General features: G+C 40.4%; 1 long non-coding RNA gene across 1 annotated transcript; it reads left to right on the forward strand.

The window, feature by feature from the left end:
- Positions 1 to 10004: 10004 nt before the first annotated feature.
- Positions 10005 to 38599, forward strand: LOC120374823. The gene is made up of 3 exons (XR_005586261.1): positions 10005 to 10119; positions 15110 to 15197; positions 38499 to 38599. It is a non-coding gene; the product is annotated as an uncharacterized LOC120374823 (long non-coding RNA).
- Positions 38600 to 72089: the final 33490 nt, after the last annotated feature.

A 72089-nucleotide genomic window follows, 5' to 3' on the forward strand; every position in this document is an offset into this window, starting at 1 on the left:
TGCAGTTCTTATTTATCTGAAAAGGGGTAATATTATGCATTTTGTCTATATTTCTATAACAAGCCACCATTGCTTAATAACAATCCATAATGTTCTAAAAATAATCAGCTTAGGTGGTACAGAAAAATAGAAAATGGAAATTCTGTCATATTTTACTAGGGGGAATTGATACATTTTGTTTTACTCTATTCCCCATAGGATAGAGCAGATGTACAGGTGCTAGGCTAGAAATTGTTATAATTATAAAACTTGTGTTAAATTCCTCTGAGAGCTTTGAAAGTTTCCACATACAGTAGAAATTCATGCTTTGAAGAGCAAAAATCCATATGCCTAAAGAACAATAGAGTACAAGTTGATTTCCTGAATTATTTACTGCAGCAAGGCGATCATTGAGAAGTGCAACACAATAATCAAAATTCAAAGGAAATCTAAACAATTTCAGAAACAATATTGCTGGAACATGAAGGTTAAAATTTTTTTGGATATATTATTTAACACCTTTTGTGCTTAAAGTATGGTTATAAAAGCATCTGTGTCAGATGGCGCCTTCTTCTCACTCACTCTATCTGCTTTCTCTTGTCTTTGAATCATAGTGGTTTACTTTACTGAAGAAACAAGTCTTCACTAATGCTACTATGGGAGGGCCAATACAGATATGGAAGCCTGAGTTGGATTCTGTATGGTCTCATGCAACATTCACAAAATTTTTGCTTATGTTCATTTATAAAGCTTTCCTGATGAAACAAGCAAGGAGACCACAGATGGATTTTCTGATCCTAGGTTAAAGTTCTGGTAGGGTGTTGAGGATTGTGCAGTTTTCAAAAGTCCAAAAATCCATAGCTGAATTGAACCTCTGGTTATTGGCTTGGATCAAAAGCCTGGTGAAATCAATGGAAAGACTCCCACAATTTTCTGTCAGGCCCACTCTAAAATTCACCCATTATTAATTCTAAACTGGAGTACATAAAATTATTGTATTCATAAATTCTGGTTAGTAGAGCTTTTTATGCAGCCATATCCCAATTATTTGACTCTCTCTGTTATTCAAATTTAAAATTTTCCTGTATCATCTGATATTCATATAGAAACTGAAGTTCGCTGCCCCGCACTCCCTGGACACAGAGCAGCTGGCCTGGAACACAACCAGGAGTAAGGTGAGCCAAGAGAAGGAATGAAGTATTATACTCTCCCCCAAAGCAAAGGGGCAGGAGAGCAGGAACTCTCTGTGGATCACAAGCCATTTTGTAATCTGTTTGTGGGGCAGTGCAGCTATGTTCCTCCCACTCCTCTGTACAGGTAACAATCTAGACCCCTTAGATATTAATATTATTTTACATGGAACATGTTACTTGAGCAAAAAATCCTTATCTGAACATCTGAGGCTATCATATAATGTATGTTTGACAGCAAGTTATACTAGAGTTCACAGAATGTCTAAAGCTGTAAGGAAATCATTGCCAGGATTACAGCTGGCATATGTGGATTTTTAAACACGGGCTTTCTCATTGCTAGAAAGAAGAGATCTTATTGCTCAACTCAACAGAAACTTTGTTTTTGCTCAGACTTCCACCACAGGAAGGAGATATATCATTTGGCTGTTGCTGTCACTTCCAAGGAAATTTGTAGATTCTGAACAGCTTCACAACTTTCCATTCAATCTGTGCAACTGAAGGAAGGGAAATTTTTGTTTTCTGTTCACCTGTTAAGATAGATGGTGTTTGAATGGGCCTCATAAGCTCAGTTTCATCAATAGTAACAGTAGTAAGATCAAATGCAGTGTCACATAAAAAGTGCGTGATTGGAGTTTGCATAATTTGCCTCTGTTATGGAAATTCAGCTTTCAAGTCTTTATTGTTTATGAGTTCCAATACAGAATAGTGGGAATGTAATAATATTTTCAGATTTCTGAGATGCTTGATGCAGAAAACAAAGAAAGGACCTATCTTGCATACTTTCACATGGAAAACATATCTGAAATGACAAACAGGAAATCTGTTTAAGTACCATAATCCTATGTGCTTTAACAGGATTCTTAAGCATGCAGTAAACTGTATTATCATGGTAGATAAACAAAACAGTTCACAATCCTATTCTTTTAAATTCTGTGAGAAACTAGAATACCATGGAGAATATTTTGGCACTGACACTTCTTGCAGTTAAGTTCTTTACGCATAATTTTCATTACTTCTGAAGAAAGCTGCAGTAATCTTTTGAAAATTTCCAGAAAAAATAAGATATATTTGAATTGCCTCAGTGTGGCATATAGCTCTTCAATCTCGTGCAGTTTCTGTAACACACAATGTTTTTGTGTATCATGGCAACAGTTTCAGCAATTGTGTAGATTTGGAATCCACAGAAAGTGTGACCTCCTATTTTTCTGCAATCAAATGAGTTTCTCCCCTCCCCTACATACACACACAGTATATGTGTGATATTTATGAGTGGCTGTTTCACCTCCCACAACAGAATATAACTGTAAAATATATGGTTTCTGTTGTTCACTAGCTGATTTCTGGATATCTTAAAAGGAATCCAAAACTGTTTTAAAAGAGAAACAGGAATTAAAGGGTAAATATCTTATTTGTATTTTTAAACACTGTTTATTATTTTTTTGAATACTTAAACAATAGTAAAATGTTAGTGTTCATAATAAACAACGCATAGTAATGAGAGTTATAAATGCTATGAAGTAACAGCAGTTAGCTGTTACTCTTAGCTTATAGAATTAGTGCATTCTCACCCAGTGCATCAGACTCTGGTGCAGGTATTCAGTTTAGGATGTGATATTATTATGAAGGTATTGACAAACTGGAGAGAGTTCAGAAAACATCAGAAATTACCATTGGGTTGGACAGAGTGAAGCCGTGCACAACGCTATGTTGGTGGGAGAACTTCTGCTGCCGACATAGTTTCTGCCACTAACGGAGGTGGTTTTATTATGCCAATGGGAGAGCTGTCTCCTGTCAACATAGAGTGCCTTCACCAGATGTGCTTCAGCAGCACAGCTGACTCAGCTGCACCTCTGCAGCACTATATGTATAGCCATGGCCTAATGTACTGTTGCACTGAAAGATGTTAATGGCTGCCATCAAATCAGTCTTTGATCTATAGACAATCACAGACCTGGTTAAAGCTGATAGGTGTGCTAAGCACTTTTCTTTAGGCTAAACATCAGGAACAGTTAAGCCCGTTTAGGTAGGGTATGACTTCACAGCAAATGAAGGTGTGATTATAGCTTAGATAGGCACATCTGTACTAGTTTTAATCTAGTTAGTGCAGGAAACACTAGTAATGAAGACGTAGTGTCAGGGACTTTAACACAGGCTACAGGCTGAGTATGTACTCCTGGTTCCCAACAGGTCTATACTGGGGCGGCTAGTCTATGTTGAAGTTCTTTCTTAAAATGCTCATCTCTTTGTTAATTTATCATATTAGAGTGAAATCCTGGCCTATAGAGGTCAAGAGGCATTTTGCTACTGACTTTAGTAGGGTCAGAATTTCACCCTGAGAGTCTAAATGTTCACTTTCCATAATAGCACCTGCTATAATACTTTCTACAGATTGCATTGCACTCTTGGCAGTAGTGAAGACTTAAGAACATTCCTCCAGCCAGTTTTGCAGGGAACAATAATATAGTCAAAGCCTACAAAGATTTTTCTACATTTTTTCACTAGATGTAAAATGTAATCAGAGACAATCTCACAAAAGTACTTTTGAATGTCACTTCTCCAGTTTTCCTGGCAGCTCTCAGAATCCATTTCCTGTCATACCCTGAGGTACAAACAGGCAGAATTGTAAGAATGGTACATTTATGTCCCTCATTTTCTTAAATGGGAGAAAGATAATTACATGAAATGGAAGATGGCATGGATATATCAGGTACAGTGAGAGAAAGTCAGTAGCCCCACGAACCTAGTGTTTTGCCCTAGTTTTCTAGTGTCGTTGTCTACTACATCAATTTTTGTTTTAATAATTTGACTGTCAGCCTAAAATGCCACTGTAGTGCAATGCTCGCTTACTGAGACTTCCAGATCAAAGACATTCCTTGGAAAATTGTTCATGATGGGACTAGTTTATACTTTGTAACTGTTATTGTAAGGATTCAAATATTTGGGTCACTTTCCAAGACCTATAGATGGAACACCCGAAGTTGCTAAGGAAGCAGCGTGTTCTATTGTGCCAAGGGTAGCACCAGTCCAGCTTCATACGGCACTGGTTCAAACGTGGGAGAAAAACATAACAGTCGTATCTTTCCTTACAGATCACAGCACCTCCAACAGTTTACCACCTATTCCAAAGAGTGAATAAAATGTGCAGTGGTGACAAAATATGACCATAAGTTTGTGTATTAATTGTATATTTCACAAAGTAACCAAAAGCCCAGACATCTCACGTTTTCAACCATGTCAATGCAAACACAAGGATCCCGCAACGTGATGACCTGTAGAACAAGATTAAAATCCCACAACCCTTGATGGAACTGCATCAAGATCATTACACTCAACTTCAATGCTGAGGCTTAATGGAGAACCACAGGGTACATTTTGACCACTCAAAACAAACAGTTAATTGTTGATCCTGCCAAGGAACCACGAGGTTTTGATTTACGTGAGAAAGACTGGGGCAGATTGCTGTGGCAATGAGCTGGCTATCAAATCTAGACATAAATTTGTCTAGAAGAAGAAGTATACAAATGTATTTTATGTGCTTGACTTCTAAGGGCATGTCTACACATTAATTCAAATAAGTTTATTCACGCTAAATACACTGAATTAACTATATCAAACTAAAGTGCATCCATACTGCTTTATGCCATCTTAAGGTCCTTCCTTTATCAATCTTTGCATCAACACAGCTCTTTCCTTCTGTAAATTGACTGTCCAGAAATCTGGGCTGATGGTGCAGTGTTCCATAGCTTTTTTTCTTGGGACATTATGGGATGCTTTCCAGAACCTACAGGAATTCTGGCACTTACGGTCAAATTAAAACACTAACACGATTCCTCTCCTGGCATCCCATAATTAATCTGTATTTTTTGTCAGCACCATTTTCAAACTACTGTCAGGCGCCATGGAGGACATATTGCTGAGCACCATGGTCATGATAATTTTTAATATGAGCAGGGTGATGTATTGGCAGTTGAACACCTGGAGGGCCTGGGGTCAGGGGCTTTGGATGCCATGGTGCTTTGGCTTTAGAGAAGGAGCAGGAGGATGAAATCGAGCAGTCGCTTCTTGATGCCATTTTCCTGGAACAGCTTCACTTGGTGGAGTGCTACTTCTGGACTCAGTCAACTAGCTGTGACAGGTGGGATGGGATAGCCCACAGGCAAGGCTCTTTCCCTTGCTCTCACAGATATTGTGCAAAACACAGCAAGCACAACCTCTGTGTGATCAGTGTGCATGCCAAACTAGAGAGCTATCTTTGCCTCAAATTCTCTTGTGTAACAGTAGTCAATCAGCACAAGGTACACCGCAAAATAAAGAATTCATTTGACCATAATGGGTTAATAATGTTAATAATTAAAAATAGGCATGATTGAATCAGAATCAGAGAAATTAATCTGAATTAGGAATGCTTCCATAGGACCCTCAAACCAAACAAACTCATTCTGACGTAGAGTTACTTCTCTTCCAAGGAGGATTAAACGTAGAGTAAGACTCCAAATAACTTCCACTGCAAACAATTGTGTATGGATGCAAGGCACTTTAATGCAAACAAACTCAAATTAATCAGAATTAACTTCCCTGTGTAGATAAGCAATAAGAGAATGTGAATTGGTTCAGTTCTGCTCCCAAAACTTAAAATAGGATTTAAGCAGAAATTATGAACTTCATAGGCCTTATACTGATCCTGTGCCCAGGGGTGAATTTCACCTACTATTTACATAGTTACTATTCACCTGAAGAAAGACTTGATAAAACAGCAACAACAGCAGCAAACTGTATACACAAATGCAGTAGTTCTGCTTCCAGAACCCTGGCAAAAGCCAAATTCCCAGGGCAAGATGCTTCCCTGAGCCTCTGCTTCCAAAACGCTGTACTCACTGCTGTGCATGACATGGTCCATCAAACCGTGTCCCCGCACATTCTAAACCCTTCTGGGTTAGGAGAGCACTCAAATTCATACTTTCATCTAGGCTTCTAGGTGTCTAATCAGAACCAAAGTCCAGGTGGAGCTGTCCAGTCTGGATTTGCCACATCTACACACCTCACCACATATATGGAAAGGAATATTGCTTTAAAGTTGATAGGTCATGTGGTCATGTGTAGTCCAGTTTGGGTGTAGCTGAGCATCATCAGACCTCAGGTCAGATTCAGTTCAGTAAAGCTCTTAGCTTCATTTCTTCACCATCTTTGCCACAACACGTGCATATAACTTGTGAAGCACTGTAGGGCCCCTTGAGATGAGTCATATATTAGGTATTACTAATATTAATCCTCATGCTACATGTATATACTTTAAATGATGACTCATGTCTGTTATATCTGTGTATGCACACAGGCACTGTGTTTCATTTCCCCCTGTCCAACTGCCAACAGTCAAAACAAGGGAATAAAAAAAGCAAAGCAGTTAGCATTTTTCCCCAGAAGTAAGAGAAAGAATAGGTCATGAGAGTGGAATGATTCCTTTTATGTGAAAGATATAGAAGATCACAGCTTCAGAATTTAGAAGAAGAATTTTCATTGCCCTGTTGCTGGTGTGAAGAGAGAAAAGCTTTCTTTTAAAACCATCTTTTAAATGCACACATAAAAAAAGAAGGTTAATAGAAAGGATAAAGAAGTCTAAATGAAACAGTGGTTAGCAGTTGTACCAGTAGAGCTATTATTTCTCCTTGGACTGTGGATGAGTTGTAGTTGCCTCTCATTGCTTGTTGGGGAGTTTCTGGATGGCTGGAAGAGAACAAAAATTCTTGTTAATTAAAACCAGGCATGATGGAAATAGATCAATAGGAAATAGAGAGAGGTAAGTAATCAATGAGGAGGGAGGGTCCTGCTGTTAGGATGCAATTAGACCTCTAGTAAAAAGACACAATGGGCTCCATCATATGTTAGCTCCCTGTCTGTCATGATTTTTTTTTTTTGCTATGCATACTGTGAGGACACAGAAGTAGTAATTGTGTTAATCCTAGTAGACAAAGTTAAAAAACAACAGGAAGTTATAGGTGATGCTGATTATTGTACTTACTGGGGAAAAAGAGGGAAGCAGAGCAATAAACATAGTGCAAGGATGGTGATTTGGACCTCATAATTAAACTCTGAGGTATAGAGATCAAAGATGAATTGTCTAGAAAGATGTAAAAAGAAAGGCAGGTAGAAGTTCCTCTCCTTAATAATCGTACCAAAGAGCTTGGATTACAATCACAGAAGTAAATGCATGGATGAGTATGCAGTAGCAAGAGGAAACTTCTTAAGGATAGGGGAGGAAACACTCTTGATTTGTAGATTATTGGTAGTGGTTGGGAAAATTATAGTGCATTTTAGTCACTGCTCCAGTTCTATTGCTTTATGCATTATAACTCTAAAATATGCTGCCGTATGGGGCTCTCCACCACCAGCATCCCACCATATGATTCTTTATGTGGAAGAGAGCCTTGTTGCTGCCATCCTATCATAACTCTGATGAGGTGAAGTTAGCAGGAGCTCCCCCAAACAAAATCCTCTGGTTAGATGCAGGGTGTTGAGTCCTTCCATTCTTTGGGAAAGATCATAACCCAACTGAAGAGAAGGAGTCACGGCCCAGAGACACGGGGAAGCCCAGTTGCAATGCCCCTTTTCAAATCAGCAGATGGCTAAATGCCACTCCAGGGAAAGGCAGAGCTGTAACTAAATGGATGGGCCATCGTGAGACCGCATATGGGTGTGCTTTGTCTTAATCTAATCCTATTCCTTCATGGTCCTAATATTATTACTTATTTGTATTGTGGTAGTGCCAAGAGGCTAGGGTGCCAGTGTGGTAGGCACAGCACAAACAAATAACAAAGAGATGACCCCTACCATAAAGAGCTTTCAAGCTACACCCAGCTCAGCTCAGTAAAATCAATTAATCTGGCTCTTGTGACCTTTATTGAGATCCCTTTTTTATTATTATTCAAGTAAATGGGATTCTTCACAGCTCAAATATCCAGAAGCCCAGAATGTGTTTTGCATTTCTTTTCAAAGGTGACCTGGAAATGCTTTGATTTTTTTGGTTTTAGGAGTTCTTCAGTTATAACAACGTGTGCCAAATGTCCCAACCAGCCAGATTTTAAGGGGCACTTTGCTGATCAGAGTAGAGTAGGATGTCACAGGACATAAATAGAAAAGAAAAAGATGTAAATTAATAATGTGCTGACTATCCTCATCCTGGCTATTCAGGCATTCAGCACATATTGCTACAGTTGAGGAAGTTTTGTAAAATAATCTAAAGGTCACCTCTAAATTGAAATGGTGAAATCACAAATGCAGTGCTCTCTTTCTCGGCAAGGTGTTCTCCTGATGGTGGGTTTTTGTCTTTCTTACAGTGAACACACAGCAATTCAGTCTGCTTTTCTTTTTTCAGATATTAATGCTGTGAGAAAATGAAAAAAATCACACCTAGAACAATTCCCCATCTGTGAAATGGGGATAATCATACTTATCTCACAGAGGTGTTGTATGTCCTAATTAACAATTTCACACTCTCTGAGTAGTGTTCTATCTTCTTAGCTTGCCTTCTGTAACCACAGCCACCAGCTGTCTGCCTGTCCCTGTACTTGTTAATTGGACCACAATAGCACTCACTCAATAGGCCTACGTTTTCTTTATCGTTATTTGACTTTCCATAAAGTTTATGGTTTATCCTCCTAATTGCTAGTGTGTTGTTTCCCCTTATGTATTACACTGGTACAGATTTCAGCAGAGCCCTAGGACATACAATATAGAGCATGTGGTTTTATAGGGCGTCTGATTCTAGACACACATCATACAGTAATGTACTGGCTTTGTACATGAAAAGGTAAGTAATGGTTCCCTCCATTAGCTTGCCCACAGAGAGGAGAGGGGACTTGCTACTACTGGTAGCTAAAAATGATTGGAGCTGGAGGAACGGGGTTCTAAATCTCTACTCTCAATTTGTGTATGATTTATCCAGTAGCTGTGTTTGTTGTCTGCAGCCAATGGATTCCTTATAATATAGCCACACAGCACTAATGGGGTCAACGAGGCAGAGGTTATTTGAAACATTTCAGCTCATCTGGACATAATGATCCATTCCAGTGACTTTCCACCCTCCAGTTGTGGACCTCATCCCATTCTTCCCTCTCTCTACCTTTGTTAGTTTTCCGCATTTCCTTTGTTTGTCTAGTTTAGAGCATGAGGTCTTGGAAGCAGAGACTGTAACTTTTTTTATTTCTGGAAAGTGGCGCTCTAATACCTACATGGACACCGGGTAAAGACCCAAATAGATAGAGAGATGGATATGTCAGTATTGTGCTCTATAAATATGAAATAATATATTCTTAATATTCTAAATCACTTTGAGGAGCCCAACTAGTACACCGTAACCAGGTCATAGGCGCCGACTTATATGGGGCTCTGGGGCTTTAGCCCCAGGAATAAATCCCAAGCAGGGGCTCTGCCCCACCAATGTTTTCTCCCCTGCTTGGAGCGCACCCCCCGCCGCCGCCGCCACCGTCGCCACGGCTGGAGCTTCCCCCCTCCCCGCCCGGCAGGGGCGGCTCTAGGCACCAGCAAAACAAGCTGGTGCCTAGAGCTGGGGCCCCAGCTCATCCTGCTGCTGCGAGCCGAGGAGCGGCCCGTCCCCTGCAGCCGGGGCAGGGCCGCGCTACTGGCTCCGCTTGGGGAGAGGATGGCCTCCACGGTAGCGGCCCGCCTGGCTGCAGAGGACGGGCCGCTCCTCCTCCGCTTGTTCGCGCCGGGTCCTACACAGCGCAGCAGCAGCAGCTTGGCTGGGGGGGGCGGGGCTAAGCTCCGCCCCGCTCAGAGCTGCGTGGTCAGGGGGCGGGGCTGGGAGCTCCGGGCCGAGCGGCTCCTCCCCTGACCACGCGGCTCTGAGCGGGGAAGAGCTCAGCCCCCTCCGGGAGCCATGCGGCTGCAGCGCTGGGCAGGGCCGCTTCCCCAGGTGCGCAGTGAGCGGGGGGTAAGCAGCCGGGGCCGGGGGGTTGGCTAAGGGGCAGGGAGTCCCGGGGACACTCAGGGGGCAGGGAGGGGGCACAGGTTCTGTGGGGGGAGGGGCGGTCAGGGGCCAGGGAAGGGGGGTTGGATTGGGGGGGGTCTCAGGGAGGTGGTTGTCAGGCACCCCCCGACCCCATTACCCCCCAGGCCCAGCCCTGTCCCCCAGCTCCAAGCCCAGCCACTCTGAGGTGGGCACCCCCCCAAACCCATCCTCCCCACCCAGCCCTGACCCCCAGCTCCAAGCCCAGCCCCTCGGACCTGGGCACACCCCCGGCCCCATCCCCCTCACAGCCCTGACCCCCAGCTCTGAGCCCAGCCCATCTGATCCGGACATCCCCTGTACCCATTCCCCACAGCCCTGACCCCAGCTCCGAGCCCAGCCCCTCTGATCCGGACACCCCTGTACCCATTCCTCCCACAGCCCTGACCCCAGCTCCGAGCCCAGCCCCTCTGATCCAGACACCCCCAGGACCCCATCCACCCACAGCCCTGACCCCAGCTCCGAGCCCAGCCCCTCTGATCCGGACACCCCCTGTACCCATTCCTCCCACAGCCCTGACCCCCAGCTCCGAGCCCAGCCCCTCTGATCCGGACATCCCCCTGTACCCATTCCTCCCACAGCCCTGACCCCCAGCTCCGAGCCCAGCCCCTCTGATCCAGACACCCCCCTGACCCCAGTCCCCCCCCAGCCCTGACCCCAGCTCCGAGCCCAGCCCCTCTAATCCAGACACCCCTGACCCCATTCCCCACAGCCCTGACCCCCAGCTCCGAGCCCAGCCCCTCTGATCCGGACACCCCCCTGTACCCATTCCCCCCACAGCCCTGACCCCAGCTCCGAGGCGAGCCCCTCTGAGCCAGACAACCTCCGACCCCATCTCCCCACAGTCCTGAGCCCAGCCCCTGTGAGCCAGGCACCCCCCAGAGCCCAGCTCCCCACCCAGCCCTGGGCAACAGCATCACCACCTCCAGGCAGTGACAGCCCATTGGCACCAACCATCACCCAGCAACAGCCCATTATGTAATTGCAAATGTAGACAGACCAGTAAAGCATTTAATGTTTTTAAATAATGTATTTGGTGTATTTTCAAATTATTACAAATTAATTTTCACTAGTTATTTTTTACATTTCCAAATACATGTTACTATAGTATTGCAACTTTTTTCATGGAAGGGGCCCCCAAAATTGCTTTGCCCCAGGCCCCCTGAATCCTCTGGGCGGCCCTACCCAGTGTGTGTGAGGAGCTGGGGAGGGACGGAAACGGGGTCCCCTGGGCCGAGCCGGGCTGCGATGGCGGCGAGGGGCTCCTGGAGTGTGTGAGGAGGTGAGCAGCCGGCTGGGTTCGTCGGTGCTGAGCAGGTAGCCCCGCAGCCAGAGATCCTTGCCTTCCCTCCTGCCGGGGCTGGGCCAGGGCACCATGAGGCTGAAGAGCAGCAGGTCCAGGGGGCTCTCCAGGTCCTCGGCTGCCAGCAGCCAGACAGTAAAACAGAAGGTTTATTAGATGACAGGAACACAGTCTAAAACAGAGCTTGTAGGTACAGAAAACAGGACCCCTCAGTCAGGTCCATCTTGGGGGGTGGGGAGCCCAGACCCAAGTTCTGGGCCTCTCCCGATTTCCCCAGCCAGCTCCAAACTGACACTCCCTCATCTGGCCTTTGTGTCTCTTCCGGACAAGGAGGCCACCTGATCTCTTTGTCCCCAACACCGTCAGTTGGCACTTTGCAGGGGAAACTGAGGCACCCACACAGTATTCAGAGAAAATATTAAGAACATTCCCACTTTGTCACAACAGGTGCAACAAAATTTAATACTGTATATTAAAGCAGGCAAGTGCTGCTTCTGACTTTCCACTTTTAATTGACCCTTGTAATCTTGTAGTGCTGACGCATTGTAGCTTCATTTTATATCAGCTTACAGGGTGAGAGCGGGGAGGGGGGGGACACCACCATTTTGGGCCCCACCAAAAATTATACGAACCTGCCGCCTATGAACCAGGTGGGTATGACCCAAACATGGTATCTGGCAAAGAGAAGTTTAAGTAAATCAAATCTGGGTCTAAATGTCCATTGTGTCTTGTAGCAACAGTAGAAGTATGCTTTTGTAAGAAGCCATCTTTTAACACTGAAAATCTGCTCCATCCAAAGTTATCAAAAAGTGGGTTGCAATTCAGGTTGAATATCCACCATGTCTGTATTTTAATATCTGTGGTGTAGGGGAAAGGGCAGGGCAGCTGTCACTCTCACTGTTATTTCTACTTAATAAAGCATTGTGGACCTGGTTTTACCCTGCCTGGAACCTTATGTAACTATGTATGCCTGTGCAAAATGAGAAATAAACACAACCATTCTGATCGTACTTACGGTGCACAGGTTTAAATGACCGCACACAGTGCAAAACAGTGGAAAATCAGGCCCCCTATTTTTAAACTTACTTATTTGAGGTTACTGAGCCTGATTCTTTTCTTGCTAATGCTGGTGTAAAACAGAAATAACTCCAGAGGAGTATGTAGAGTTGCACCAATGTAAAACCAGCATAAGTGAGGGAAGGAACAGGCCCACTGTCTCTTAGGAACCCCAGCTAACATGTTTTTGCCTTTGGCTATGGTTTACTTTTGAGGTCACCTTTACAAAAACTGCACTTTCAAAACTTTGTACTGTTTTCATATGTTTAGAATGTAGTTTCAGTAGTTCAGGAGGGCTGGGATTCTCAGAGGGAACACTAAAGCCCATACCCCCTTGAAAATCCCAGCTTAAACAGTCATTTTCTCCCCAAAGGCTGCAGTAAATAGACTTAAAACTGGATACATTTATCACTGAATTTATAATAATTTCTAACATTAAAAATTAAACCCACTTTCACAATATATAGTTGTAATGGAAATTGTAAATGTGACAGTTGCATAATGAATCCCATTGTTTATTACAGCCCAGGATAGTCTTCATTCTCATTCCAGGGGACCCACTGTTATTCTGAATAACAGTTGGGTCCACCTTCTGGAAGTGGTTGATGTAGCAGTTGCAGTCTTCCACCAACAGGTGTTCTTGCCAGAATTTCCTCATTATTGTCACCAGATCCTCTTTGTTGCAGGGCTTTACTTCCTAACAAATGTAAGCGCCTCAATGAATGTCAAACCAACCCTGTTGGGATGAAAAGCCTCAGCAAAAAGACAATGATTATAGACTCATTAGGCAAACCCTTAGTTAAAGTGCTATAGCCAAATGTTCAGTACTTACAGTGCAATTAATTTTCCTAAATGGAAATGCAGTATTTCAAGCATCCTGTCATTTATTCTGGGAAGGGAAGGGGGAGGGAAGCAGTTATTCCTGCTTCAAGTAACACTGCAAAAAGCATGGTTGAAGGTTGTGTGATTTTAAAAAAAATTATATTAATTATATGGGCTCAAGTCATAACCCTGGATCTGGATCCAAGTTTCCAGCTTGACTCTATCTCAGTAATGGACAGAATCTAAATACCCTGAACAGTGGGAAAGGCTTATTAGAACATTTTTTAAAAACTCTTCCTCGGTGCTTTACTGTGACTAGCCACCCCGCAGCACAGTGTACAGAAGTGGGAGGATGAGGAGTATAAACTGCATTTTTTGTAAAATTTCTAGTGTTCAAAGAAAGGGTTGAGGAGAAGGATTTGAATATTTTTATGCTAATTTATGATCTATTCCATTAAAAGGTACCACATTATCTACTGGTGTGTGCATTTGGGGAGGGGTGTAGGACTACAGAAATTTTCTGAACTTTAATATGTCAGATGAGATCAAGATGAACCATCAGTCACTTTACAACATGATGATAGAGCAAGATTAAGCCTCAGTTTCTGTCTTCCCTGAACTACAAAGGATTCTTTCTGTGTACTTGGAACAGATGCACTTTTAACAGACTGCAGTATAGCTCCCTGCATAGCATTGTTTTCCTGTTTATAAATAGTCAGTAAAATGCCTGTTGTGTTTTTGCTTTTTACTGTGCCTTAAATGTTTTATCCTATTTCTCTACCATGCATCACATGCAATTTATTATTTTATTGGGGTGGGAGGGATCAGTGTCTATATATATATAACTCAAGGACTACAAAAAGGAAGCTATTCTATACTAACATTATACCAGTGCATTTTCACTGTCACCATTCTCCTCCATATGCTATTACTAAAAACTCTGGATTAACTTCAGAGGAGCTGCACCAGTTTACATCAGATGAGAATCTGGCCCTCCATATCTAAGGATAGATTTTCAAAAGCAGGTAAGGTATTTAGGAACACAAGTTCCATTGAAAATCAAGTCACTTTTGGAAACCCTCTCTCCCCCCAATTAAAATGGGCAAAAGTCATCTCTCCCATATTTGGCTATGAAGTTCTATCCTTTCAGGAGTCTGATTTGTCTTGTGTACCCACAAGTTTCTCCTCACTTAAAAACTACTTGCTTACAAAATCAAACATAAACAAGCAAAAGTGTCACAGCACATTATTACTGAAAAATTGCTTACTTGCTCATTTTTACCATATAATTATAAAATAAATTGATTGGAATATAAATATTGTACTTACATTTTAGTGTATAGTATATAGAGCAATATAAACAAGTCATTGTCTGTATGAAATTTTAGTTTGTACTGACTTCACTAGTGGTTTTTTTCGTAGAACTGGCAAATATCTAGATGAGTTGATGTACCCCGGAAGACCTCTGTGTTCCCCCAGGGGTACATGTACCCCTGGTTGAGAACCACTGTTCTATCACATTGGCCCAGCTATGATGAGCTGAAATTTACCTTTGTCAACAAATACAAAATCCCTTTCATAATGTAAACACTGAGATTTATTGTCCTCTTTAAAAGCAGGCACATACAAAGTCAAATTAAGGCAGGCAAGAAATTGCAGGTACTCTGAACAGAGTAAACATTTTTGTTCTCCCAAAATATGATTACAGCTTTTTTTTTTCTCATTACTTTCAAGAACATGACCCCAAAGATGCGGATCTTTTAAAACTTGAGAAATAGTGTTATGAAGATCCTGGAAAACCTCTGAAAGGCAACAAACCTAGGTATGGATTAGTGAACATAGCTTTTCCGGTGCACACATCAAATGGGAGTAAACGACTGTATATAACAATCCCCACTTTGTACCAATTATGTGAGCAGATTACTTTGCACCATTCTTACAGCTGTAAGGGAGAGAAGGAACAATAGATGTTTGAATACAATATTATTCCACCAATCTACAACTGGTCTTTTGTTTTGAAACAAAGAATGTAGAATATGTTAGGCGGCTGAGTATAATACAGTGCTTTATGGTTTCTAACTATTCTTTATTTGAAAGTAGGCAAGACTGAAAAAAAGAGAGATCTTTTAAAATGTATACAGGTTCCTATAGTGCTTAATCTTGGGATTCAGTGCTGTTGTCATCAGAAAAAAAAAGGTTGATCTTTTTTCCTTCAGCAGTTCAATCTGAAGAAAATCACATTGTCTTAGAGGTCATGACCCCAGAACTACCTACAATTCTGGAGGTTTTGTTTTACGTAGAATGCTCCTCTGAATCCCTGTCTGTGCATACACCATGCATATTTTTTTAAATAATTTAGAAAAGTTGTATCTACCTCTTCTGTAAGAGTTCTTTTTACTTGCATCTCTAAGCATTTTGAAATACAAGAGATGAGCAGCAGTAGATAATGAAATTTCGAGGACCACTGCAACAAGTGAATTAGACCTTTGAGAGGCAGAACAACAAGATATTTTGATCAATAAGGCAGAGCATGGTAGCTGAGGGAAGACAATTTCCAAGAAAGGAAATCCAGGAGTGCAGAGGGCAGATCCAAATCCTATTAATATCAATGGGAATTTTTCCACTGAAATTAATGGAAGTTGGATCATCCTCCAGAAGTTAGGGTAAGTAAAGTTTGATAGGAGGAGGTAGGTTCTATGAATTAAAACATAGGGAAATTGTGACCATACATAATGTCATCATGATGATCTGGTGAAATAAGAGGTATCTAGAGTATAGCTCTTGCTTATTTCAACAAAACCACTGCAGAAACAAAAGTGTATCCCGTGCTACTAGGTCTATATATGTCTATCCCTCTATCAATTTCTACATTTGTTATGTTTCTAGTGTATCTTTGTCAGGCATTCAATGCAGCATTTTTATTCATTACCTTATATACCTAATGTAGCAACCTAAAAGTTGTGAAATTGTCAATGTATATTTATACAGTGAATTTTCTATTGTGAGGCCTTTTTCTTCCAATATCTTTTAATGGTAGCAGATTGATGCCTATTGGAATTCAGAAATATTTTGTATAAACAGATCTTTATTTTTTGTGTGTGATTATTTAAATATATGCAATTGTACTGTGTGTGTGACTTATAATACACAGATGCAAATTTCATTTAAAAATATGACTACACCAATTTAAATTTCTTGTAAAGGAAACACTCTTCCACTGAGACTTGCATGCTAAATTTCAGCCCAGAGAGAATTTTAATAGGCGACTTACAAACCCTTCAGAAACAATATTTGTAATGGAAATTTTGACAGCACTTTCACTACAGCAGTGAGAATTGCAATGCTATAATGAAAAAGAAATTATGATAAACAGAATACATTATAAAGTAGTCTATGACAAATTTTTAGCCTTTATATTTGTCAGGAAGTTAGTAACAGGTAGTATAACACAAAACACGCTTTAGCTTTTGCATAAGAACAACCTGAATGACCAAAAGGTTTCTGAGAAAGAAACAGTCTCATGTAGAATTCCAGGAACTACATACAGGTTATGAAAGAAATATGTTGTATAACATACCCATATGGTATCAGATACTGGTTTGAGTAGCAGAGTTTATAGACTATTATCTCTACTATGTAGATCACTTTTTTTCACTGAAAATATTTTGATATATCCTGCCCTGTTCTATTAATATATTTTATTTTAACATATACAGATGTGGGTTATAACCTGATTTCTATTGAGATCTGCTATCTAAAGGCAATAGAGAGATAGAGGCTGAGATCCTATGCTGTACCCTCTAGAAGGTGCAGTCATGGGAAAAATGGAGTGGGGATTGAAGTTGACTAAGATTCAAGGCTTCTCTGGGATCCAGTGTGGCCCCCGGAATAAACTAGAGCAGCCTGCAGGTGCTCTGAACTTACCGCAACCTCCTGTGGACTGTACATGGACTATTCCACAGTCCTGAGCAGCCCAAAACCTCCATAGCGCTCACCACTGTGTAGAATTCCTCTCCCGCCCATGACACACACCTTCCCGTGCACAGTACACGCCCCATACTAGGGTCTGCAAAGAGGCAATCAGCCCCATATTGTGCCTGCACTGACAGAATTCTTCCTTTGCCCTTTGTGGTGCAGTTCTGGAGACAGAAACTGGCTCATAGTATCAAATTTTGATCTTACTTGCAGCAGCATAAATTCAAAGTGACTCCACCAATTGATTTACATGGGTGTGTCAAGCAGAATTTGGCCCATATTCTAGGTTGATTTGCCTTTCTGTTTTTAAAGTCAAGCTTCAGTAAGAACTTACTAAGAAAGAAATAGTGTTACAGCATGAGGAGTCTGTCTGTGTGTAGTGGGGCAGCTGCCCCACTCCTGAGGAACAGGGGTTAAAAGCATCTATGGAGAGGGCTGCGGTTGTGAAGAAAGCCTCGGCTGATTGGGGAACCAGCCACAGATGCGGCCACGCCCCAACCAGGGCCCAGCTAGCCCTTATAAGAGGGCAGTGGGCCAGGAGCACACAGTCTCTCTCTCTAGATGCTGAGAGGGATGGGACTGGCTGCTGGGAGCTGAGCAGGGTAGCTAAAGTGAAGCAGGGCTGTAGGCCTTGTTAAAGGCCAAGAAGGGTACTGGGGTTGCAGAGGGGCAGCCCAAGGGTAGGCAGAGCCAACAGGTCCAAACCCTCCTTGCTGGTGATGAGTGGCATTTGCACTGCAGTCTGCACCAGTGAACGGGGGCTAGGTTGTGACTGGCAGTAGCCACTGAGGCAAGGTGGGGATACAGGGTTGGAGTTCCCTGGAAAGGGATCTGTGGGGGTACTGCCAGGGGGCAGCACCCCAGCCTGAAAAGGGCACTAGGGTCCAGGAGGGACTTGGGCCCAGCAGCAAGCAGGACACCGGCATGCAGAGGGTGCTCCAGAGGCAGGAAACACCAATTCCCTGGATGAGCAGCAGGAGGCGCCACAAGGGTGAGTCCTGCCCTGCTACACCATGCAAAGGGTATTGAGTAGAAAGTAAAAGAAAACCTGTGTTAACTGTCTCTCAGTGAACACATATATCTCTACATCATTAATTTAATTTTACTAGAGTCCAAAAGGCATAACCGTGTAAATTATATTCTACCACAAACACCAAGCGGTATTTATACTTGATAAGCACAAGGCTTATAATACAATATTCTAAGCAATAAATATGAGGGGTAAACTTCATTGCAGAGGCACTACAATTTTAAGACTTGGCATGTAGTATGTAAGTTTGGTAATGCTGAGATAATGTATTTCATTACCTTTTCAGTTTTATTTCATTTTAGATGCATGCCAAGATTAAACTTTTTGGAAACTAATACTGTTTCAATTCTCCTGACAAAAAACAATCATGCTGTAAAATATTGTTATTTCTTGACTATTCTGTACAGTGCCAATTACAGCAACAGAAAGCTGCAACCTCTTTTGTAAGTTTCCAGGTATTCTCCCTCTGCTAAGAAATATGAATCTTCATCTGGGTGTGTGCACAAATGCACAAATATATCTATCTATTACAGTTCCCTTTTAAATGTTCCATTCTAAAGGTTAAGCTGTATTTTAACTGCTGGGTGTAGAAGCTCTCTCATTTTCTACTGGTTGGAATAAACAGAGAAACTAGTCTTACCACTTTGCTGCAATAACGTTAAGACTTTGAATCTCACTATTCCACAAAACAATTTTCAGGATCTGACCCACCGGTCATTCTTTCCATATCCAGTACCGTCAAGCAATTCACAGGAAGTTGCTGTGTCCTACTTATTGGTTGCACAAAACTTCCCCCGCCTTTCTCCACCGCATTTCATGCCCCTTACCTGCCAACTAATGTTTCAGGACAATGATTACATGAAACAAAAGTAGAATAATGAAGGGACAAAGTCCTGTGCATCATGGAACCATGGTTTGACAGTGTGTATAGGGAAATAAGGGGTGTGGTTTATTTAATAATTGCTTCAGCTATTGTAGTTATATAAATGTGTAACCCACTAATAATATTTTGAATGACTAATTTCATTTGTGAACTCTTCAGAGTTGCCATTATGTCTTCCTGTATGTGTTTGTGCAGCACCTAGCTCAGCAGGGCCTGACTGAGGGCTCTGGGCACTAGTGTGATAAAAGCAGTCATAAATAATAAGTATTAACATACATCTTGCTTTTCTGCTGGGATAGGGCCCTATTCCGTCCTCCTTATTCTTCACTCAGGCTAAAATTTCCACTGAAGGCAGTGGGAGCGCCACTTGGCTAGAGAGTGAGTCAGGAATGCTGCATAGGATAGCGTGTCACAAAGAAGGGATGCTCAGCACTTGGATGCCTGAGGAAAGATTGGCGATTTTAACAATGCTACACTTCTGTTATATTCTATTGTTTGAAAAAATGTCAATTTAGCATTAATTAAATATGAACAATATGTTTATAAATGAACTGGATGTTGCCTGCCGTAGCACAGGTGCAAAGGGAGTGAGGGCAGGAGACTTACTCCTTTGAACCCTGTGCTCGCTATGCAAAGATTTTGCTTTGTGTGGCACAATCCCTCCAGAGCATCCTGGGGACATGCAGTTCTCCAGCCTCCCCCCGCCCACCACCACCATGACCCAGATTATAAATTACACAATCTAGTCCCTAACTTGCATTTTGAACAACATGGAAATTGGCAAACTCATTGTCCCATTTATTAGCACCTATGTAAAAAAAAAACCAAACCTGAAATCTCCAATTTTTATCCTGTGTAAAGGTGCCTTTGTCACTAACCACAGGCCATTTCCTGCCACTGATTTTCTTTAACACATAAATCCCATTGGCTCCCGCTGAAGTGGCTACAGAGAGTGATGACAGGAGGAAAAAGCCATATGGGAGCAGACAGGAAGTACAGTTGGAATTAGGGCAAAGATGTCCTTCTACAATCTGCCTGTGTATGAGGCTAAGTGAACTTTTACATTTTACAGTCTGGCCAGGAGCAGACTGGGGAGCAAAACTCAATGAGTCACAACCCTGTGTCTACTTTGTCCTCTACTCTATGGGAGATGTCCCGTGTGCCAGTTCCAGGCCTGGGGTAGCATGCACACTCGTGTAGAGGCAACTGGGGCAAGGCTCTGCCCATTTCTCCCCCTTCCCACTTACTCTTTATCCACATGCATCATGGGAGGATGATGTGGTTCTGCAGAAGCTGCTTTCCTCTCTACACTGCTACCCATAGTAGTCAGTGCAGGGGAGGTACATGGCTCCTTCTGACCCACTACTTCCATATGTGACACACAGGGTGGATCAAAAACTAGCTCTTTGGTATTTTTTAAATACAAAATATAAAGAGAAATTATGAATTTATTGCTTGTTAAAGTGTTTTTGCATTTTATAAAAAAATATTTAAACAAGGGCACTAAGACATCCAAATGCCATATATTTTAATACTACCTGTCACTGGCTGGCTTCTCCTTAACAGTTCAGCCTGTGATGGATCAGCAACTCCTCCCACATACACACACAGCTGATCCTGATTGGCTGGAGATCGGTGGCTCAACTTCATTATTAGACCCAGCTGGGGAAATGCTGAGGATTCTCATAAAGAGCTGGAAGAGCCCAGTTGGAGAGCAGAAAGCCAGTGGAGAGGAGGTGGGAAGTGCCCTCTCTCTCAGAAGCAGCCTCAAGGAAGGCTGCGAAGGAGAAAGGAGAGAACGGCAGACAGGCTGCTTCCAAGGTGAAGTTAAAGCCTGACTGGAGGCAGGAACCCAGATGAGCAGAAGATTTTTCTGAACCCCTGAGTCCAGCCCCTGGCAATTTGGTTATCTGAGGCACGGAGCTTCGTCAAGGCTCACTGAGCCTGTCTGGGCTGAAGATTCATTTGTTTTGAGTATTTGTGTTGGACTTTAATACAGGACTTTGTGGCCCTGGAAGGAGCAGAACTCTATGAAGTATTCTGGCCAGAGGACCAGGAAATTCCTATGCATGGAGTAGGACAAAAGACAGTGGAGGGGGGGAAATGTGAGGCAAAATTTGCTGCAGCACCACAACCAGACAGGAGGAGGCATATTGGGGTGGCAGCTTTTCCATGTTTGGGGGACTCCTCTGGGATCTACTGAGACTCCTTCTGATAAAGGAGGAAGACTGACACTTTAGGGGAAGTAAACCAGACTGTGATAATCCTCAGATTAAGAACAGATGAATAAGGGAGCCAAAAAGCACCAAGGCCCTCTTCAGCAGTGCGAGATTGACTTTCTCAGGCTGGGATACAGGGGTACAACAGGAACTGCAGAAGATGCAGAAGATCCATCTGGGGATAGCTGGATAGCAGAAGCAGACCCAGGCAGTCCTCCTGCAGGTCCTGGAGAAACAACAGAAGCATCAAGAGCTGTAGATGGAGCTGCACAAGCAATGGGCAGTAGTAGAAAAACAGCAGTATACCTGCTGGAGATCCTGCAGGGAGAAAATGTCAGCCACAGAAACAAAGTCCTAAAGTGGTATTGGGGGACCAGGAGACCTGAGGGACTGCTATGCTTGGGCACATCTGGGGTACATAAGGAGGTTTTGCCCCTATATAAACTGTGACTTTAAGGCTGATTCTATTGTGCAGAATATAGAAAATACTGCAGAGGTACTGGGTGGTAGTGGGCCTGCTACAAAAGCATGTACAGGGATAGTATGTTCTTGTGCGGGAAGCAGGCCATAGGAAGAGGAACTGCCCTTAAAAGAAAATGACCTGTAGTAGGAGAAAAGGCTGAGATCCCAGGAATATGTGAACCTGGCGTACAAGCAGGTGAGCAAAGAAAGGAGTGGGTATCCTGCAATACCAGCACCAAGGTTTCAGGTAATGCAGATGTGGCAGTGATGGCAGGGAACCAAGCTGCTACTCAGCAGAATCAACCAGCTAAAGGCAAGAGGTCTGTTACCATTGAGATGAACTGGGTGAAAACCAGAGTGAACAATCAGGTGACAGAGAAGACTAATGCTGCGGTTATGACAGTACTGGCTGCGGCTGGCATAAGAACCAAGGCTGCAGTGAGAAGTATGAACATGAACCGCATCATCTCTTTGGCAGAGAAATACTAGGCGGAACGTGCTACAGTGGAAGAGGCCAGCCAACAGGAAGGAAAAAGAGAAGTTACTTTGGGAGAGGAAGTTCCATATTCAGCTCCTGGAGAATGCAAAAGTTGGATTTGACATACAGGCCCAGGGCTTGCAGGAGCAACACCAAGATCGAGACTGATTCCTCCTGGAGGTGAACCAACTGAAGAGAGAGCTGGAGGAAATTCAGAGCAGGTCCTGGTATAGATGGCAACTCCTGCCCTGGGGCAAGTCAGGGTTATTAGGTCAGGAGGCATGTCACAGGCTGGCTGGCCCTTAAGGGTATGTCTATGCTGCATTGTCTGTGGGACAAGGGCTTGTGGACTCTGTTTCCAAATCCACACCACACTGTAATTCCCATATGAAAATCAGGGGTTCACCATAGGAAAAATAGAACCTTAGCCATCAGATGCTATCATAATCTTATGGCACAGCAAACACACTACTTAAAAATCTACTTATTTCAGAGCTGCCAATTTTTTTAACGTCTTCTCAAGATACATGAAAGACCTCTTAAATGCATGGCCTTACCATACTGCAAATCTATCCATTTAGCAGCTGTATCAGATATATTTCTTTGTCAGCTACCCATTTAAGATGGGATCATCTTAAAAGGCATTGACATAAATTGTGTAGAAGATCGATTAGTTTAAAAGGCTTTTTCTTTTAACAGCCATTATATTTAACCATTTAGTACATGGAATTCTCATTGAACAGTTTCAGTATTTAATTACTTATTCATTTTAAAGGATTTCACCAAAATCACTGGGTCTGTGGGTATTTAGGCTGATTCTTCACTTATGTATTCTTTGGGCTGGATCCTGGGATGCAGTGTAATCTCTTTGCACTAAACTGCCAGGAGATTCTGCCAGCTTAACTGGCTATGGGAGGCTCACCTCAGTGCAAAAAGGAACCTCTGGTGATATAGGTATTCCTATGCTACCATCCCTCCTGAGCATACCGGGGATCCTGCTGGTCAGCAGTTCCCTGGGCTTTTGACAGATGACATAAATTAGAGCAGCCTTCAAGAGTAAGTTAGTAAATTAGCACAGACTAACCTCCATATCAGGGAGTAAACTGTTGAGCCTTATGCCTGCTTTGCATTCTCCCATTAAGTTGTAGCATGGGCAGTAGTACTGGATCCCATAGACCTATATGTGTACATTTCAATAAATTTATTCCCCAGTGACCTGCGAGCTGTAGGGGAGGGTAAATGAACTGCAGATAGTTATTGTTTGGAAAAAATCACACTTTTTGACAGCTGAGTAATTGCTCCTGTTTGCTGAAATTAGTATATAAAGAAGAACCTGAAAACAGCAAGCTGGTAAATAACTTTAATTGAATTCTAAGGATGACATTCTGCCAATCTTTCTTCCCCTTGAGTAGAACCTTACTTTGCCATTAGTTCTAAGGGTTTCATTGGGACTATGAATGGAGTGAGGTTCCATTGAACATAAGTAATAAGAGGCAGAATTTCACCCTAATACCAAACTGTAGCAAGTCAAAATGGGCTACTCCCTCTTTCTGGATCTTTTTTAGCTCATATGTCCGAACTATAATGTCGTCAGCAATCTATTCCATAAGTGTTTAATTGATGTCAGCATTTACACAGACCCTGTGTGCTAGTGCTGTGTATTCTGTGTTCTTCAGTCTGTGAGCTGGAGAGCTGGGAAGAGATTTAGGATCAGTGTGCACCCGGCACCCAAAATAGGGTACCTTTCTGTGTTCAGTACCCAAGCCCTGTCTCTTGTCTTAAGGAACCCTACAGAGACCATGTAATAATCTTATCAATTCTGTATTCTGAATGGAATGCTCCTTTAGGTGGCAGGGCAGCAAGTAAAGCTTAAATGACAGATTTCAGTCACCTGGTTTTCCCTGTATAAATCCCTACTTTTCCATATAGCTGATCATTAGCGAGAGAGAGATGAATTAACTCAGGACTAACAACTACATATGGTAAAAAATGTGATTTTAAGTAACCGTACATTTACTTCCTCTATTTATGTCATACTTTGAGCTTTTGTTGAATATCTAATTAATCAAGGGACTTAACAATTACAAAAGCCAAATTACCAGTACATTTTCTTGCTTACATCTCTAAAGTTTAGGAAGAGAAAATGGAAAGGAAGAAAAAGATTAAGAATCACAAACTTGCTGGAAACTTGATAACTGCAACCAATAATCCCTTGTCTTGAGGAAACAGTGAGCTCTCTTTTCAAATCCATTGATGCCTGTTCAGGCTATAGCTAAAAACAAGGGCATAATTATACTACTATTGAGTTTTTACTTTATTTATTATGGTGAATTTCTCTTGCAAAAAGCTTGAGATAACATCTTCTGTTCTGTCCTTTTCTCTGTTTTAATACACCCACATAATCTCAAGAGACAGAAGGCCAATCACTCTTCAGACTAATTTGTAGAGTGTAGTTGGGATTTGGAAAGGTGTTTTTTTTCTAACATATGAGTGGTTTTTCAAAATGGAATTCAAGCATTGGCTGAAATTTCCTAGGATGATTCCCCTACAGATTTTTTCTTATTAAGACTTTTGAAAAATTGAAGGTATAGCCTCCTTGGGGAAAAAAAATCCTTCCTGTTATAATGGACCCATTGCATTCTGCGACAGGATACTGGAAGTTTAGTCATGTATGCATTCAGGGTAGACAAGTTCAATAAAGTCGATTACTAATTTCAAAGTTTTAGTGCTTTAATTCTGGTTTTGTTCACTAAACTGGCATGCTCAGTTACTTATGGGGCATTCCTTGGGATTCGTGGCATGTAACAAATTCATGAACTGTAAACAAATCACTGTTACCAAATAACACACACACACATAGGGGGATCTGGGACTAGAACCTGGTCTTTCAAATACAGGCCACTTGAACTGAAAAAGAGCTTTTTAAAACTGTCCTGTGATTGAGCAGTTCTAATCCTCTCCAATAGAGAGCAGTGATATATATATATATATATATATATAGATATATATATATATATATATATGGCTAGCCATTTTTCATTATAATACTTTAGGGCCTCATTTTTCATGTACATGTCCTCATGGAGGAATTCCTTTGAAAACTGAGTATCACAATGAGTGTTCCCACCTCTAAAATTGCCACTGAGACACTATTGCTGCTACTAGTGTGGAAGATCACTGACTGCAAAGTGATCAAAAATCAAAACTTTGTGCCAGGATAGGCATAAGAGGAAGATTTAAGAGAACAGAATAGACCAGTATGCTCTGACTGCTTTGTGCTGCTCTGGCACCATAAAGCAGCCATAAACCCAGCTTAACCAGCTAGTTACCGGTATGTCATGTTTATGACATCTTACTTTATATTACTTTGCAAAGGAAACTGGAGTATATTGGTGAATCTGATACTGTATCAAGAATGACAACTAGATTCTTGAGACAGAAAGAGCAAGGAGAAGAAAATGGGTCTGGTCCATGGCTGTCGAAGGGAGGAAGAGGGACAGACTCAGGGTATGGCTACACTTGCAGCTGTACAGTGCTTTGGGTTAAACCAGCCTTCGTACAGCTGAGTAGGGAAAGCGATGCAGTCTGCCCACACTGACAGCTACCAGCGTACTATCGTGGCCACATTTGCAGCATCTGCAGTGGCATTGGGAGCGGTGCATTATGGGCAGCTATCCCAGCATTCAAGTGGCTGCAACGTGCTTTTCAAAAGGGGGGCGTTGGGTTGGGGTGGGGTGTGACAGAGAGCGTGGGGGAGAAACAGAGTGGATTTTGGAGCCGACACTGTCAGCAGCTGCCTTGCAAGTTCCGACCCCCTCCCCCACCCCTCTCTCACTCACTGAAAGCAAACAGCTTTTTTTTCCTCACAGACAGATAAGCAGCCACGCCGAAATGGACCCCCCCTTCCTCCCTCCCACCCACTGAGCTGCTTCTCTTCTCAAGCTCCCTCCCGCTCCCTCTTTTCAAGCAAACACTAGCTGTGGGCATTCCAAAGGGAGCCCCCCACCTGCCTCTGCTCATTCACAGCAAACACGAGCTGTGTTTGGTTTTTTTGATAAGCAGCTCCAGGAGCCCTGAGTTCACAACAAAACAAAGAGAGGCATCACAACAAAACAAAGACAGTAATCTTTACTTAAAAGGATTATGGGAAGCTTCCGGAGGTCAGTTACAGCGTACTAAGATTATTCCCTGTTTACACTGGCACCCCAGCACTGCAGCAGCAGTGCTATACTCCTTTGTTCCTCTCGTGGAGGTGTAGTACAAGCTGCGCTGTAGCCAGGGAGATACAGCGCTGTATGTGCCTTGCCAGTGTGGATGGGGAGTGAGTTACAGCGCTATAAAGCCACGAACAGCGCGCTGTAACTCTCAAGTGTAGCCAAGGCCTCAGAATCAGCTGTTTGTAAAGAAATGATTGCCATCTCTAGGTGAGTACACAAAGCAAGATGGGTAGGGGGAAAGTCATTTAATCAGTTTTTCATTTTTTATCCAAAAACATATGAATGATTTGGATTCGATTGTGTTTTATTTTTCTGCACCAGTTCATCCATCCCTGGCTGTGGCATTATTCCAGGTAGAATTCTACCACTGCCAGCCATTTAATAATGTTTTTGCTGCAGAATCACATGCTGTACCCGCATCACACCAGATCTACTAAGTAGGGGATTCGGCACTTCCAGGAGTGACTCTAAAAATATTAAGCAGATCCCACAGATCACTAGTATCTAGGACACCCTCTCCAGACAGCTGCAACCATACACTAAGACCAGGTCAGAAAACATACCACATCACTTTCACACAATCTTTCATATTCCCAGAACAAGAAATGCTAAAAGCACTGAAAGGGATCCTTGTCACCACTTTGTTACAGAGATTGTCAACACCTCTTTGAGGTGAGAAACCTACATTCATCCCAAGACATTCCATAGTCCATTCTATTCTCAAGAAACTGTCTCTTGATGCAGATGACCTCAGAAATTACTAACTGGAGACCAATCTCTCATTTCTGACCAACATACTTGAAATGCTAGTTAAGAATTGCCTCCAAAGTCACCTATCCACTGCTAATATCCTTGATTATTCCCAATGGGTTCTCAGATTAGGCTATACAATAAAGTTAGAACAAATATGCTAGTGGATGATCATCTCTTGCCAAAAACAGAGGGAGAATGGTTTTGTGGTTCAGGCACTGGAACTCAGAAGACATAAGTTCAATTCCTGCCTATGTCACAGAATTCCTGTGTGGCCTGAGGCAATTCACTTAACTTCACTGTACTTCATTTCTGCTTCTGTAAAATGGGGCTAATAGATATCCTGACCTTGCAATCCAGTAATGTTTGTGATGTGCTCAGGTATGAAGGTGTTGGTGCCATATAGGGAGATGGTACAACTTTCCCTGATTCCTCAGAAAATAATAACAAATAGGAGTGCAGGGTGATGATGAGAATGGCTGAAAATAGAGAGACTTCTATATGAAGAGACATTGAAAGGATTAGGACTATCCATTTAGAGGGAAAATGAATAGGAGGGCATGTGATAGAGGTATACAAAATGGTGTAAAGAAAGTAAATTGGGTGCTGTTCATCCCTTTTCATAATACAACAAGGAGAGGCACAATGAAAGGAAATAGTGTTACACAATGTGCAATTAATCAGTAGAACTCTGCAATATTTCTGGTCAGGAACTAGATAATTAGCAATCTTTGTATTTTATATGGAAAATGAGAACATCCTTAGACATTGTAAAATATAGGGACATACATACTTTGTGCTCCATGCTTTAGGGCATACAAACCACTAATTGATGATGATAGGGAGAAAAACAGTTTATTCTATAATTGACAAATATAGGGTTTCCTGAAACTTTCTCTAAAATGTCTGGTATGGGTCACTGACAGACAGGAGACTGGGCTAGATGGACCTTTTTTTTTAGACCAGTAAAGTAATTGTTCCTGAAGCTGGGATATTCTACTTATCTGCCAGCATAATGTCATAGCACTAAACCAACTACTGTACTCAGAAATAACAATAAAAAACTGACACACATACACAAGCCAGAAGACTGTTCACAAATTGGCATAGATGACCCCATTTTTGTCAAGAGCCCTAGTGGAAAAAGTGTTAAAGTATACTTCACAGAGACATCCTTGGCAGAAGAATTGAACACAATGAAAAATTCAATGAATTTTAATGAGAGCCTGAACTGGATGACAGAATCATAAGAAGTGTATTTTGTACCAAAACAATGGTCAAAAAAGAACATTGAAAAAACACCCATAGCGCATATCCACTATGTTACTGAAGTCAGTGAAACATAACAAAAATAATAGAAAAGGGCAAAATATCTATATGCAATTGACTAATATCTGTGCGATTCTCTAAGGGGCTTTATTCATTAATATTTGACTTGTGATATGAATACATATTCATTTTCTCCTTGCAGTTGGATGGATGCATTAGCCAAATGATATTCTTTGTAACAAAGCCATTAGAAATATATGGCCCCAAAGTGCCTTTGGACTGGATCCAGGGGTACCCATATTTCAGCAAACATTTTAAAGATGATAAAAACAGAAAAGCAAATTCCTTTCTTGAGCATAGCAGGTCTCCAGATGCATAATCCAGCAATGTGTAACAGAACGGAATAGGTGGATATCTGTAGTGTGCAATAGTTCAGATATTCATACAGTTTAAGGCCAGAAGGGACCATACGATGAATTCTGAGTACACCACTTCGGTATATTCTGGCATCTATGATATTTCTTCTGTCGTTGACCTAAAAACTGCTGCCTCAGCATCAACTGCTGGTGGTACCATATCACACTGTCACATGATGTGCTAATGGGGATCTTCATATGACAGTTTGCGGACTATCAATTAAGGTCACTAACTATTTGTTCTATGCATGGAAAAGAAAGTGAGACTTGAAATCTAATGCCCTGTCAGCACTTTCCCTGAGATGTTGCAACACATGAGAGAATGAATGGATAGACTTTTTTTTCCACTTTTTAGCTACAGTTATTATTTTTAAAGTAAGATAGGTGGGGGGAAAAGAATCTGTATATCTGATTATCCCCCCCCCAGTGGTTAGGTCCCCCATCTAATGGTTAGAGTCCATGGCAAGGTTTAAATTTAAAGGCTTGTTCTTGGCACTCTTAGGCCTTTAAGAGGTTTTTCTTTATGAATGTGTAATGCCGACAGACCTCGGTCATTGGCGGGCGGGATTGAACCTGGAACCTCAGAAGATTAGTGCATGAGTCTCTGCTGCATGAACTAAAAGCCACCTTGCTGTTAGCTAAGGCTGTAGAGCAAACTCATTAATCTCTCTCTCTAAGTGGTCTCAGTGCCACTAGATGGGACAGAGCACCACACCCAGAAGGTGTGTGGGTTACAAATGCTCCTAATGGCTTCAGCTTCTTTTGTAGCTGGAGAACATATAGAACTACCCTGGTACCCCTGGAATCCTGCTCCACCCAGGTTTCTCAAACTAGGCCTAGGATCCCTACAGGTGGTCTCTTGTATGTGCGAGTGACCTGGGGAACTTTGCACATGATAGATGAGAGGGATGGTAACAAGCAGTTCCAGTGGCTAGGCTCCTCAGCCACAAACTTTTTCAACATTCCCTTAGGGTCCCATCTTTCTGTGGATGGTAAAGAGAGATTCTCAGACACTTGATTTTCAGTAGTTCACCAAGCTCTCTATCAGGCATGACGTGAAGTTCATTCTCTGATCAAAAAATATGAGGAGTATTTGTGGCACCTTAGAGACTAACAAATGTATTTGAGCACAAGCTTTCATGGGCTAAAACGCACTTCATCGGATACATGCAGTGGAAAATACAGTAGGAAGATATATATACACAGAGAACATGAAAAAATGGGTGTTGCCATACCAGCTATAATGAAAATAATTGATTAAGGTGAGTTATTATCAGCAGGAGGGAAAAATAAACTTTTGTAGTGATAATCAGGATGGCCCATTTCCAACAATTGACAAGAAGGTGTGCGGAATAATACGGGGAAAAATTAGCATGGAGAAATAGTTTTTACTTTGTGTAATGACCCATCCACTCCCAATCTTTATTCAAGCCTAATTTAATGGTGTCCAGTTTGCAAATTAATTCCAATTCTGCAGTATTTCAACTCTGAGGTCTATAATTGAGTGACCAGGGAGGTTGAAGTGTTCTCCGACTGGTTTTTGAATGTTATAATTATAATGTTATAATTCCTGACGTCTGATGTCAAAGTCGCAATACTCTAACAAAAAAACGTCAAAAACAGACTCCAGCGAGAAACTGCAGAACTGTTCCTCACACCTTCTTGTCAACTGTTGGAAATGGACCATCCTGATTATCACTACAAAAGTTTATTTTTCCCTCCTGCTGATAATAACTCACCTTAATCGATTGCTCTCGTTATAGCTGGTATGGCAACACCCATTTTTCATGTTCTCTGTGTTTGTATATATATCTTCTGACTGTATTTTCCACTACATGAATCCAGTGAAGTGTGTTTTAGCCCATGAAAGCTTGTGCTCAAATACATTTGTTAGTCTCTAAGGTGCCACACGTCCTCCTCGTTCTTGCCCTGTGTGGGGAGGGGTGCTCGGGCAAGCAGCTCTGGCCAGCCCCACACACGGAGGGGAAGTTTTCCCTTTGGGAAATATGGTCACCCTACTTTTAACCCCCTCCTCCAACTGGAGCACACCCATCAGGCCTGCCAGGGCAGGGCTTCTTGAGCCCAGAGCTGTTCTTTTACCCCTCTTTTCATAGCATGGGGGTTTACCCACCCCATCACACTGATGTTGAAGGAAACCACAGCTGTAACATTGCCTAATACAAAACTAGCAAAGTTCAGCACTGCTTCATCTCTACCAAAAGATTCCCTCCAGTGCTCTCTCAATCACCTGTCCCTACATATGTATTACACAAGTGCTGGAAGGTACAATGTTATTGTGATTAAAGCATAAGCAAGCATGTGTAGGGCTGAATGTTCTTGCCAGCTTTTTCCCAGGCTTACTGTGTGACCTTGGGCAAGTTTCTGAATCTTTCTGAATCTCAGTTTCCACATCTGTAAAATGGGGATACTAAGACTTCTCTGCCTCACTATGTGGCTGTTCATGTTAATCTACTTTGAAGGGGTGCTCAGATACTACAGTGATGAGTACCACTGGCAAAAAGTGATGCATCCCACTGATGCACAACTCTCTCTGCATATCTTATTTCTAATTTTGTAACTAATCTCTGAACTTCTATGTGAATAATTTGCACTCAAGCTATAGAGAAAGCTTGTTAATACATATTAACTATAGCCTGGAATGTTAATACATATTAGCTAGACAAGGCACGATGTCATTTAGCTGGTGAAATGATGCCAGCCTACTCCTGTTTCCTAAGTAGCCAACTGGTGAAAGAGTTGTGATTTTCCCCCACCCAAAAGTTGCCACAAGTGGCTGATATGGGTGAGGTTGGGCATGGGCTGGACCACAGCATTTAAGGCATGCTGGGCACAATAATACACTATATAAATGTAACAAGTCATTTCCATCATCTTTAGCCATTTCCCAAGGGGAAAAAAATAAAATAAATACAATTAATATGAAAATATGAGATGGAATACGTAGATGAGGCATCATGATGCCAAATTAAAAGAAGTGTTACTGAAAAAGATAGTAACTAAATCTCTTGCAAAAGACAAAATGTTCAGAATTATTTCAAAAGACAAAACCAAACCAAGTCCAACCCTGACACATAAGTAGCTTGGACCACAAAATAACACAAGGGATTGAAATATGTAGTATATCACTGGAACAAAGCACCAATTCAGTGATTCAATAAGCCAACAAAAGGTAGGTATCAACAAGGGCTTAGCTAACTCCCATCCAAGAGAAAGATGCTTTAGCCAGAGGTCTTAGAGTAATGAGAGATTCCACAAAAGCAATCACTGGAAGAAAACAAATATTTGAGCCTGAGGTAAAAGGGGCTTTGCATACATGTGTGACAAGAAATCCAATGAATAAACAAATTACGTATGAACACTATGGAGGCTCTCTAGTATAAAGAAGAAATTTGCAGCAATTTGCAATAGCAAGAACATTTACAGAACTGTAGTGATTCAGGAGCAAATCAATGCCCAGACTGGGTAGTGGGCTTGGCATTGGGTAGAGTGTCTTCATGGGGGACAAGGAGAAGTAATCTCCTCCTTAGGCTGCAGAACTGCTGCATCTAGTTTACCTCATCCCTGTGGCTAAGAGAGGCCAACCCACTTCAGCCTGGAGGATCTATACAGCAGTGATTTATCTCGGCCACTCTCTCCCCTCCTGCCCACTCAGCTGGGCTTCCTGACATATCAAATGTCCACTCAGAAGCAGCCTCCCAACCTATTGTCAAGGGAACCTCTGCAGACATAGAGGGTTTGTCTACACTGCAATGTGTAAAGATCTGTGGAGTAGGTCCTGAGTCTGCAGAGCCTGGGTGGGCTGACCGTACCACCAGGAGCGCACATAGAGCCACAGCCAAGGGACACTGTGGAGGGCAAGCACCACAGGAGGTACCACCCCAGATAGCCATAGTGGCAGTACCCTGTGGCCTTCTGATTGGCCAAGCACCCTATTTAATCACAGCGGTTGCCTCAGGATGTTGTCTGGGCAACCACACAGACTTTTGCTTGCTGTTACTCCACATTTCACCTTGTCTCCTGATCTCAGCCTGACTCTGAACCTGATTCCCGCCTCCTGATTCTGGCATGGTATTATCTCTGATCTCCAATTTCTGATGCAGGCCAGACTCTTGCTTACCGAAACTGGCTCTTGCAATTCCTCTGACATCTGCTCAGTGACTACTGTCCCTGAGGTGCAGACCCCAGCCCAGCTGTGATCACTAGGCCAGACTGCCTATGCCCTGGTCCCTTACACAATGTAAGCCCAGGATTTAAACTCAGGATCAGGCCTAACTCCCTTACATCTACACATAGGGCCTTGAGTGCCCATGGAAAAAAATAGTGGATGCTCAGCACCCACTGGCAACAGCCAGAAGCACCCCCAATCAACTGTCCGGCAGCACTGCTGATCAGCTGTTCTGCAGTGGAGGAGATCAGCTGTTAGGTGGGACCACCTATCAGCTGTTTATCAGCTGTGGGAGGCGCTTCAGGGAGGGCAGATAGCAAGGAGCTGCAGGTGGAGCAGAGGTGGGAAGAGGAGGAGCAAGGGTGGAGCCTTGAGGAAAGGGGCAGCATGGGGGCAGGGCCTCCAGGTGGAGAAATAAATGTCAGCACCTATCCTATCTACACACAAATCATGTTAATCCAGGGCTCAGTCCCAGGATCCCAAAGGGGTATATAGTCCAAACCTGAGTCAAGTCCTATTACTTTACACCTTTGCAGGGTAGGTGCAGCCCCACTGGATTCATGCTTAGGGAGTCTGCCAAAAGGATTACATGATCCTATGGCTTGACTTTCTTTGTCCTCTGGTCAGTCAAATTGGGTGGACAGTCAAGTTTTCCCACACTGCTCCATGAACAAAGGGTTAGAGTGGGAGGGCACTAGGAAGTCTGGGATGTGGGTGGTTGGACTCTGGCCTGCATAATTCAGTGTAGATGCTGGGATCCCATGTTGGGACCCAGAGTTCAACAATTCCTAAACTGGGATTACCAATGAGTGTAGATGCTCAAGCCTAGTTTTACAAACCCAGGGACTGCTAACTTGAGCTCTACTAACCCTGATCTTATTGCAGTGTAGACATACCTAGAGATTGTGACAAAAAGGAATAAGTGGGTTGAATGAGAGAGAGAGCCAGATGAACTGCTGGTGCAGGGAACTTCCCTACATGCCATCTGTTGTGAGTGAGGTATGTGTCATGCAAGAGTCTATGCTGGATATTTAAACACTAGGTTGGGGCAGTGTCTGAAGAGTGGCTCTACAAATGATCTGCAGCTCTCCTAGGACTGTCTGGCTGTCTGTGCAAGGGATTTGGGCCATGCAGAATGGTTAGTGTGCAACTAAAAGACAGGGGCGGCTCTAGCTTTTTTGCCACCCCAAGCACGGCAGTCAGGCAGCCTTTGGCGGCGTGCCTGCGGGAGGTCCCCGGTCCCGCGGATTCAGTGCCTTGCCTGCAGAAGGTCCGCTGGTCCAGCGGCTTCGACGTACCCACCGCCAAATTGGCTCTGAATCTGCGGGACCAGCAGACCTCCCACAGGCAAGTTGCCGAAGGCTGCCTGACTGCCGCGCTTGCAGGGACCAGCAGGGTGCCCCCCGCAACTTGCTGCCTCAGGCACGTGCTTGGAACACTGGTGCCTGGAACCGCCGCTGCTAAAAGAACAACCAAACATGCCTAGACACTAAAGGGCTAGCAACTAGAAATTTGAGGTTTATGACTTACTCATGTTCTTTACTGTTTATATTGTTTTACATGATTTTTGTTTGTAAGAAATCATTTTCTTCTTTAGTGTAACCCTGGTTTGGATATTGTTCCTACTCCTGCATGTGCCAAACACCCATGAACCTCATTCAACCCACACTCCATCTCCCCTAAAATAATGAAAAGTGAAGTACAAACTAAGAAATCCAGACAAAGTAGAGTCACATATAGACCACATTAAAAAAAACAAAAACAAAAACAAATTCAATGTTGATAAATGCAAGGTAATGCACATTGGAAAACATAATCCCAACTATACATATAAAATGATGCTCTAAATTAGCTGTTACCACTCAAGAAAGAGATCTTGGAGTCATTGTGGATAGTTCCGATAGTAATGACAGTCAAAAAAGCTAACAGAATGTTGGGAATCATTAGGAAGAGGATAGAAAATAAGACAGAAAATATCATATTGCCTCTATATAAATATATGGTACACCCACATCTTGGATACTGCGTGCAGGTCTGGTCACCCCCTCAAAGATATATTTGAATTGGAAAAGGGCAACAAAAATTATTAGGAAAATGGAACATTTTCTATATAAGGAGAGCTTAATAAGTCTGGGACTTTTCAGCTTGGAAAAGAGGGGATATGATAGACGTCTATAAAATCATAACAGGTATGGAGAAAGTAAATGAGAAAGTGTTATTTACTCCTTTCTATAACACAAGAACTAGGGATCACCAGATGAAATTAATAGACAGTAGGTTTCAAACAAACAAAAGGAAGTATATCTTCACACAACACACAGTCAACCTGTGGAACTCCTTGCCAGAAGATGTTGTGAAAGCCAAGACTATAACAGGATTAAAAAAAGAACTAGATACATTCATGGAGGATAGGTGCATCAATGGCTATTAGCCAGAATGGGCAGGGATGGTGTCCCTAGCCTCTGTTTGCCAGAACCTGGGAATGGCTGATAGGGGATGGATCACTTAATTATCTGCTCTGTTCATTCTCTCTGAAACACCTGGCATTGGCCACTGTAAAAAGACAGAATACTGGACTAGATGGACCTTTGCTCTGACCCAGTATGGCCATTCTCATGTTTTTATGATTAGAGGATCTCATATGTCCAGCAACTTAGAAACTGCCAAAAACTTCAGTCTGACATATATTTTCAGTAAATTTGCAATTGATATGGCACATATTTTTCCCTGAATATATCATAAGAAAAAAAGCTGAAAGCTCTTCATATCACAATAACCCACAGGGTACACACACCAGACTCCTCCAGTTAAGATAAGAGCTAAAATGCATTATGACAGAGGTCTTGCAATTAGAAGTGAAGTAAAGGAAAAACTGAATTTTGAGGATGAAAATATTAAAGAGCTGGTCCTGAGAAGTGACAACAATAGCAAAAGTGAATACTCAATACCTCTCCAGATCAAGCCCTATATGCTGTAGAATATGTTCCAAATGACTATTATGACAGTCAAAACTGTATTGTTCTGTAGTTTGGTATAATGTAGAAGCTGTTTGCTTTGTGGGGGATTATGATAGTGGGAGGTGTTATGAATTGATTTTCATAATTAGTCTTACTTTTCTTGAGACTTCAAAGCTCCTACTTGTAGCATTTACAAAGGGTTTGTTGTTGTTCATCCCCCCCACCCCCGAATCAGATTAGTGTACCACTTTTAACTGATTTACTCTTAAAAGCAAATTAGTGATTCCTTTCCTCATTGCACATTATTAATGTGAACAAAGTATAAAGTGGTTAAAGGAGCTGAAATGCAACTGCGTTCTGCATATTTTATGATGGTTTAATTATGCTATATTGATTCCACTGCGTTATAGCCTGGCTTGTTTCTCTAATAAATTAAATTGTTCTTTGAAACAGAGATGGGCTTGGATTGAAACATTATACTCAATCTAATATTTGAAATGTATCCCTTCAATATCATATGTAACCCTTAAAAGGTTTCCAGCTCTTTGAAGGTTATAACCTATGACCCCTCAATGGCAAGTAGCAAGGGGGTTACAGGAATATCCTAATATTGGTATGTACATTCTGGTACATCAAACAATATCACAAGGTCTTAAATGAAAGTCAAGGTCATGCTGGTCATTAGTATTGCTGTGAACAGTATGAACAGATACTATGTAAGGAGTTATGTATATATGCTGAAAATAGCTTCCTAAAGCCCCTATCAAGGCAAAACTGATCAACTGTCTTTCTGCCAGCCAAAAGATGTGAATTCACCTATCTCTCGGTCACATGTAAATTAAGCATTTTAAGCCAAGACAGGGGAAGCCCCATTTACATAAGAAGTCAACAGGAGGATGTGAAATCAACAGGGAAGAAGCAGGATTCAGGAAAACAAGCAATGGGGGGTTACTATTTCTGAAGACAGACATTGGACTTTGGGAAAATAAGTAAATGGCCAGGAGACCTCTCTTTATCCTGCACCTAGGAAGTAAATACACAGCCTGTTTACATTAGTGAAAATGGGATCTCAACTAACCTTGGTTGAGACGCTGCAAAAGGACATTTGGGTGAGATAAACTTAAAAAACAAACAACAAACAACAAAACAAGAACAAAAAAGTAATAAGCAAACCACCCACAACACAAAAAATATACATTTACTTGACCTCACTAGGGCATTGACTTATTATGATGGCTTCCAGTCACCAGCCCTTCCTCAAACCAAAGTTACCTCAATGTTTTCCCTACATGGTAGAAAACAGCCCTCCACCTAGAATTCTTTTCTCCTTGCTGTAGCTTGTTTCTCATCACTCCCTCATTGGAAGAGAGGTTTTCAAAGATCATTGGCAGCCCTTAGTTGGACTCAGGTGTCTTAGATGACCTCATAGGAAAAAAGGGCCTTTGCCATCCTTGGACTCATATACCCACCTTCCACCACTCTCTTATAACTTCAGGTCTGACTTCGTCACATAGAGAATTGTGGACAGAAAGAACGAAAGAAAGAAAGAAAAAAAGAAAGAAAGAAAGATCCAAAGATCCAAAGATCCAACCCACCTGGAAGCCTATCAGTATTATGTCTGTTGATTATTGGTAGTTGTCTGTTTTATGTGGCAATTTCTATGAATGCTGAAGATTTAAGAATAGGCATAGAGGAAGAGTATTTTAAAGGAGAGTATTTAGATGAATGATTTTGCATGAGTGGGATTATTTCGTTAGTCAAAAGGCATAACAGAAAGTGAACATTTTCAAAGAAAAAAAACTCACAAAAAGCCAAAATCATGTTCAAAGAAATGGAGGTGAAGAAAAATACATGTTAAGAACTTATGTGCCATGCATTTTTTCCATGGTACATGTTGATTTGGATGTCAGCAATAAAAGAAGAAGAGGTTGTTGATTAAATTGAATAATTAGCATAAATACTATGTGGTACTAGGTAAAAAATGGTAAGGGTTATATTAATGATTTTCAGATGTGACTAGGGATTTGGGGGACCTCAGTTTTGGGGTATCCAGCTTGAGATACCTTGAAGGAGCTTGATTTTCAGAGTGTGGGTACTCTAGGACTCTCAAGGTGGGTACCCAAAAGTTGAGTCATCCAAAATTCTTAGTCATTTTTGAAAATCTTGGTCTGTAGATTTATTGGAACCCATAATACTTATTGACACTCTGTGCTGTATGGTGGGTTTTAAATTAGAACCATCTACCTTCAAAAAATGGATATACTGCCTTTTTATACCTTAGGGACAGCATTCTGTGCCAATCAGCAGCACAGTCATCCCAAGATGTGTTTGGAGAGGAAATGTATTGCCCCAGTCCTGATTCAGTATAGTCAAACTTCTCAGGTTTGGAACTTTTGATCTTCTGCTTACATGGATCCTTTTTTAAATAGACTGTATACTGTAAACAAACAAAGACTTGTGAATGATTGTGTTTATATCTCTATATATTTTAATGCTCATTTTTAAAATATTGTTGGGCTCATTGATCACATATCCTGCCTATCTGATGAGGATGATAAATTCATGTATTACTGTTCTGACCTACAGAGGTGAGGCCAATGACCCGAAAGAGAACCCTATTTCCTTTCAACTTAAATGTTATAGCGGGATTGTAGCTCTGGGTCAGGGACAGTAAGGTAGACTCATAGGTCTAGTTCATCCACAGCTATTGGAATTGGAATAGGAATTGATTCAGGGAAGTCCTATTAACTTTGTTATGCAGGAGGTCATACTAGATGACCACAATGGTCCTTTTTGGCCCTAAAATATGTGAATCCAGGGTTATGCAAACATGAGAGTTTGATGTATTTTGTCATCCTCGAAATAGCCACTTGACTGACATTATGGAATTGGTCATACATCATGTTTGGCGTTGGAGCTATTTCAGAAGTACTGCTTGGGCACATTTAAGAATGATTACATCCATGCTGGTGCTGAGTACTGCTTCAGAGGGAGGGAATTCAACTGGAGGCACCATGCAGAAGTAACAATTGCTGGTATGATCTGTTGGCTCTCTCCACATCATTGGCACTGCAAAAGGCATAGATTTCCTTTTCCTGTTCAACCACTGGCGAAGATTTGTTGCACAAGTGTTGCAGCATATGTGTGGGGCCCACCTCTTGTCCTGATCTCCAATTTTGCAGCCAAAATAAAGGTGATAGGCTTTCTTAACCATAGTGGTTATACTGCGCTTTTGTGATGCAAAAGTCACTTCACCACAAACATAGCAGAAGTTATCTGCACTGTTCACACAAGTACGAGGCATCTCTGCTCACTTTGGCTAAACAGAAATGTGTCCCTTTGCAAAATCAAACATTGACAAATAAGAGAGCACGACACTGTATGATTTCTAGAGCTGATATAGGGCAATTTGTTCAGCAGAGTGATGTAAGCTTCGTTATGATTGCATCATCCATGACTTCTAGGAATAACATGATGCAATTCATATCATGTATGACGCAATACCAGCTTCAGATTGCATCATTCATTGTTTTGCCTAAAAAGCAAGTACTGTCCAAACCCAGTCATAGATTTATTCATAGATCCAGTCAAAGATGTATTTTAGTCATTTCTGGTTTAAACTGAGATCCCTTCCCTTTATAACTCACTTATCCTCCGCCATTCCCAAGTCAAGGGTCGTATATACTGACCCAATAGCATATCTTGAAAACTAGAGCCAATCAACAATTTAAAGCATCATTTTCGTTCTCAGTGACCCAGAATTAGTAAAGTTTGACTACATTTATTTCAGAAGCATTTTGGCTGTAGAGCAGTGTTATTAGAGCAATGGATCTCCTTAAAACAGAAGTTTATTGGATTTACATAACTGCTGTGCACCTGAATCGCTACAAGAAAATCTAAATCTAAATATCAAACAAAAACAAGAAGTTTAACCTATTTGGCAGTTTAAGCTGCAGATAAGGAAACAAACTTTATACAAATATTTAAGGATCAATTTTTCTCATGTAAAACAACAGTGAGATTAAAAGCGGTTGATTATTATTCATATTTTTCTCCTTGTTTACTGTAGGGATTGGTAACAGATCATTAAAACAGTTACAGAAAAAAAGCACTGAGAAATATTTTCATGCATTTTAATTTTACACCTGTATCCTTGTATGCTTGTTGTATTGCTTCCAAACAAAGACCCGAAAGCATGCAGATGAGTTATATAATATAAAGCAATAATGGTGCCTCAAATGAAGAGTGTCTAGATTTAAGTGTGCTGATAGCAAGGGTTAAGGGACATTACAAAGAGACTTTGTTCTCTCCATAGTTATGGTTGACTCTAACCCTCTATTAGAAGCCAGATTTTGATACCCATTCACTCCCAGTCTTCACCAAAACCAAACCAATTCACCTGAAAGGAGTGACCTTAGACCGAGACAGAACTTTTCAGGAAAGACTGGGGCAAACTGGAGAAAGTTTTTGGGAGAGACTACAGTTTTTAAAAGTGGTAATTTCCTTTATTGAATCAGTTCCACTGGCAAAGGGAATCCAGCATGCATGAGTCTCGCCACTCCTGTCCCAGACCCTGCCAAGGTTGCCCATCATCTCCCCATCCCCCCGATGATGCCACAGAAGGCAGGGATCTCTGTGGCCAGAGGGAGTCCCTTGTACTGGAAGTCTTTCAGAACAGCAGTAGTAGGTCAAAGGGTCATCAGGGCACAGAAGCCATGAGGTATCTATGTGACTGCCCTTGCATCTATACTAGGATCCATGTGGTCATTCTGAGGCCTGTCCTATAATGAGATCAAACTCTGCCCCTTGGTGGAACAACCCTGGTGAAACTCCAGGGTGGGGAGTCTCATAATTATTTTCTCCCCTAAGGTTTATCCTGCTCTGCTTCTTTGTGTGATGGGGTGATCCAGCCCTTTATTTGGCTCTCTATAACTGCAAACTGGTATGATTCTGGTGAGAACTAGAATTCAGATTTCTGAGGCCCGGGGTTGGGATTTGCTGAAGAAATTTTTAGCTGTTCAAGCAATTTCCCCATACATAACAGCTCCAAATGTGAAGTCCACATGGCCCCGTCAGAGTCAGCCACAACTGATAAAGTTATTCACTTATTCCCATAATACAAGAACTAGGGGTCACCAAATGAAATTAATAGGCAGCAGGTTTAAAACAAATAAAGGGAAGTTCTTCTTCACGCAGCGCACAGTCAACTTGTGGAACTCCTTACCTGAGAAGGTTGTGAAGGGTAGGACTATAACAGCGTTTAAAATAGAACTGGATAAATTCATGGTGGTGAAGTCCATAAATGGCTATTAGCCAGGATGTTTAAGAATGGTGTCCCTAGCCTCTGTTTGTCAGAGGATGGAGATGGATGGCAGGAGAGAGATCACTTGATCATTGCCTGTTAGGTTCACTCCCTCTGGGGCACATGGCATTGGCCACTATTGGTGGACAGGATACTGGGCTAGATGGACCTTTTGTCTGACCCGGTACGGCCGTTCTTATGTTCTTACTGACAGGCAGGACATGGAGAGGCATGAAAGGCAATCTGGGTGAGGAAGTGGGAGGAAGAGAGAGCTATGTGGGAAGGGGTGGGGAGCAGGCTGGGGCAAGCAGAGGACAGCAACGTGGGGAGGCTCAGTTTGGGAAGAAAGGAAGTCTGATGGAGCAATACAGACACCTCTCCTAAAATACATTTACTTAAACCCAGCCAAGGTCCATAGTTTTCTCACTGAGGTCTTGGTAGTGAGGGGTGGGCTGTCAGTTGGGGTGGGTACAGAAGGTTGTGTCTGGGCACTGTGAGGGAGGAAGCAATGTAAAAAGAACAAATACAGTAAAGCCCATCCCTGAGCAATATGCAAGCTCTGTAAGGATGTCAGTAAACATATCTTATAATGTAAGGGAATTCCCAGGCATAAAATGTGATAATCTATGTATCAATGACATAAGACAATATTGTATTTTTCTCTATAATTAGATATTTGGAAATTAAAAATGATGGTTACACTTAAAGAAAAAAAATATAAAGTCTGATAATGCATAGCTAATGTCACCCATCTAACCTTGGCTGTACCCCTCCCCATTACCCACAGAAAAAACAAACACCAGGGATAATCTTATCCTTAAACAATGCACTGCTTCATTACATTGGTGACTCTGAAAATTGTGAGGTGACCTGCCTTACTATTTTGATAGATTAAACTCTGTGTCACTGTAGTATTTAACTGAAGGTACATCTATTTGTATGTCACTACAGCCATCTAGCCTCAATGCCTTTAAATCCATGCACTAGTGTGAGAAAAATAACAGGGGGGTTTACATGTTTTTGCCATTTCAGTACAATGGTTGAGTCTAATTGCCCCAAAGTATCTGGGCATTCAGTTGTAAAAAGTATCCTCATCCTTTGACATTCATCATAGACACTTAGCTACCAGATCTGGAATCATAAATCTTTTTAGTGCCAAACCAAAAAATGGGTAGTTTATACACAAGGGTGCAAGGTAAAAGTTATCATACTTCATAGACATGTGGTACAAAACCAAAGTAATGTATTCCAGATCAACTTGTCTCTACAGGTAAACTAAGCAAATAAAGAGAATTTGGTAGATGTAAAAAGTCTGCAGCCACAGGCTGTGAACTTTTTCAAGTCCTTCTCTCAACTTTTTCCATCAAGAGTCCATCATTAGTAAGATGGGGATACTAATGCACCCTTTTCTATTTAGATTGTAAAATGTTTGGGGAGTGGTCTGTCTCTTACTATGTGATTGTACAGAGCACTGCCCAATGGGGCTCCTATCTCATCCAGAAACTACTACAATACAAATAATAAAGAATTATATAGTTATCATGTTATTATTATAATTGTATAGTTATATATAATAATAATAATGTTATTAAAATGTTTCCCTCTTACACATAAATTTCATCATGTGCATAAGAGAAAAGGTCAGAAGGGAACTAGACAGAGTTAAGGTTGGATAGGAGATCTCAATTGTCCATTTCTATAGTTTATAATGTTTGTATTTAGTGTAACTTTAACTCTGATTTTTCAAGCTCTCTAGTTTTTGTGGGAATTGGGGGAAAATATAGCATTTTTAACGGATTTTTTTCCCTTATGAACTTGATTGATATTTACAAGCTTACCTCTAGCTAAATGGAGTTCTTTGCCTGAGAGGATTCTAGAGCACATAGGGTTAAACATAACACACGCTCTGTTTCTTTGTTTTTGATTTACAAAGATGGCTTTGTGTAGAGGTGACTTGAATACCAAAATTAGGACAAGTTAAGAGAAGGTGAACTTTGTTCACCATTGTTGAAAAACTTGCAACTCCCTTGTGCTCACAAACTAAATACACAACAATGATACTGTATAAAAGGCTTTCTTCCACAACTTGGTGTTATTTCATTATTTTAGGATTTGTTTTATACCTGGAATAAAAGTAGCTGGGGATAACACTTTTGCAAAGGCAAGAAAATTCATTTTCATATTGTCAGATTCAAAAATAATTTCAAGAATCAGTTTATCATGACTGATAACTATGAACTGTGAAATTGAGTACATTCAATCATGTAAACAATGGCTGAAGTAAAAAAGAATATTAGAGACACTAGGCCAGACAGATTAAATTGATTATATGTAATTATATATAGTAATTTAAAAAATGAAGTGGTATTATAACTAGTGTCAGTCGTCTAAATCTAGAGAAAATAAATGCATGCAGAGATAATAGACTTCTAAACTTGAATGTCTGAAATACTGTTTTTCTATAAATATAGATAAGTGAGAGTCTGTGTTTCTTCCTTCTTTGAGGTGCACAGAGACAGATAGGTGCTGGTGGTGCTGTTGCTTGAAGTGGTTTCCATTATATACAGGGTTTACAGTTTGGTACAAAGGCTCTCAGCACCCTCACTATAAAAATTATTCCAGCACCCCTGCAGGTACAGACACTCAGATACTATGGTGACAGCTATGGTATAACTAACTATTTAGTTAGTGCTCAAGAAAGTAAAGTAGGTTGACTAAGCCCCATAAGTTATAGAGCAGAATTGTCTGTATGAATCAACACTATTGCCAATCCACAGCAACCAAAAATCATCAGAAAGTTCCCTCAAAATCATAACATTGCTTTAAAAAAACACAAAACAGAAATAGGTTCTTCTGCACCTTCTGGTTTCTGAGCCTGAAGATTGCCCTGGCTTCATGATTTCAAGCTTTTCTTTGAAAGCATGAGAAATAGAAATTTACTTTTCTTTTTCAGTGAAAGCTGTGATTCTCATTTGATTCTATCAGCTGAAGCTTCAGTTAAAACAAAATATTGTAAGACTGCAATAAAATCAAGCGAGTTGGCAGCTCTGGGTCAAGTCTTTGTTATCTGAGCCAGGAAGGGTGGTTGGTATGACAGGGACAGGAAGGGATGGAGCCTGGAAGTAACAGAGCCAGTCAAATATCAAGAATCTTCCCATTAGTTAATGCTACTCTGAACTTCGACCACATACCTGCAGGCCATTCCTTTCAAGAGTATTAACTTTACCTCTATGCCTTCAGCTCCCTGGGCAAGAAGGGTAAAGTGCAGGTGCTGACAATTCACCCCACACTGAAAGAATCCTCACCAACCCCATTATGACAGCTGAAAAGTCCAAACATGTTACCAGAGAGACACAAAGGGGACATAGAGGGAGCTAAATCCAGCCTTGTATGTTTACTAGTGAAAATAAAACCTTTTTTAAAATTCAGATGCTGAGGAGTACACTAATTGAATAACAAGACAAAGAGAACCTCTCAAACTGCATCCCAGAGGCAGTTTTCTTAACTCATACTATCTACACAATGTCAATGACTATGGTCAATATTATGTCTTCCCTGTGGCTCGTAATAAGAACAGTGGAAAGGTTCTGAAACTTAAAACATGCAAGAACTGAGCACTACAAGCTTCATAAAGAATAAAAGTGAGACATTCTTTATGAGACTTTTTGCTGCGAAATACAAGAAGCTTCAAATGCTATTTGGAGCCAGGCTTTTCTACTTCCTCTCAAGCGGCTCATATACACAGCACAAAGGAAGTTGAGCTCTGACTCTGGTTGTAACTTCTTTTTAGACTTATCCAAGAGTTAGCAGATAAGGGACAGCAATGACTATGTTTCAACTGTAACACAAGAAGAAATGTAAAAAGCGACAAAGAGTCCTGTGGCGCCTTATAGACTAACAGACGTATTGGAGCATAAGCTTTCATGGGCGAATATGCATGCATCCAATGAAGTGGGTATTCACCCACGAAAGCTTATGCTCCAGTACGTCTGTTAGTCTATAAGGTGCCACAGGACTCTTTGTTGATTTTTGTAGATCCAGACTAACACGGCTACCCCTCTGATACTTGACAAGAAGAAATTAGCACAATATTGAAAAATAACAGCATTTATATGAGAGAATGAGTTTGAATGATATATTGAATAATAGCATTTATATTGGAGAATAATATTGAATAGTAATATAATTTATATAAGAGAAACATTTTCATAAGCATTAATTGATGAAGCATCATAGCATACTGAGAAGCAGGTAATCATTATTATACCTATTTTGCAGATGGATAAACTGTAGACCCCTTTGGCCAAAGTCACACGATAAATCCCTGGCAAAACTGGGAATAGAACCCCCAAGTATGGATTTTCCCACTCAATATGTTGCTTTTTTCCCTCTTGAGCAAATAGAAAATAAAGTATGGCTATACCCACCATTAAGCATTCATTGTATGCACATAATCAGTGCTGTTATCAACCAGAAAAGCCTGTTAAAGTAGAAAATGAATACTGAAAGGTTCACTAATTAAACACTCTTTCCTCTTACTTGATGTTGAAAGAATGAAGTGGAAGATGATGATTCTGATATTGCAGTAGTAATTGTATCTTTCATATCATGATGCTGGGGTAATCAACATTTGGGAGTGTACATGAATAATCCAGGTGCTTGTGCTGTGTTGTGGATTGTAATTGGAAATATCATTGGATGATAAGTATTTTGTGAGTTGTCTTTTTTTCCTGTCACATATTTAATGTTGTGTCACTGACAACTGAGCTGTTATTAAGAATAGTAGGACAGGCTAATTTAGAACTAGAGGCCTGATCTCACAAGCTTCTCTGGGATACCAATCCTGATATAAATATTAAATTATAGCAACAGAAACCTGGCTAATCTACAGCCAAAAGCCATTTCCTCAACCCCCGTATCCCATTGTCATCTCTTTCCATCTATCAGCAGAACTTTATATGGCAAATAATGTAGTTTGTTGCCCTATTACAAAGCCTTGTTATTTTTGAAAGAATAGCATGATGTTTTTGTTATGAAGTGTTACTTATCATGAATAAAACATCATTTTTACCACAGCTGTCACTAAAGTCACAGATTCTGAGATTTTGTTGGGTTTTATATATATATATATAGAGAGAGAGAGCCATGACTTTTGACACTCCTGAGATTTTTGTATGTAAGTATAAGTAGGTGGATGTGATGGTAACCGTCAAAAGCAATATTACTGAGAGCCTTGAGAGCTGCTGAGATTAGATCAGGTGTCTATGGAGGCTTAAGAAAGGCAGATACCCTCATAAATGAAGGCTAGTGATTTGTCGTGCATTCAAAGTGGAGTCTGGATTGCAAGTGTGCTCCTTGTAACAGCTATGGGGCTGAGTAGAATTGCAGTTTAAAATGGTTTAAAACCACTAGCTGAATCTTATTAAATGCATTTATACAGGTTATTGTAAAATTAATAATGTTTTGATTGAAATAAGTAACTTCTTTCATCTTTATACTATCCATTGGTGACATTTCCTTTGCCCCATGCCTAGACCATGCCTACCACAATGAAGCTCTAACCCTAATCCTAAATAACCAAACTGAACTACAATTGTCATAATGCATTTGATGACGTACCATCCTTGCCCTTTTATTGTGCACATTAAACAAGACACAAGAACTGCCCCAACTCGAGCACCAGGAAGGTTCCCCGAGCATAAGAACATTGGAATTTATCATCAGACCCATGGTCCATCTCCCTCATTATTCTGTCTCTGGCAGTGACCAATACCAGCTGCTCCAGAAAAAAGATCCAAGAAACCTTGCAGAAGTCTGCCCATGGAGAAAGTTTCTTCCTCAGAAGAGGATTCCACTGCATGGTGCATGGCAGGATCTGGGGATCTCATTGGGTATCACACAGCTTATGAGGCACAGAGTTCATCTCCACACAAGACATGGAGGGCTGGGGCAGGGTTTGGGCAGACCAGGAGACGGGGGTGGGAAAGGGCCAGAAGATTCTCTGCTGTGCAGATTGTCACATACTTAACCTTGTGATCACATTAGGGGCTACAGAGGCTGATTCTGCCACTAGCCAAATAAGTCTTTGTGGAGCAGCTTGGAAGTCACTCCCTTCTCTTCCCTGCTATGCTTCCCTTCTCTTCCCTGCTATCTGCCCAGCACCTACTAACTGACAGAGGATTTGGGTTTATTCTATAATTTAAAAAAATTCAATAATTCCCAATTAGTCTCATCATTATTAGTGCAAATTAGTGAGTTTTGAATGTATTTTCAGATTAATAAAATATTGTCACAGACCCATGCATTTAAACACTGATTCTAAGCTATTTCAGCATGTGTTTCATGTTAAGCATGCAAAACGTCCCATTGAAGTGAACAGAACTATTTACATGCTTAAAGTTGGCACTTGCTTAAGTCCCTTCCTGAATCAAGGCCTTGGTCAGCAAGATCCAATAGCTAGAAGGCGCAGATTTTTAACAGTGAGCGTAATTAACCATAGGAACAACTTGCAAAGGGTTGTGGTATATTCTCCATTACTGGGAATTTTTAAATCAAGACTGAACATTTTTCCTATTTCAGACAAGAATTAATTCAAGGAGATCCTATGTAATACAAGAGGTCAGACTAGATGATCACAATCGTTGCTTTGGGTTTTATAATCTATGAATCTTTGAATTTGTCACAGAGACAGCCAATACTGTACCTTTCTTGTACTGTCTTACCAGCTTATCTTGGAAAGAGACAAGATTATGATAGGCACTAGAGTTTATAGTGCATACATTCTTTTGCATACTCATTCACTAATAGAGTCAGACAGATCCATCCATAAAACATTATTTCTCATAAGTGTCAAATGCTCCTGATAGATGCCCTTAAATATGATATAGCTGAAGATTCTTAAATTATGGAAATTATTATATAGCTACAAATGTACAAGGCAATGTCATGTCAGTGAGAATATTAGATGAAGCAGGTATGGGTTCATAAAATATCTGCCAATGATGCTTTGATTAAAAAGTTAGATATAAGATAAATTGGAAATCTATTATATATAGCTAAGTAGGGTAACCAGACAGCAAGTGTGAAAAATTGGGAAGGGTGTCGGGGGGTAATAAGTGTCTATATAAGACAAAGCCCCAAATATCAGGACTGTCCCTATAAAATTGAGACATCTAGTCACCCTATAGCCAACATAGATCATTCTTAGAGGATCAAAAACTTCATAATGGAGATACCCTGCAGCTGAGAGTCTGGCCCAGTTGTAACATGTGATAATCAGCTCTCCCTTCTTCAGCAAACTCACAGGTGAAGCTCTATGTGAAGGAGGAAAACCATGAGGTTCTTCCATATTCTTCTGTGGGAGAAGTTGCCTTCTCTTGAGCCCCAAGGCAGTGGCAGCACTCTGACCACCATCTTCTCTTCATTTCTCCCTTGACAAGTGGCATTTCCTCACATGCATCTAGGGTGAACATTATTAGGGGCATCAGCGATGTTTCATATACTTTATAAATTAAATTTCTTTCAACTGCCATTATCACACCCAAGGTCAGCCTATCAATCCCTGTGAGTAGGATGGGAATTGAAATATATGTAGATTTTTCTGAGTGGTCCAGAATTTTAGACTTAAACAGCAGAAGTGCAAGGGAAGAAAAACTGAACTGGATGCAATTTAAAATATGACTTCTTGGACATTGTCTCATTCCTTTAGATGATGAATTAAAGGATGACAATATGTGTTGGAGATATAACAACCAAACAGATTATTTTACCTATATAGGCCCAAATTCTAGGTAGGTAGATTAGATAAATAGATAGATATAACAGGAGTGGCTATAAGGTGTTGAGGAACGTGATTAGACTTAAGTGTTGTTTTGTTTTGTTCTATTTTGTTTTGCACGTGTGTATATAGTGGGCCAAATTCATGCCTCGTGTAACTCCACTGATAAATATGAATTTGGTGCTTATTGCATGCACCATAATTACAATGTATAGCTTTGATTTTCTCAACAGATGTATTTATATATTTGGTTCCCACGAGGACGTAGCTTATCAGACTTCAGTAGTATCACTGTAATATTGTTTATGCCCAGGGCAGTTGTTACAGCATGGTACCTCTAGTAAAAGTCACAGGATTGTAATGGTGGGATGGTCAAATGTCATGGAAGCAAAGACAAAGACAAAAGTTATGAGAATTGTTTTGAAGCCCAAATAAAGCCAGATTGTACCTGGCCCCTGTGCAAGAGCACAGGGGAGGAAACGAAGTAGTCTTGCCCTTTGTGCAGGAGCTAGATACACGTTAGAGGCTGCTCAGATGCTAGTATTACAATGACAATATAGAGGCCAATACAGAAATAGAACAGAGGCAATGGCTATGCTCCCCAACACAAGTACTGGTCCCTTCTGGTGCCTGGAGAGTGGGGCACAAGTAACCCCTCCCCCATAAGGGGTGAGGAAGAGATGGGGTCATAGATAACACCTCTCCTCCTCTGGCTAGTAGAGCTGGCAGGACATAAAAGGAGGGGAATATACCGCATGCTCTGAAGCAGTGTAACAAAATGCACAATTTCTGTGAGGAACTCCTGGTTAGTTTCTCCTCCCTTGGTTTTCACACCTCAACTGCTAGAACAGGGCCTCATCCTCCCTGATTGATCTAACCTCGTTATCTCTAGCTTGCTTCTTGCTTGCTTATATTTACCTGCCCCTGGAAATTTCCACTCCTGCATCCGAAGAAGTGGGTATTCACCCACGAAAGCTCATGCTGCAAAACGTCTGTTAGTCTATAAGGTGCCACAGGATTCTTTGCTGCTTTTACAGAACCAGACTAACACGGCTACCCCTCTGATACTGGTTAGACTGTACCTCTTTAAAGCACAGTCCCTCCCAGAGATCCCACTGGCCAGTGCGACTCCCACCACTTCTCGAATGAGTCACTAGCTAAAAGCCACAGCTGAGCCTTCTATGTTTTGTTCTATATTTTGGTGCAAATAACCAGAACTGTGTTTGTGCTTATGATGACAGTGGACAGGACAAATTAGTTGTCCTACAGAGGCAGTTGTTAGAGACCTGGTCTACCTCTGCACATCTTCGTCTGAGGATTTTTTTTTTCAACTTTGTGGAAGGAAGACATCTCTTGACCCATGGATAAATTAAAGCTCCAGGTGAGAGATTACTGGTCATTTGTGTGCCCACAGTGTGTTGCATTCCTAATTACAATTAGTTTCCCATACAGCTCAAGGTTTAATTTTGCAGCTCACAAAGCTTCAGGGAAAACAGGTTTAACTGTTTAGCATCAGATCCACCACCTACTTAAAAATCCCAGACTGTCAAAGCCATTAAAGTGACACTGTCAATTTAAAACTCACATGTCTGTCTGAAAATCTTATCCCTTCTGTTGTTATAAGTAATTTCTAAAGTTGTATAACTGAAAGAGATTAGAGAAAAAAATCTCTGTTTGAAGGCATTTTGTGTACAGCCTATTTTACTGTTTCTCCTGTTAATTCAGTTAGGACCTAATCCAGCAATGAAATCTGCTCACCGATTCTCATGCCAGCACAGACTCCACATTGACTTTAGTGGAGCTCTGCATGGCCCCAGAAGCAACTTGTGCAGATATCGTGACAGAGATGGGACCTTGGTTAACTGTTTCCCCAAACAGCAACACAGGGGAAAGAAGAATTTAGTTTCTGCTGATTCAGTTCCCCCTGGAGTCAAATGCGCTTGTGAAAGCACAAAAAATTAACATGCATCCGACAAAGTGGGTATTCACCCACGAAAGCTCATGCTTCAATACGTCTGTTAGTCTATAAGGTGCCACAGGACTCTTCGCTGCTTTTACAGATCCAGACTAACGCGGCTACCCCTCTGATAAAAAATTAACAGCGAGACTGTGGAGCAAATGAAGTTCTTCAAACTTTTAACTCCTTTTTCCCAAGTAACTAGGTTTCAAATTGATGTCCCTTTAATATTTAAAAAATGAATGCAAAGTGGAAACTCATTGATTCCTGTTGCATTAATGCACATTTTTATGTCATAAAATGAAAAAGGGTTTTTTTAAAGAGAGACAAAGAGAAAACATTAGTAGACAAAGAGAACGCTTTACGTTTGCACCCATGCTATAATATTATACACACCTATTATGGGTTGAATTTTTGACATGGTGTCCTTATGTTTTCTGCTACGTCTGTTATAATTCTTCTTCTGAGGAATATCAGGTATTTTGAGAATGGTTTTATAATGGTAGGGAGACAAATTCTGTAGCCTTTTAACACCATTTAAAGGAGCCATTGAAAAGGTGTTGTGATAGCACAAAAGATGACTGATTATGTGCACATTATTGCAGGAAAGAGGATTTGGAGAGCTGGAAGGTGGCTTGGTGGAGAGGAGGAGAGGGTGACTGGGTGCTGGAGCAAGGAGATGGGAATAGATGAAGAGGGAGTTGGAGGGGCTGAATAGGGAGGGTGTATAAGTGCAGAGGGGCACCATCCATTCTATGCATTGAACGAGGCAGTATTCAATATAGTATAGTATCCAATCAAGTAATTAAAGACTGTTTTATAATGTAGAAGCAAAAGGGGGTCAAATTCAAGTGGCATGAGCAACCTTTAGCCTTGCATTTCCCAACTTTTGAACTGCCTTAACATTATTTTAATGTAGGGTTTTTTTATGTAATACATACATATGTTGGATTGGTTAATTTTCTTTGTAAAAGTAATGTATGATTCTGACTGAATCAGCACCTAGTTTCATTTTCTTTCACCAATAGTGCATTGTTTAGATAGGGAGAAGTAAATGGAGCTATAGAGTTTTAAGTAATATGAGATCAAGTGAATTTCCTGTTCTTTGACTGCAAGGGCATATAAAATTTTGGTAAGCTTAGCACGAGATGGGGACTTCTCTGACATCCTGTGTTTTTTTTCTTCTTCTTCTTCTTTTTGCCAAGTCTTTAAAGTAACATTGTTGAGACTGTCAGTTTCTCTGACAGAAAACTTGAAAGCAGAACTGTGAGAACCACAGGACACTTGAGTTCACCTCAGGCTTGGTGAGTAGTACGAAAGGCTTCTTAGTCTGCGGGGCTTCCAAACGTATCACAAAGAAAAGCAAAAAAAAGTCCTTTTGCAGCAGCTTGAGAAGCCACAAGAGCTTCTCCATCTCAGCACATTCAAAGGCTTATATCCAGGTGATGCAGATTGCCCCCCACTAAAGAGCATTGAAGCCAATGGGAATTTTGCCATTGACTTGAAAGGCTGAAGGATTGGATCCTAATACATTTTCTTAGATTCTCTGTGAATGATCTTGTCCAATCTACTCTTTACATATAATCAGAGCATTTTTTTTTAAAGTTGCATGATTGCAACCAAATGTAGGAAGGTGTAAACTATGATCATAAGCCCGTTGGAGATGTTCTTGATTTGGTATGAGAGAAGGGAGACACTAGAAAATAGGAAAGAAGTAGCATTGGATAATTGTTCGTTCTTTCTCAATACCAACAGAACTTTTTCATTATCACTGGATATTGTATTGTAAAATATAAAAAATGTAGGTTTTTTTCCTTCCACTTACTAATTTCAATTAAACAAGAAATCAGTCACCTAATGGTGCATATAGTTGACAGATGGAGATAGTTGGTACTTATATGTATTTAAATTGCAAACATCTATAACACATCTACCCCACTGTTCCATCCCCACTTTGTCACTTGTCTTATTAAGTCCGATTCCTGAAAACACTTATGCATGTGAGTAAATTTAAACATGAGAGTAATCCCATTGATCTTAAATTAAAAATTCCTTGGGACAGGGACCATGTCTTCATATATCAGTAGGGACATTCACACTATGGGGCTACAATTCTGATTGGGGCCCCGATAGTATTATAATATTAATAATTATTAGTATATAATAATTATTATAAGATATCATTTTTAACAGGCAATCTAAGAATACAGTTTGCAGTGATGTTGCAGCCAGGTTGGATGCAGTATATTAGGGAGACCAGGTGGATGAGGCAATATCTTTTACTAGACCAACTTCTGTTGGTGAAAGAGACAAACTTTCGAGCTTATATTGAGCTCTTCTTTCTTTCCCAGACCTGAAGAAAAACTCTGTGTAAATGTAACACACATGCCTAATAGGGAGATATCTCTTTAAGAGGTCTGTTGGATCGTGGGTAGGTAGGAATGAGTTGTGTCTGGGTTCTTGTTCCTAGGCAGGTGCACAATTAGCTCTCCACATCCAGAAGTTTCTGCAATTGGGTGTGGTGGTTTTGGGTATGCTCAATAGCTTCCCTATAGCTTGACTCAAACTCCCTGAGGGCAAGCAGTCAGGGCAGCTGCCTTACAGAAGGCCATGTGTCCTGTGTGGGCTGGGAGAAGCTGTGTTCCCTAAGTCTGATGCATTTTGCAGCAGGATTTTTTCTTTAAAAAATCTATATACTTAACTGAGTGGTCGATTAATCAGTTAGGTGACTGGCTAACAATGATATCAGCAGATAGGGCCGGCTCTACTGTTTTCGCCGCCCCAAGCAGCATGCCGAATTGCCACCATGGACGGGGGTGGCAGTCCATGTGCCATTAGGGCGGCACACGCATTTCCGCAGCAGCGGCAATTCGGCGGCAGCTTCTGTCTTCAGTCAGAAGACAGAAGCTGCACTGCCACAGCGGCAATTCAGCATGCTGCTTGGGGCCAAAAACACATGGACTGCCGCCCCTTGCAGATTGCCGCCCCAAGTATGTGCTTGGAATGCTGGTGCCTGGAGCCGGCCCTGTCAGCAGAGGAAGAGTCTGCATGTTTTTCATCTGAGAATTTCTACAAGCAAGTGGAGGGAAGATGTTGCTTTTGATTCCGCAGGCTGTATAGATTTGGTGATCAAAGACTCTAAGTGAGACTCAGGTGAACTCAACCTAAGCTTTTGGTAACTCTGAGTTTCCTCTTACTGTGTTTTTGTGATTGACCTGTTTAGATTTAATTAGTTTTCTTTATTTATATTTATGTATAACTGTGAAGATAATTTATGTGGATTATAAAGTAGATATGTTGTTAAATTAAGTTGTTATTATTATTATTACTATCTTTATTTATCATAAGATTTTATAAAGTTGGTACTGAATTATGTTCATTCCTTTTGTTGTTTTGGAGACTTGAATGTGGGGAGGGTGACTGTGTGCAATCCTTGCTAAAAGATAGAGTGCAACAGAGGGCAGCATTTGGCCCTTTTTCTCTGAAAGGAATAACTCTGCAATATAACAGATCAGCAATGGTAACGCTGAAGTGTAGTTAGGGTCAGGAAAGTGACAGATTAGATCCTGGTGGATATTTGGATTCAGATCAACTTGCTGCAGTCACTTGTAAACGAAGCACATCTGACTTGGGATCTTTGAGAGACATTAAACATGGAATTTCACAATGGCATTTTTATAGAGTAACTTTTCAGAGGAACTTTATTGGGAATCAGTAATGAAGATGTTAAAGGAGACAACGATGGGGATGTTAAAGAGGCATTTATTATCAAAGTAGGTTACATTTTGTGGTGCCGAAGGGCTTAGTTCACAGTGGCAGCACTGACCCAGCAATGAGTCTCTTTCATTGCACAACTCCCAAGAACAGATGGGCAAACAGAAGAACTAGAGAGTATTCTCCAAGCACAGCATTTTGAACTCTTACAAATTAAAGAGCGGAGAGAAACATTTCCTGAGCTACACTAATAATAAGGAACGCTTAACATGGTCCAAAGAGATCTGGGAGAAATTGTGCTGCTTTTGCTGTTCCATTTTTATTCAAAGCCTAGTTGCAGGAATTGTATATTTGTTAATTAAAGTAAATGAGGCTAATTTTGAAATTATCGCCCTCTTGTACTTTATTATTTTACTTCATTTATCAATGTAAAAACGAAACCAGCTCCACAGGTTTTCTTAGGAGCAATTGGAATATATTGTAATTTTCCAGCTAGTCAAAACTATAGGTTGAATTACTAATTGATTGCTAATTGTTGACATGCTTGCTGAATTACGTTGAGAATTTATTGAAAATAATTTTTGCATCTTTCTCCTCCTTCATCTCAACATTCAAGGATAGGCATGATAGGAAGTCATGTCTACTTCCTTAGGGATTAATCCAGAGCTATTGACATCAGTGGAAAGAATCCTACTTGGTAAGGTCTTTGTTGAGTTTATTGACATTGAATGCTGATAGGGGAAGAACAACCTCTTTTTTTACTTGCATTGTGTTCCATAATATAATAAAAAGTATAACCAGAATGTTAACAAAACAAAATGCTTCTGTGCCCGTTGTCTTTGTGTTGATTTTCACAAAAGAAATAATGATTGTCCACAACACTCATTCCCAGACTCCTACTATGAGACTTCAAACAACACACATCTCTGCCAGCTTTATAAAGCCATAAAGGAAATTCAAGAAAATGAACTGTAACAAGAATGTGGAGTTTGGCTGTGGGGTTTGGGGTGGGTGGGTTGTGGGGTGGGGTTGGGGTTTTGTTTGTGAGTTTGTTGAAGTTTTGATTTTTGTTTTGGCAAGGGCGTTGTTGTGGCGTTTTGTTTGTTTTTATTTTTTTGCTTATAAGAAAGAAAGCCAGAAAACAAAAAAATGTCCTGAGTGTTTCATTCAAAGGATTTATAGAAGGACATGGCGGGGGAGGCAGAATCACGTAAGAGTTTCTCAAGGTTCTAAGACAGAAATTTCAAAACAAAAAGCCCAGCAAACAGTACACCCAATATTGCCTAAACTTCCATTAAATTGTCTTCAAGTTGACTCATTACCCGTACGATCAGATCTACCCTGTTGTGCCTTGAAATCAGTTGAAGCGGCACCCTTACTGCTTTCTCTTACTCTGCAAGACGTGGAAAATTCTTGGACTCTTGTAATCAGATGCAGAGAGTTAGAAGTTCAATTCATAGTCTGAATTACCCACACAAGATGAAAAGGGTAAGGCTCTGAACTCTGTGCTTTACTCGGTATCCATAGAACCCCCTGAGATAGGAAAGAGGGAGGAAAGAACAAACCTGAAAGGCAATTTCATTAAGGCTGTCACAATTACTGTGTACTGCTGCTGTTCTTGTTTGCTTGATAGCATGTTTTGGGGTTTTTTTATTGTGTTTTTATGTATTTTGGTACATTAAATTTATCAGCTGGACAAATGTTCGAAATCCCCTAATTACTCTAATTTATTAGCATGTATATGTTGGGACATTATCTATAGAACTACCTGAGAGAGATTAGCTGATTTGTTACGTGTAGTAAAAATGTATTATGTTACTTGCAAACACATTAGAATGGTACTTGTTTTAATGACTTGGCATATTGAAATAATGTGTGAATAACACAAGATTATTATTGTAACAAAAGTACTAGATAAAAAATTTAGAGCCAGAGGCTCTCGGATGCAGAAAGGCATGGAGGGAAGAGTAGGAGTGGGAAAACAGGGCAGAAAGGGTTTAATTTAGAATTCATGGGGAGGATGTTGATGGAAACTTTGGGCCACACAGCTCCTTTCCCATTCAAGCCATCAGAAGGCTGTGTGGTTGTGAACCAGTGTAATTTCTGTGGGGGGAGATGGCAGGAAGTACCAGCACAATGGTGAGCAGAATGTAATAATGCTCATAGCATTCTTATTGCATCTCCCTCAGAGGGATGGAGCTATGGAGTAGGAATGTCAAGGAGACCATATTACCAAGGGGAATAGAGAACTGGTCACAATGCACTGAAAAAATATTTTGATCAAGAATAGCCTTTTTTTTCAGAATAAAACATTTTCATGAAAGATGAATGTTCAAAATGTTATTTTTTTTTACAAAATCCAAAAAAGAAAAAATATTGGGGATGGGAGGGTTGTTTTTATTTTTTTCTCCTTTCTCCCTCTCCCATCCACCTTTTCTTTCCAAAATAAAACAAAGGAGAATGCAGGTGGTCAGGGCAGGGGGATTGTGAAAATCTCCAAATAAATGAAAAATCATTTCTTTGTGATGGGACAGATAAGGCAGTTTCTTGCAACATCCTTGGGAGGTTTTACTGAGTTACGTTTCAGTATCTTTGGGGTCCATTGTATTAAATGCAAGTGTATGTGTTCTTGCGGGCCGGGATTGTTTGTAACTCTTGGGGGGTGGAGATGTGATGTGAAGCCTGGGAGTTCAGAATGTGTGCCAGACAAAAATGGACGTTTGGAACAATAAGTGTGAAATGCATTTCCTGGAAATTACCTAGGGAGAAGTTAACAGAAATTCACTTCCCCGCACTATGCAAAACCCCAGCTTTTTGAAGCTACACCTTGAGGAGTGGGTCATTGTCTGCTGATTACCTATTCCTGGAGACTAGAGACTAAAGGCCCTATCTTTGTAAAGAACTGTCAAGCCATTGTTGTGGTTCTGAATCTAAGACAGTTATGAACTTATAAACATGGGAAAACAGGGGTTTTGAAGGACTGACACCTATCAGAGCTTGAGGCTGGAGTTGGGGGTGATCTCTGGTGAGCTCTTTAGCATGTGTGTAGCTTCTTTTATTGTATTTAATGTTTTCTCTGTAATTTTGTCACCTTAAGAATAAATGTGCTTGCTTAAAGTGAAGTGGTAACTGATAACCACTGGCAATAGCCCCCGGAGAGAAATCAAAACACAGATACTGGCCTTTTAGGCAATCTGGCTTGCTGGGGATATCACAGTGTAGGCAAGGAATTGTGCAGTCTTAAAGAACCCTATTCAGGAGAGATAGAGTTGTGGGTATCAACCCAAGAGAGGTGATGACTGGGAGCTGGAAACCTTTAAGTGGGTATCCTTGGTGGAACACGGGGCGGGGGGGGGGGAACAAGTACAGTTACTCTGAAACTGTGACACATATGGTGGCAGCATGTGTGGGATCTATGCGTGTGAATTGCTGTAATGCCAGCAGAAGAAAGCAAGTACTGTAAAAGGGAAAAGCATAGAGAAACGTCTCATAGTCTATTTTGGGGACAGAATAGTAAAAATAGTGACGGAGAAATGAGTTATGAGCAGCTGGAGAAAGGTAAGCTAGTTGAGCTATGCAGAGAAGGGCAGTTCAACACTGAGGAGCAGACAAAGGGCGACTAGTTGACTTGCTGTATTCTGACCACCAGAAGAGAAATAATGGTCCAGTTTCACAGGGAACATTCAGCCCACTGGCGGAGAGCCCAGCAGGCAGGAGAAATACAAGAAGCCTAAAGTGTGTTCCCTGGGTGAAGCACAGAGCAGAAATACAGGTACAATTACCCTAAAACTGTGACATTCAAAACCTGTGGAATGAAAATGGTTTTGAAATTCCCATCTCTCGGGAATAGGGCTCATGAAGAATGAGGCCTGGTGTCTTTGGACCCCAATCACTTCCATGCAGCTGCAGACTTCGCCCCTTGAGGGAACGAACAGTAACTGCACAATTTAAACTTTGCAGAGTTGTAGGAGTACTAACTCACTTCCCATGGGGTTTGCCACAGGAAAAGGCAATTTAACCCATTCAACTCAACCAAGCAATGCAATTAGGCATGTTTTTTTCCCCAAGGAAATGCATTATTTATTTCTTCAGTTTAAAAAAATAATTACTCATGGTATCAACAGCATTCCATTGCAGTGTAAAAGAGACAGTTCTTATGGAAAGAAGATGACCACAGCTATTACTTATTTTTTACATATTGCAGTGATTTATATTAGGGCTGTCGCTTAATCGCAGTTAACTCGTGTGATTAACTAAAAAAATTTAATCACGATTAATCACAGTTTTAATCACATTGTTAAACAATAAAATACCAACTGAAATTTATTAAATATTTTTGAATGGTTTTTCTACATTTTCAAATATATTGATTTCAGTTACAACACAGAGTACACTTTATATTTTTATTACAAATATTTGCACTGTAAAAATGAGAAACAAAAGAAATTGTATTTTTCAATTCACCTCATACAAGTACTGTAGTGCAATCTCTTTATCGTAAAAGTGCAACTTACAAATGTAGAATTTTGTTGTTGTTGTTATAGAACTGCACTCAAAAACAAAAGAATAAAAAACTTTAGAGCACTAGTGGACCTTGGTGGATCTTGAAGAGCATGGTCCCCGAGACAGGACTCTTCTGTGGCCTCTTTCATCTGATATGACCATGGGATCATTTTGGGAAGGAGTCTACAAAGAGCTTCCCTTAGATAATCGAGGTGGTTCTGAGTCTACAAAGAGCTTCCCTAAACTTCTTCATCTTAGGTGCTCTCTCTCTCACTGCTTTAAGACTATCTCTGACATTGAGGTGGCTGGAGTTAGGGTCATCAACAGGCATAGGCTTCCTGCAGTCTACACAAGATGTAAACCCAGGAACTTTGGCATATGTTCTCCTTTCCCCGCCCCCTGGTACTGGGCAGGGTCTGGAAACCTGCTGGAATGGGAAAAAATGAAAATAAGGTATAAATTAAAATAAATAAAACTATACAAACTTTAAAAAGAGAAAATTCCCAAGACTTTTGGGTACCACTAGGCAGATTTGTGTAGTCATTCATAGGGAACACCAGTGCTCTGACCACCAACAATGCTAGGAAGAAAGAACTAAAGAGAGGGTGTGGTGAGACTGCCCTTTATATCTACACTTGGAGCACGAGAAGCTCGTCAGTGGGTGGGGCTGCCACTACATATATTAGGGGAAACTATCTGGCATTGGTGCATGAGGTACACACATACCTATAGTGCAATGGACATTTGCAAGCATACAAAGGAAAAACTCTTTTTCGGTAATCTACATCCCTACATTCTATACCAACTAGTTGTTGAATACCCAACTGTTCCTCCAAAGAATGACAGTTCTACTAGATGTTGCATGCAACATAAATTTAAGAGGGATTGTATCAGCTTAATATTGCACTGAATATTATTCATATGAATAAGCGTAATTTCCAAATACAAGCCTTACACATTACACATTCTTCTCATTGAATGGTTCATACAACAGGTTACCACCAATTGTATAAATTATTTGCAAGTGGTACAAAACATCATAATTTTATAGATGCTGCTCCCATGGTCCTGAATGAAATGCATATCACTAACCTAATAAATACAAATTGCTTAATGATGTATTTTTTTATGACTTGCTAAATGTTAATGTATGACTTGTGAAATGTTAAAGTAGTAAATAGCTTCTTTGAGCTGATATGCACTAAATTTCACGTTGTAGCCCTGAGCATTTAAGGTTCCAGTCACAGAGTATTAGTCAAAGGGAGTATTCTATAATCTCATTGACATTTAATTCATTATTATTAAAAATAATGATTAAGAGTTGATCTCAGTAGAACAGAGGGATAGACCATTGTCACAGGATAATGGTCTTCTGCTGATTGGTGAATGTTGAGAAATTTACTGAAAATAAATGTTATGAAATGTGGGTGAAATGTATCCTACAATATCCTAATGTTCTTTTACCGTGACTTTGTCAGCTATTTTGAATGACTGATGTAGAAGTTATCATTGCGTGAGGAATGTTACTATATTTGTTTGATTAGTCAATAATATACAAATCAGTTGGAAAAGATTTTTCACAAATGCAGTTTATTTTAAAGTTTACCACACAGGTATGACTATGTTGGTTTCCATTTGTTCCCTATATTTTTTCCTATATTTGTTTCCAATGTTTCCTATATTTTAAATGTTATCTGTATCTGAGTATCATCAGTGAGCAGGATTTATTCTGGCTGAAAATGTCAGCATGATGATATAGTTATTTGTTTTAAAAGAGTGCTAGCCAGAGGTTAGGGCCTATTACATGAGAGGGTGGTTGAAGTTCTGTGGCCTGCAAGATGCAGGAGGTCAGAGCAGACTATCATGATGGTCCCTTCTGACCTTAAAGTCTATGAGTCTGAGTTTCTGGAGAATGTTGATGTATGGTTCTGCAGCTAGACTACAAGTGAATGTAAAGTGCTGAATTCAGTACTGATGTAAGTGGGTGAAAATCTATTGATGTTAATGCAGCTGCACCTGCAAACATTAGGGGTAAATTTGACCCAAATTATCTACTATGAATGTGTGAATATACTTAGAAGATACCGAGTGTGGCTGAGCAAATATTAAGCTAAATCCAACCAACTCTGGAGTAAGCAGAAATACAGTTATTCTACATCCACCCTCCATGCCTTTTGGCATGGCAAAGTTATCTAAGTATTAAGGGCCAGATTCTGATAGCCTTACTCCTGTAACGGAGTATTTTACTCGACAAATAGTCCAGATGAACTCTTGTGGTACTCTTCTGTGGAGTAAAGTGCCCTTTGTCATGAGTAAAGATATCCAAATCTGGTCTTCAGTGACTATATATGCAAAACACTTTCATCTTTTAGAACGGGGGTTGGCAACCTGTCAGAAGTGGTGTGCTGAGTCTTCATTTATTCACACTAATTTAAGGTTTCACGTGCCAGTAATACATTTGAATGTTTTTAGAAGGTCTCTTTTTATAAGTCTATAATATATAACTAAACTACTGTTGTATGTAAAGTAGGACCCAGGCAGTGTGAGTGCCACTGAAAATCAGCTTGCGTGCCACCTTCGGCACGTGTGCCATAGGTTGCCTACCCCTGTTTTAGAATATATATATTTTCATTTGTTGTCAATAACATTTTGGTATGTTGTATAAATTTAATTCATTTAAGTAAAAACCTGTAGTTTTATCTGCAACTTTTTAATCACATACTGTTAAATACTTTCATCAGCTCTTCATCAAGGGCCAATTTACATGCTATCCTATTGACTTCAGTGAATTTAAACATACTGTAAATCAGCATAGATTTAGCCCTAGGAATCTCCAAGTGGCATAATTAAGCATGGAGAAAAATCTGCTCTCAGTTTAAACCCCATAAAGGTCAACACAAAACTGAGAACTAGCTTTGGTCCATGGTCCCTTATTTACACTGCCTAAATGGGTTAATGAGAGTCTTCCACCCTCAGAACTGTATTCTGACCTCCATTTACACCCATAATACAGTCTTTTATTCCAGAGCCATGCTGAGCATAGTATAAGTCAGGTTTTGGCCCAAAGGGGGCATTTGTACACTGCAATGCATTACTGAGTCCGAGCTCAACATCCTGGCATTGGTTTAAATGAAGGTGAGTTCAAGTGAAAAAAAAACAAATCTTGCTTTCAGATGAATTAACTGTTGTGCAGCAGCCTTCCCAGAGGCTGGAACATTAAGATAAGGAATAGACACATATATATCTGCTAATGTAAAGGTCTCAGTGCAAATACTAGTATTCAAGAACATATGGGACGCTAGCTAGAGGATAATTGTAAGATGAACCACCTAACAGTACCAGAGAGGCTTGTAATTCACAACACTGAATGACCCTATGTTTGTTGCAGAACTATTTCCGGCAAATGATAGTTCCTCCTGGAAAATCTACCACATCATATCTGTAGAATTAGGTATTTTCAGCCTAGGGTTTGACACATTTTACTCTCTTTTGGTGATTAATTGGTGGTCACCCAAAGCATTCAGGACCATTGTTAACCAAGCTCTTTGTGCTGGCTTCTACATTGTGGCAGGAATAAGAAAAGACACTAATCTAGGTTGTTCTTGAGCCATATAAAAAAAATAGCACATAGGTAGATTCACAGCCTTGGAAAACTATATGGGAGCTTCTGGGGCTTTCCTCAGCAAATGTCAGTGCTATTTTTTGTGCTGCAAGTTCTTTTTCAAACATTAGACAACATTTCTGCAACAGTACTTTACATACAGGTTATTATATAATATGTGCATCGAGGAGACCTAACTAATACTATCACTCAGTAGCTTCAATATGCCAATAATATGAGAGCTATATTCCAAAGTAAACTACCATGCCTATATAGCCTGGTTTCTGACTGTGTCCTAGGTGCAAGACGTCAGCGAAATATATCTTACAACAATGTTCACACTGAGTTACTGTTAAAGTACAGGATGTACATTGGCTTCCATATAAGATATTCAGTGTATGGCTATCTTTTTTTGTTGTTGTTTCTTGCATATGCAAGACATGTACAGCTACATCTCCTCCACAGCCAAAATAATGTGGAAAGCCCTTTTAACTAGTGAAATAGGTAAAGGTACCTTTCACAAGCAGTAAGCTCAAAAACTCCATGTAACGTGCCATAGATTCTGTAATTGGAGAGATGGGACTGTAATAAGACATGATGCTCCAAATGCTTACTATGATGCAGATGAAACAGCATCTCAGATATCAAATATCAAGCTTGAAATGACAACTGAATTCTAGTCTCAGGGATGCAGAATCCTGGACTTCTCATCATGAGGTGAGGGCAAGCAATTTTTATAAAAAGTCACCCAAAAGCTCAGTACCTCACAGGATCTCTGGCTTTGTAAACACTAGCCTTTAGCCATTGTTTCAGTGTCTGCAAAAGATAAATATTTATACAAGCAAGATCTTACTGTAGCCATAGTCTCAAGCATTTGACAAATGAAACAAATCAGTTCTACTAATAGTAGTCAACACTACAAATCTCAGGCTTCCCCCAGTAGTTCTTGACAAGTGGATCTACAATAGTTGTGTATTACATCTATATTAGTTTGTAATTTTAATTGCAATGAATAGCAAAACAATTACTTATGTTTAACATCTTCTTGCGAAGTGTTGCCATTTAGGATATAATTCACTATGCAAATAGGGTGACCAGACAGCAAGTGTGAAAAATTGGGACGGGGTGGGGGGTAATAAGTGCCTATATAAGAAAAAGCTCCCAAAATTGGGACTGTCCCTATAAAATTGGGACATCTGGTCACCCTATATGCAAATAATTTTGAAATTGTCCTGGATTTGAATAATTCTGTTTATATTTTCCCATGTTTTTAAAAAATTATTGAAAAACAAATTATCAGGCCATTTAAAACTCATTAATATAAAAGAGATGGGAAATTGTAGCAACATGCATCAAAATAGGCTACCTGCTCCATGAACAATTAGCTCTATATGAAACAGAAAATAGGTAAATAAAAGCTCTTCTTGTTCCTCACTTTAAATGGGAGGAGATTTTTTGACACCGGAGTCTACTTCTCCCTCCCGTCTTGGTGTGAAACAACTCAAACCTGTTTACCATCAGCTCATGCTGCAAAGTCCTTTTGTTTTCTCAGTCATTAAATTACTGCTAATTCAAAATGCAAGTGCTGCTCAATGCAGCTTTCTTACATCTGTGCTTAAGTCACTTATGGAAGAGGAGAATATGCCTCTCCACAAGCACAAATATTTCTCATTTTCTGATACTTACTTCATGTCATTGTCAGTTCAAGTACTCACACTCAAATACATTGATTCTAATAATTTCTATGGGTTACAGCAGTAAGTGGCTAATATATAGCGAGATAGAGATAGATGTTTCTGTATGAAGTGTTTCACTCTCAGGTAACAGGAAAAATTATGCACTGGGGATTCCCTTACCCTGTTTAGATTTGTCAGAAGGAAGGTATTGACGCCAGAATTGTATTCCAGCAATGTCTCATTCCATCCTTAGCTAGCCTGGAAACAAAACTAGTTGTGCTTAATGGAAATTTAAATTGTTGGTTACTCTGGGAAAAAAAAAAAGACTGCCAAGTAATGGATTGACTGTTCAATTTAACACCATCACTTCACTTCAAGAATCAAATTTTTAATACTAACCTAGCACAAAATTTGTCCTTGGATAAACATGCAGGGCTTCAATGGAAGTCAATGAGAGTTGTGTATGTGTAACTGAGGACTGCATTTGACTCTTAAAGCACAACATTCATATTCACTCTTTCCGACACACAATAAAAGGGCAACTTGCATTTTAGCCTGCCAAATATCTAATCTGAACAAGCAATAAATGAGCAACCTGATCACTTTTCAGTGTGACATTAGGTAATCAAAAGAGAAACAAAAGAGATGTAATTTCAAGGGATAATATTTTGCATGCCACAAGTTCTGTTTATTATTTAATAGCTTTTGTAAAGCATCACTTCAGTTCTGTTTCAAAAAAGCAATAAAGCAGAAGTTGTTTTTACAAAGCAGACAGAAAATTGGTTCACTAACTGGTGATCATTTTCCAAGTGTAGTGCAGTATTTCTAAACTGTTGCATATATAATAATGGTTTGTTTGGTATTTTAGGTAAGCCTCCTAATGAATGGATTGTGCGTGAACTTTGGTTTTGAACTACATATTGATTTTTATTTTTTTCTGATTCAACTATCAATTGCATTGTTCTGCTTGTTTATTTTTGAAGAGTCACACTTTTGTCCTATTTTAAATTTATTTTGCTTCTTTTTGCTTACCCCCAATAAAATACTATGCAGTTGAAAATAAAGATCTGAATGTAATAGTATACTGCAAGCAATTCACTACCATATTTCTCATTTCAAGTTTTTCAAATTATTTGAAGGGAATTAAAGTTGCATTTTCTTCTTAATACTATAAGAAGTTGGACATCATAGTTATTGAAAACACAAGCCAATTTGGTCTGCCCTTCACACAAAATACCCTTGTGTTAGGAGATTTGGCAGCTCTCTGTTGAAAGATTGATAGGGCTGGATGCTGAATTCTCCATAACTGAAAGGTTACCAACAGAGACGGTATATATTAGAGCTGAGACAGAATCTGATGCTACCTGAAGGGAAAAATGTATTGGATATATGTGTGTGTGTGTGTGTGTGTGTGTGTGTGTGTGTGTGTTTGTTTCTAAAAAAAACAAACCCTCAAACAAATTTTTATTTAGCCAATGTACTCAATGTACAAAAGAGCTTAGAAGTGTCAATTTAAAAGAACTGCTATTAGAGAGTTGTGGAAATAGAATAATGAAAAAAAATTCAAAACTACAACAAGAAACAAGCAAAATCTGTTTAGGGAAAATGGATTTTATGCAACACATGGTAGATTTTTGTAGCCAAGGTCACATAATTTTCTAGAAAATCAGGCAGATGCCAGACAAATAATCCTCTGCTGTCTTCTGAAAAATGAACATACTGAAGAGTTAAAGACAAAACTGACACTACTTCTGTTGTGAAGAGATCAGACATTTTATCTAGCAAATATTGATAGACAAAAAAGCATTTTTACAAGAAATCCCTTCCCATCCCACCATATCAGTATTAATATGAAATTATTTTTTAAAGTGCAAAAAATAAGCATTGTTTTTATTATTCTGGTTTCCAGTCAAGTAGAGTGAAACAAGCAGGACATTATCTAGAACAAACTGTGAAAGTATTCTGCTCCTAAATCATCTGCTCTTCTTTCTATTATGAATACTTCCAGGGTAAACTTGGAGTTTTGAAGTACTGAATTGGAGTTGATGAGAAAGAGCTTCTCTTGGGGCTAGTCTACACTTACCAGCCGGGTCGACACGGTGAGTTCGACTTCTCGGAGTTCGAACTATCGCGTCTAATGTGGACGCGATAGTTCGAACTCCGGAAGCGCCGCGGTCGACTCCGGTACTCCACCACTGCAAACGGCGGTGGCGGAGTCAACCTTGGAGCCGCGGACTTCGATTCCTCGGCGTCTGGACGGGTGAGTAGTTCGAACTAGGGTACTTCGAATTCAGCTACGCTATTCACGTAGCTGAATTTGCGTACCCTAGTTCGACCCCACTTCTTAGTGTGGACCAGCCCTTGCTTAAATAATCTCAAAATAAATACCTCTTTCCCCTGTCCTATTCCTACCCCTCTCTTCTCTCTCTGAATACAAATGATACACTATGAATTAATTTCTGCCGATACAATGGGGTAAAAGCAATGGTCTGATCCTTCTTCCAGTGATGTCAGTAAGACATGGAGCAGGGCTGGATTCTTGTATTCATTACATCAGTTTTTGTCCTTTATAAAACAGCATTTTTTATCAATAGACTTGCATTTCTTGAAAGAAATGTGCCTGAATTCCTTCTTCTCCCGTGTGAGTCTCTACCCTAGGTAAGATTCAGGCATAGCAGAGAATCCAGTGGCTCATAGGTGGGTATGAATATAATCTGGGGTGATACATGAACCTATGTTACAGTGCCCCTATCTATAATGAAGAGAATTGTTTTTATTAGATGAATACATACATAGAATTACAAAGGAATAGAAAGAAGAGATTAAACATAGTTCTTGTTTACTTAATAGAGCTTTGTATTTAAGTTTAAAGAGAAGATGTATGTATCTTTAGGGCTTTGGTATCGTGTGGTTGGGCTTATGTAACTAGCTCCACTGTCTGCCTTTGTAGGTTATACTTCACTTCAAGGGCAGTGCTACAGTGTGAGCAACAAGAGTGGTCTGTTGCTCGAGTAAGCAGAATAGGTTGGTTTGTTTCTTTATTTAGTATACTGCTAGTTTTTTTTCTCATGGTGACCCTGAAATTCACCTCATTAGCAATGAAATCTGTTTGCATAAATAAAGCTGTCCGATTTGAAAAAAAAATATTTTAGTTTCTCACAGATCAACAGCCCAGGAGACCTTTACACATTGATAACCCAGTTCCGGAATACCAGCTCCTACACATGACACGAAGGACCAATGGAAACTTTGTTGATGGTTACAGAAGACAGACCAAAGAGTATATTGGCATCTCATTCTAATCAGTCTCCCAAGCTTCAGGCTCCCAATCCGCCACCAGTGATGAACATAGAATTACATTATCTATCTATATTTAATACAAAAGGTTTCTATTAATTTTGTTCTGCTTTCTTACATATTCTTTATAGAGTTAATTTTTTCCCCATATGACAGTAATGAGTATATGGTCTATGCAATGGATGGAGGAATGATAGCAATATTTTGGCAATATATGCCAGGCCTGGCTGTATATTTTACTGGGTTTTATATGAAGTAATATGTAGAATTCCCATCCAGCTCCTTCCCTACCTATGACCTGGTCCCTCCACTCCATCTAATCACAACTTCCCCAGCCACCTTCTGCATGTTTGTGACCATCATTTCTGAAGCAGCAGTGACATGCCTCCCTCCATCGTGTTTAAGAAACTTCATTGTCTCAAGTGACTCCCCGGAGAAGCCAGGAGTTGAAACAGAATTGTAACTCTGGGCATGGAAGAGAGCTATCAGCGTATTTAGTCTCCATTTTAGCTCATGGGGAGCAGCCAGCTGGGGCCAGGCTATAGGGAATTGAGCACGGTGTACTGCCTGGGATTGGATGTGTGCTTTTAGTGCAGGAATGCCCTATATGAGCACATAGAAAACATAGGCTTAGGCTACTGCTGATACCTGACAGCAAGTAGCCCATAATCAAGTGTGACTATGCTCTGCACCCATTTCTGGCTTTTAGAGAGAGAAAAGGTGGAGAGAGCTCATCCTTATTGTTGCCTCACCACATTCCTACATGACATTTCTTAACCAGGATCTCTTTTACTGGTTGCCTCTTGACCTTTCTGTTTTCTGCTGAACTCCTAATAAATGGAGGCATGAGGCTGCTTCTCTCATTAAAGTTCATCAAGTTTTGCCAGTGCCATCAACATTAGTGGAAGACAGAAGAGGCTAACAATTAGAAAATTTTTGTTTTGCTTTTGTAATATTTACGTGTTTACATTTTCATTTGGGGTTTACCAAAGCTTAATTAGACTCAAGTTTTTAAAAAACAAAGCAAGCTTGCTGGTCAGGTGGATTTTCCAAGATTCTGGTAAAAGATGCAATTTTTTTGTTTTTTTTTGTTTTGGGTTTCAATGGCAAAGCGTACTATACAAAGCCTCTCTTCTATAAAATTCTGCATTCACTCACCTCTATATTAAAGTTCATCCACTCAGTGATAGAGATATTTTTCAATATCAATCAGAGCTATAAGACATAATAGGTAACTAAAAGTAGGAGTCAAGATTTTGATTGACAGTGAATAGCAAATAATACTTCAGCTTGATAAATGTCAGAGAGATTTTGATGAGCAAGATAAACTATAATAATCTCTAGAGAAGAACATGGTACAAGAATAGTATCAAAAATACCTCAAACTGTAATTTAGGTGAAAGAAGTAAACTCAACTATTTTAAATGTGATGATTACTTTTGCAAAATATGATATACAATTTCAGCTTAATAGTCATAGATGAATTTTTAGTCAGAAATTGTTAATAGAAAACATTTTTGTTAATACTCTAGATATAACGAATTGACCTGAAATGAATGTAGAAAGGGTAGGGGGGAAGGTACAGTTTTCATTCCAAAAATTATTTTTTAGTTCACCTTAATAGAACTATTAGGAAAAAAAATCACCACCACATATGCAAAGTCTAAACATAGAAATGATAAAAACTCTAGTGAAAATGTTTAAAGATAATTTTCAAAAGCTGTAAAGGTAAAAAGTAAAATTAAAGAAACAGTGCAAAAAAGTGCAAAACTATATTAAAACACTCTTTCTCCTTGCACTTTCAGTTAGTACTGGTGACCATCATTATGGACAGATTAATTTGCTGCAGTTGTTGACACCTATTTTAAGTCATTACATATTGGCAAAATTTGTTAAACTTTAGTGGCTCAGTATTGTTTTGAGCACATTTTCTTTCTTTCTTTCTTTCTTTCTTTCTTTCTTTCTTTCTTTCACAAAAATACAAACACATGGCATTGATTTTTAATGCTTAGAAGGCACTATGTAATCTTTTCATTTATCATTTATGCCCAATCTTGGATGCTTGTGAATTTTACAGTCAATTCTTATATTTTCTGTCTCTAGAGATCTTGTCAGGGAGTACAGCAAATCAGCAGTCAATATTTGGATTTAGGCATACCTTGATTAATGAAGAGGATGGCTCTGTGCCTCCTAAAACTTGTCATGCGATGACACTGGTTTGCTAAATAAAATACCAGAATAATAAATCATCTTCATGTTTTTAAAGTGAGTTTACTACTTTGACTTTTAGAATGTTTCCCCAAGTAAACTAGTAAAGCCCAGATTTAAATAGTGGATTCATACTTTATTCCCAGTTAAACAACTGTTTTTTCCAATATGCCATAACAGATTGCAAATAGGGAGGATTGAAAATTCTGTGTGTATGTGGGTGATGGGGCTGGGAAGGAAGGGTTGCTCGACTGACAGCCAGTTTTGGATGACTGGCATAATAATTTGTAGAGATGATTCAGCAGTGGAAGTACATTATTTATTTCCAGGTGGTGTACAGCATTTGTTTGCACAGTGCAAACAATGATATGATTTGTCTGTCAAGTCAAAGTCCAATGAGTATAAAAATCTATAGTGAAACAATATTAATTAGGCTTATAAGGACATGTTAGTATCTCTGTAAATTTAGAATGGCACCCGCTAGGCCTGGATCTAGTTTCAGTGGGTTTTTTTTTTGTCATTTCCCCCCCTACAAAATGATATATAAAACAACCAACAGTGAAGGAAACTCACCTATTGCACCCAGTCAATGTTGCTAGAGGGGGGATATGATATAAATCAAAGATATCATTAGTTTCCCATTGAAGTTTCAAATGTTTTTACATGTCCTGACAACTATGCTTGGAAATTACATAGCACATTTCATCTTCAAAGTGCTTTATAAACATTAGACCAGATTCTTGGCCCCATTCTGGCTGCTTTTTACTGTTCTGATGGTATAAAACAGCTGGAAACTTAGCAGATCTGGCCCCTGGGATTCTTTAGTATAGGGCTTCCTGGCAGCTGGAATGGACCCTTGTGGCAATGGGTTTCTTTATGTGAAGCCGAGAACCAAATTGACCTCAAGATCAGACAACCACAAAAGTCGCTCAGAGCTATCTTTTTCTCATTGATTTTAGGTAGAGTTGTGAATGCTCAGTTCCTTGGACAACACCCAAAAATTAGTAGCCACTTTAGAAAATTTGGGTTTAAAATCCTTTCCCAAGGCCATGCAAGGCACTGCTAAAGCCAGGACTAGAACTCAATTATTTTTAGCTCTCAGACCATTACTTAGATGGCTAGAAATGCCATTCTCTCATTTCTTTATCTACTCACAGTTATATTACTCTGAATTCACAGGATATATGCAAACTAGTGATGAATCTGGACTAGTTGTGGGTTGGGGGTCTGCTGCTAATTACAATGCACTGGAATTTCCTGTACCCTGTGAGGGAGAGTCCTACATAGAGGGTCCTCGTTCAATTGCATGCCGAAGTGCCTGGTGATTTTCTTTTCCTCACATTAAGGCTATGTCTACACTGGCATGCATATTCAGGTACTGAACCATGTACATGCTCATGCGCGTTCTCCATAGCCACGCCAAGTATCTCCATTTTGCTGTGCTAGACATGGTTATAATGCCGTTTACACTTGTATATACCACATCCACACTATTACTGTTCTTATGTGATGTTAGTGATGTCCCATGGTTCTGTGCAGATAGTGACACTTTAGGAACCACTTTGCTGTGTGTTTTTGGTATTGTTCCCCCGTGTGTCACACAGTTGCTGATGGCAGTTCCTGATCACATTGCCCCCTCCCGGGTGACAGTTTTGTTCCCTGTAGCTGAAGGACATTAGCTGTTCATTCCTGTGACACTGCACACATTGAAGACAATTATAACAGGGATCCTCCCCTGGATTCTCACCTTAGGGTTGGGTTTGTGCTGTGGAGAGTGGTGGCTGAGTTGTAATGCTTTTGTATTCACTTTGTTACTGGGAGCACTCAATCTCTCTTA

The sequence above is a fragment of the Mauremys reevesii genome, linkage group 11 (genome assembly GCF_016161935.1).
Source record: "Mauremys reevesii isolate NIE-2019 linkage group 11, ASM1616193v1, whole genome shotgun sequence".
Taxonomy (NCBI): Eukaryota; Metazoa; Chordata; order Testudines; family Geoemydidae; genus Mauremys; species Mauremys reevesii.